Below are 60,455 nucleotides of genomic sequence, written 5' to 3' on the forward strand. Positions count from 1 at the left end.
AGACAGGTGTGCTGCAGGTTATGTGTGATCTCAGGATTATCTGACGACATGTTTGTTGAAGGAGGTGCGCTTGTTCGCCACCACGTTGGATGTGCTGACGCCATGAGAACATGCCATGTGGTTGTGACATAACCACCCACCATTCGCCCATATACAGTAAATGTTACAAACAGGAGCTAGCGGCCCAGGGGTAATATTGGCTAGTAGTATGACAATAAATTCTCCATCTAAGGTCAGGTATCGACAAAACGATAATCAAGTTGTTTTTGTACTCATTTTGGCACTTTCTGACCTAGGATGTCAAAAAGACAGACTATCTTATGTCATATAAAATTCTCCTAAATATTATCTTTCTCTCAGTGTTACTAGTAGATTTGTCCGAAACAGGCCAATCTTGTGTTCGTTATTTCCGACCGAAAATCTTTGTGTGGAGAAAAACTAATACTCTTGACACATTCATTTGACTCCATGAACAGTGACGTGAACGGAATGTAGCCAGTCAAAGAAGCAACTTGACTGAATGAACGAGGAAGCAACAGTAACGAAAACTCTTACCTGATGTCGTTTATTCATTTATTTATTGTTTCAGCACATCCAGGAGTGTCCGTTCCTCATTTTTTACAGATCACAAGATTTGTGCCTCTTTCTAGATTGGTGATGGCATTTTATTTATTTTTTGTACCCTCAAGCTGACAAGAGCCACCATCCTCCACTCCAGTGCAAAAAACTCATGACTCGCAGTACCAGGGATCTGTGGCTGAGGGTGCAAAATGAATTAGCAGGGGTATATACAAGGCACTGTGTGCCAGAAGTGACCACAATTAGCAGTAAGCCATTTCAGGGTTAAACACCAATGTGATGTGATGACTTTGCAGAAGTGGGCTATTTGGGTTCCATTGGTGCTTTTTGGGGCGGAATGTCAATTTGAATGTTGGCTTAACTTAGTTAAAATAATAATAATAACAATAATAATTTAATTTCCTGTCTTCAAAAAGGGGCTATTTTGATGATAGGGCAAGTGCTGCATTGACTCACCAGAATTTGACGGGCACATGCCCTGAAGTCAAATTAATTACACACGACATCTTCCAGTGTTGCCTCACTCACTTTCAGTTGCACCACCACACAGAATGGCTACTTCGAAAGACTGATGGGAAATATGTGGCAAAGGTTTGATCTTGCTTCAAGCGTCAAATAGGTACAGGTAATACAAAACTTAAGCTTTGCGTCTAATGGAAATAAGGAATCTACAATTACTATAATAATGAAAGCGGTTTTAAAAGATTTGTAAATGTGGCGGGGCGGGGGGGCGGGGGGGGGGGGGGGGGATAGCAAGCCGTTATGGTAGAAATGGTTATTATTAGAAAGGAACTCAAGATTATGGGTGATAGCCACTGATGAAATGACGGTGCTCAGTATGTGTGTAAAAAGTGGGCGAGGTCCAACTCAGGCAAGTACGACCCAAGGCTCCTTGGACATAGTTTTAGCAGCACCTAAAGAATCCCAACAACTGAAATGGGGGGCAAAAGCATGCAACACTAAATATCAACAGTTCAATGTAACATTATTATTCGTCTTTGCATGTTTTCAGCACATATCTTCAAACACATTTATTGTATTTAGAAAAAAAAATCATTTTGCAGGAAACATAAGCACATATTTTCTTCTTTTCAAAACATGGTCCAAACCCATTCGCAAAATGGCTCTTGGAGTTCCTGTTGTTGTGCCATTTCAATTAATTAAATTGGATTTTGTGGCAAAAAAAAAATGTGCGTGCCCACCGTATTCTGTAAAAAGTCACTGACCAGTCAAAATGGTCAAAAATTGCAGTAGAAGGTATGTGGGGCAATACCCCACCAGATCCATCAGATGGACACCGATCCGATCCACGTGACTATCTGTTTACATCCTTAACAATGAAGCTTTAATTAAAACAAATCACAAAGGCAAAGCAAACTGTATACTGTACAATTCATTTGATCCTCGCCAAAGCTCTGTGCGACATTTGAGGTCTTTTCTCCTGAAAAGAATTTAGGGTGCTCTACATCAGGAAACAGCACGTTACATTAGGGAGCTTTATTCTGGCAGTATCAACATATAGAAATCAACACATAGTTTCTTCTGAATGACATACAAACATTCAAATGTTTCACTTCACAAAGTTCATAAGGCTTGGTTGTCCCAGAGGAAGGGTAAGGGGAAGTTTCAAAATAAAATCTCCCAGAGTCGCTTCAAACGATAAAACCAATATGATGAATGAAAAATCAACAGGCTGTTACTGCATTCTGCTACATGCTTACACAATTCTGAAATGCCTCTCTCTGACATAGTCCCCATGCCTAATCACGGCAAACACCTGAGTTCAAATAGAATAAATTTCACTTTTTATCATGTTTATTTATACACAATTCAATGTAATGTAAAACATTGCTAATAATTATCATCCAAAATACTTGGGTATGATATCAAATAGTGTCTGAATGCCACACACGTGTGTGTGTGTGTGTATTTATAAAATTAAATTGCAACCCCCCCCCCCCCCAAACATATTGTCACCTGTCAATTTGTTCTAATACTCGAAAGTGATACAGCTCAAAATAAGAGCTAGAAAAAGGTGCCGATACCATTTGCTGTTAGCATAAATTCTGAGCTACAAGCGAAGCTAATGTGCCGTCATGTTATTCTTGAAGCTAAATCTCAAAACGGCAAAGGGTTCTTGTTAAAACGAGCAGGAATACGCTGCTAGCAAACCTGGGAGTGTGCATTGTTAGCATCGCATTTATCTAAAGCTCCATCACATTGATTTGCATATTATTCTCGATGCTAATCACACTTGGCTAATCATTCAAATTTGTTTCAAACACGCGGGGAATGTCATATTACATGCTAACATGCGAGCATGCTCCGTTAGCCTTGAGTTTGGGTTTCGATGCGGCGAAAGCGTAGCAATTTTGGCAGTTGGAAAAAAATCGTCATACTTAAGTTGAAATTGAACCGTGTAGTCAGTCAATTTCCAATTCTGGGCTAATATTAACTGTTATCTTTGCCCTTCTCTGTCAAAACAAATCATGTCTCATGCATTCTCATGATGGTCAAGACAGCCAAGCCGACAAGACAAAGGGGAGAGACATATTTCATTTTCTGTTCTTTTTTTTTGGTGACACTGATTAACATCATATTTACAAAAGGACATGCAGATTTTTAGGCTCTTAAAAAGTCATGTGAGTGATCTGTACATCTATGAAACCTTTCGAGAAGTACCTTGGAATACCAAAATGTTGTCGTCACCAATTAATATGATGACAATGCAGACATTGTCATAGTGCTGTGGCCCTTCTGTTGGTTTTCAGTAGGAAAAATAAATGCTTTGTCACTGCATATTGACTACGTATGCATGCTGGGTCCCACCCTTGCGCGCCGTTATGCATATTTGTATGAGGCAGGAAACACTTTACTGACTTTGAAAGGAGTGATTGTATCATTGTGAACAATGATGACAGTTGGAGTGCATCAGCTACAGTCTTGCTCGAAATAAATACTGTACACATCATGTTATATACAGTACAGTGCAAAAGTATTAGCATTTTGGTAATGTCTATTAGGGCCAGAATGAATAACTGATACATAAAATTAATGGGATGGGATGGCGGGCACGCCCGCAAACCTTGTAAGGATAAAGCGGATCAGAAAATGGATGGATGGATGGATAAAATTAATGGTTCCCAGAGAATTGAGTCAAAATGGAATGTAGTCCTGCACTGCACTCTTAATGTGTTTGTCTACAGAAAAGAATTTCTGTTTTATACAAATTAGATAAAACAATTGCCGTGGGAATATATTTTGGTAAACTAATGGTTAAAACTATTTAAATTACAAGAATTAAAATGGAATTTTAACAATTTTTACCTTTTCAAAAATATGAGCATGTTTTTTGACGGAAATTTTTGTTTTGTTTTTGACATCCCACCTTTTTAAAGCATTCCTCTGTTTTCATTTTACGATTAGCTTTTATCCACAAATACGATCGTCATTACGGATTTTTTTTACCTTGTAGTTTTACTGTTCATTTTGACCCTGACAAGTTTAGACACAAATGTTCTTGTCAGATGTTTTTGTATTTTATTTTTTGATTTGCAAGGCAGGGCGGCCCGGTAGTCCAGTGGTTAGCACGTCGGCTTCACAGTGCAGAGGTACCGGGTTCGATTCCAGCGCCGGCCTCCCTGTGTGGAGTTTGCATGTTCTCCCCGGGCCTGCGTGGGTTTTCCCTGGGTGCTCCGGTTTCCCAAAACATGCGTGGCAGGCTGATTGAACACTCTAAATTGTCCCTAGGTGTGAGTGTGAGCATGGATGGTTGTTTGTCTCTGTGTGCCCTGCGATTGGCTGGCAACCGATTCAGGGTGTCCCCCGCCTACTGCCCGAAGACAGCTGGGATAGGCTCCAGCACCCCCCGCGACCCTAGTGAGGATCAAGCGGGTCGGAAGATGAATGAATGAATGAATGAATGAATGAATATACATATAAAGGTCAAATTTAGATTTCAAATTCATTAACAGGCTAAAAAAAATACTAAATAAATAACAATTTTATGACACTGCTCTTGATAATGTAAATGATTGGGCCATACATACGCAAGATGAAAGAAATGAAGATTTGCAAGGCATTTCAATGGGCGAAACGTTTTGGTTAGGACATGGATAAAAGAGCACATACAGGCATAAATCGAACCGTTTTCTTTTGCACAGTACTGTATTGCAGTATGTATGGAGAAAGCGCAGATATACAACAAGAGCACACTCATGCCAGGCAATCCATACCTCACCTACCATTATAAATTGTTTAATTAGTTTGATTGACCCGTATTGTGCTCAAGAAGGGTATACGCACTTACCCGACACGGTTTGGAAAAGGTGGACTTAGCCGTGATATGGAGAAAAAAAAAGTCATAGAATTAGCTCTGAAAAATATTTTTTTTTATATCCCATCCCTTTGTCCTTGCAATGTTAAAACTGCTCCAAACAATTTATTATTCCCTCAATATTTGCTTCGTCATCTCTGAAAACACTTTTATTCTGTTTTGAAGATTTTTGATGAACCTTAAAATTCTTTCACATTATATTTTTCTTACATCCCCCAAAATGTTTGTTCTCTGAATGGTATCTATTTTCGTACCCAGTGCAACTCCATAAATGTGTGTATGGCTGGAGTGTTTGTTGTGTTGACATTTCCACAGACGGGCACAGTTAGAAATCGGCGTTTGTGTTGTTGTGGGGCTAAATACAGCTGACTTGATTCCCGGCCAACCCAAGCGGATCCCCTCATTCCCTTTCAATTCAGCGCATGTGGGATACACGGTCGCATTGCATAATCATTCGAGATTTGCCGTCCGTGCAAGAGATGAGCATGGGCAAAGTATGTTGATGAGGAACGGCAAGATCTCCACTTGCGGAATAAATCCACCAAATTCACATTATACCACCTGTGCCACAACTTTAGACCTGGTTTCGTCTAGTCCACTTCCTGTCACCAAATTGTCAGTGTGTAATAAAAACACTCTTAGTATGCCTTAGACATATTCATTTTTCCACGAAAGACTGAAAGACGTTTTTCCCCATCAAAAATGTATTTTCATTTTTCTCTGAAACTTTATACTCCCGTATATTTTTCTTAGCGTTGCATTTCTTGTAATGTAATTTGCTTTTCTTGTCGGTGTGTCCCCGACACTCCTTAATGCTAATCACAAGAAAGGAGCCACAAAGGCAAACAAATTGTAGTTATGTAGTTTGGATGAGTGAAGGCCAGGGAGGGAATAACGATGGTTGAGCTTGGTAACAAAGGAAAATTGGCCCAGTGCAAGCGTGCCTAGTAGACGCAATCAACAGGAGCTGCTTATATCATTTCCTGAGAAGTTGATCCCAATAGCTAACTGGACAGCCTGAATGGAAACTTCCGACAGTGCCACGTTTTTGGTTTTGATTTTGCTCGGATAGAGAGAATTTGAAAATGATCATTTTGTGAGACGGGATGCTCAGTAGAGTTTTGACACAGTGTTGTGGAAAAGAGCTACGGGCAAAAACGTCATCTACGACACACACATCACAGGAAACGTACAAGACTGACATGACACAGATCTTAAATAACCCCATCCATCCATCTCTTCCCTCTTTGTCCCAACTCTTCGGTCAGGAAAAATCCAACATCCCACTGTTCCATGGTTTTCACCTGCATCCCAAAACTCCACGCGTGTAACATGAAGACATGGCCTGCTGTTATCAGCACAAGCAAAGCAAACCCTCTCTTGTTACCGAAATGACATCACGTGGTCTGACAGAGAAACTCAATGTCGATTTGTGCCGAAGGAGTCAAGGAGTAAAAAATATGCCCCCTGTACCCCATGGGTAAATTTGCTTGTTTTTTTCCCCCCTTTTCTTCACTTGTAAACGTTGACATTTTCTCCAAAATAAGATCAAAGTAGATCCTCGGACTTAAAAATTCCTGAAAGATCCGCATCACATAAAAATGTACAAAAGCTTAAAAACAACTTGTGTACCAACGTGTCTTTTCTGTTTGTTTGTTTGTTTACTACATCGAGTTAGAAGAGTGTGGTAAGTTTTAGCGCAACCGCCGTCCACTCTCTGATCAACATGCCAGGGGACTAATTGGAGAGCTCATCAAACAAGATTTATAAAACAACTAAAGTCAAGGCAAAGGTCTTTGCATCCGCTCATCAGTATCTTCAATTTCATCTTCCTTTTTTGCGCCGCTTCTCTTCTTTTTGCCAGCACTTTTTGTCCTCTTTCCTTGGACACAAATGTCAATCTTAACAAGTGATCGCATCTTGTGATGTTCTGCTGGTCAAGACTCACTGATGCAACGGGAGTTAAGACTGGGTATAATATTGACCGACATGTTAAGACAACGGAGACCCAGACATGACAGAAGGTAGGTGGGGAATTAACGTGCACACACAAAAGGCCAGTTTGGGGCCAAAAATTAAGTATAACGTACAAAAATACTAATTCCATATAGGACAAAAATGCAAATTTTGGGCCACAAAGTATGCATAATTTGCAAACAAAACACAAATTTATGGAACGAACCCTTTCAGGGACAGCGGTTACTACAGCGGACAGCTTATCATATTGGGCTACAGGTTTTCATTATTGGTGCATGAAAGTGTTAATACATTGATTGAACAGTTTGGCAAGCAAATGTAGCACACCTATAGAAACTAAGGTAGAAAGGGATGTTACTTTAAAAATGTATTCCGATACAGTTACTAGTTAGAAAATGTAATGTGACCGTGTTAGAAATGTCATTCAAGTTGGCCTTCCATAATATTAAAAGTAATGTAATTTGATTACCATTTATTACTTCTGGATTACTCCACTACCAAATATGTCATTTAAAAAAATTATAGGCTATATTTGTTTGTCTTGTCTGGTCTTTTGGCCTCATGAATGATTTGTGGGAATTAGCGCGTTAGCCTGCTAGCCATTAGCGCCCCTCGATGGTAACAAGCAGTCCAGACGATTTTGACAGCTCATTCATTTTAAATAGCCTTGACAAAGAAATGTGTCAATCCTCCAGGGAATATGATATGAAAGGGTCCCCATCCATTCCCTTTGAGTGAGTTTTGAAAGATGTAAAACCAACACTTCACTCCTGAACCGGTTGTTTGGCCAACAAATTTAAGGGTGAGCGAGGACTCTCCTGTGGCATCTCTCTCCCAGCTCTAAAAATGTGATCCTGTGAAGGAAATAAAAAACCCTATTTGTAAATCCATTACGTTTTTTTTACTGTATCTAACAGTTAGATTTTTTTTTTTTATCCAAAACACTGGCACATGTACAAGTCTGGGTAGAAGTGGAAGTCTCTTCTAGTCAACTCGTTTATGGGAATGAGATTACACTCGCATGAGTATTTTGTGCTGCCGTGTTGACTAATTTTTGACAACAAATTAATATTTTGTGTGCACGTTACACTTAATTTGTGGCCACGATTTAATATTTCACATCACACATCTGGGACCCTGTATTATACAGACTTTTGGGCCTATTCTCTTTCCCAAGTGTCAAATTTATGACTCACAAAGCTGTTCTACATAATTTGCAACCACAAGTTAATATTTTGTGCATCTTATATAAATTAATATAATGTGCGCACGTTATATTTAAATGCTGGCCACAAAATAGCAATTTATTTGTATGTTACAAGTTGATTGTGGCCACAATAACTTTTTTGCACTTGTCAAATCAGCATGAGACACATTTTTGGCCAGTTTTCTTACCCAGGTATACAAAGTTATTCATGGGAAATATATTGAACTCCCAAATTTGTTTTTGGGGGGGATTTTCAATCATTTGTGACCACAAACTAGTATTTTTCTCCCTCCATGTCATGTCTGAAGATCCATATAATAATGACTTTTGGGCATCAGTTATTTTTTTTTCCCTGAAGTGATGCCTTCCCTCTTTTAGCCTCATGGTCCGAGAGCTTTGCCATCCAATGTTCAGTCTGACCACAGGTTCTCCATGGCCATGCTGATCTTGCACACGATCCAGCGGCGAAGTGGGCAGTAGTACTCGAAGTGGAACTGCTCGAACTCCGGCGTCTGGCGGATTTCGTGCAGGAAGGACACATCCAGGTCGGACTCCAGCAGCAGCAGCAGCGTGGGCACGGTGACCATCAGGACGCCGGTGAGCGCGGCAATCAGTCGGGCCATGCTCAACACGCACGCGTTTAGTCGGGCGTTGGATGACAGAAAGCTCAGGACGCCCGTGCTGCCCCCTCTCGCTGCGAGACGGACACGTTCGAAGGCTCGGTCGCGCTCCCTTTCGGCCTCCAGCTGGGCCTGGATGTCGGGATCGGCGTGGAGCTCCCTCAGAAGCCTGGCGGGACTCTGGACGGGTGACGAGAAGAGCAGGTCCACGCCTCCTTGGCTGTCGTCCACCGGGGTGGGAAGCATGCTGGCGCAAGGGCTAAGCAGGAATGCATGGACACATATTTAGTCAATGAACTGTCCTAAAGACAACAAGAGACCCTTCAGCATCATGAAGTGCTTTAATGCAGATTCTTTCATTTTCAGTGAGGGCTCAATTGTTGACCATTGTCTACAGCAAGGATGGGCAACTAGCACATGCGACCCATAACAACACTCCGACTTGCCGGCCCCTTGTTGCATCCTTTCATGCACCCCGTAACCTAATAACATGAAAAGATGTCCACTGTAGTAACCGCTGTCTCTGAAAGGGTTAATATGGGGCGATAGAAACACTTCAGTGGCCGTCAATTATACACGTTTTCGTTATTCCCTGTTCTCTAATCCCCCCCGCAAAGTTTTAAGATGTAATATCACTACAAATCACTAGATGGCAAACATGTCTTAGTTATACTTGCATCAGGTCTTGTGTTGCCCGATAGCACAACATGAGCATGCCTAATAATGTTTAGCTGATTTGTAATGACATGCAAGAAAATAATTGTACCTCAATATATATTTTGAATATTTTTTTGGGGAAACATTTTGAGTGAGTTGATTTTTGTGAGTGAAAAAATGTACAAAATGATTTTTTGGACCCTGTTCAGCATTTTCGTGTTGTCCCTGAATGGTCGTTTTCAGCATAAGAGCACTTTGCACTTGAAAAAAAATAAATATTGCGTTTCTTTTTGGATTGTTCAAGTCCTTTGTTGTTGAGGGCTGGCTCTTTTATCCATGCTCTTAGAAATGTTCTGAAAAAGGAAATATACTAGTGCCCTGTGATTGGCTGGCAACCAGTTCAGGGTGTCCCCCGCCTACTGCCCAAAGACAGCTGGGATAGGCTCCAGCACGCAGTTTTTCCACTCACGCTGCTCTGGTTAAAAGAGGTACAATACAATCTAATCTGTCAGGCCAAGTTAGCTGTAATGGACTTTACATTCGGGTCCGAAGGAAATGACCAGCGTGTGCGCATAAGATCAAACAAACCTGTAGACAAGCTCAGATATGGTTCGCTCTCCGTGGGCCTCCTCGTCCTCATCCATTTCGCTTCCCGCTTTGGGCGTCTGAGATGGGATACTTGAAGTCTCCGTGGCATGGTGGGGAGGAGGCAGGTCTGATGCACAGTTCACTCCATCTATACTTGGTTGATGGTCTGCGGGAGCGGCCGAAGATTTGACGGGAGACAACGCTGCCGAGTCCTTCACAGCAACGAAGCCTGGTGGGTGACATGAAACACATTTTGGAAGTATGGATCAATTCTTAAAATTACACTCATTTGATGACCATTATTGTTTGGTTTTAAACTAATGACAACTGTTTATCTTTACTATTATTGAAGTCATTGGACCAAGAGGTGCGTTAGGTTTACTGATTGAAAAAGCCAAATACAACTGCAGTCAGTCTGCCCCGTGACAAATGGTTCGGAGATGAGGACAGTGACAATGCACAATAAATGTGACAGTGTGCAAAGCTCACAGATAAATGTTTCAATGTAATAAAGATGCTCGTCGGAGAACTCAAAGCTCACAAAGATATTGCAAGATGCAACACCCACGTCGCAGTTGCATGTTTTTCCAATTTAATGCAGTCTTACATTAACCCTTTCGGGGACAGCTTATCATGATATCGGGTCACAGGCTGCATAAAAGGGTAAAAATGATTCGCGTTATAATGTATGAGACTTTTGAGCATCATTTCAATATCTCGATGCCAGGCCCAGTGTACTCTTTTTTTGGAAATCAAATGATGGTCACGCTATCATACGGTATTGACTGAGTGGGAACTGAACCCATGCTACCTGCACCAAATTCAGATGAAGTTATCACTACACTATCAGTTTTTCTTTTACTTGCTATATTAGTCATACTTTTATCATTATTTGTTTTTCATTGTTGGTCTAACATACAGTATGAATGCACACTTTTTTACATTCAAATCCCGGAAAGTGCAGCCTTTTAGCCACAAGATGGCGCTCACATGCCGGTAAAACAGAGCAGCCGAACGTCTGACAGCAAGGCAACATAAATGGGACCATATTTTGCAAATTAACGCTCTTCGCACTGAAATGTTCATAGTAGCCTACATAAATTGTGACGGTGAGTGTACAGCTACCATATTTTCAGCACGAGACAAAAAGCCTGAAGGGTCCCCTTTCGTGCGTGTGTCTATGAAGCCAGATATAAACGCCGGATTAGCAAAGTGTTGACAAGCGGAGTCAAACAACACAGGACATTAGTGGACCACACAACCGCCCCCAACTTTGATGCATCCAAGACAGCTGGATATATTTTTACACACGCAGGACCCCCGCGCCCCCACTCGCAAGTAGTAATACCCTATTTCCACCTACAGTGTAGTTGCCAGGGGTTTGTTTACTCAACTGCAGATGGTTTAGGCCTTTATTTACACATGACAACATCCATCCGTTATCTGAACTGTTTTAAACGTCACGTAAAAGTGTATTGGCAGTTAAAATTGTGCCCCTGGGCAACCACAACTATAATGTAGACAACAACGGAAACACGTTTGATGCTCCTGATGTTGAGTTTGTCCAGTTGTTGACCAAAAAAAAAAAAAAATCACCCCTGCATTTCCACATGCTCCACCTCTGTTGACTTCACTCGTACTGCAATGGAAGTTTGCAGCCAAGTACGATGTAGCCTGGACAAGAATCAGCACAAGGCGGTTTTCAAGATCCAGTTTAGAAGTCATGTCAAGATGGCCGCTTACACCTTGGAGCAAATGATCCCCATGTGACCATGACAGACAATAACAGAGAGCATCTCCATCAGATTTTTTTCTAAGCAGCTTTTTAGCTTATGATAGAGAAAACAACCAATATTGGCCTTCGATTAAACTTTTGTGGATTTGGGTTCTTGTTTGACTGTGGTCACGAAGACCCAACTGGCAACACCATGATCAAGGATGTTTGCATGTGGGTCAATACCCACAGGATGAATACATTTCTCAGTGTCGTTATAAGTCTTAACTTCAGCTCTGTTACCGTGATCGAATAATCAGTATATGTCCTTAAATGATCGCTTCAATATGTCTTCCATGAATAAAGTAATCCTGAGCTGTGCATGGCATCACCTAAAAATGTCGCAGCGGAAGGTTCAAGGCCGCTTGAGTGTACTGGAAAACGTGCCAAGAAGTGAAACATCACATGCAGTTTTAAAATGTCTCCTTGAGGAGACCGAGACTTTGAATGTTTGTGATACAATTGACATTATTGAATGATTGCAATGAAATTCTGGGGACGCGTCTTCTACCCACATACATTAAGAATCTATTCACTTGATATATTACTTTCATTTCACTTTCCTGTTCACATATTGCCAAGTGATATCTCCGACACAGGCAGATGCTGAATCTCTGCTACGTTAACAATTTCTTGAATTAAAGGCAGTTTTGTCCATTTCCCTCTCCACTGACGGGCAGTTAGCACCACAAGTTATGGTCACTCAACAACCTCCCTCACTCACGTCAATGACTCATTGACACCACTTGTGTTATGACTCCAGAGACGGGCTAATATCGTCTCCTTAACATTTTAGCCTGTACTCTGTACCGTTATTATTAATAGCTATAGGAGTCACTTTCAAGCACCCTGCAGTTTGCATCAATAGCATTGTTCGCTAATAAAAACACTATTAGCGAAAAATATAAAAAGACATTCACAATGTGCACACTGGTATGACGACTTTAAGAATGTACTTCAGAAACGGGATGTAGACCAGCATCCTATTTGAGGTTCCACTGTATTGCGCCATACATCTCCTTATCTTACTTGGCTCTAGTGTGCTTCTCTGCATTCCGGCACCGATTCCAGCGACCTGTCCCCCGTGACCCACCAGCCGCACATACACATCCCGCGCAGTGTGGTTGGCGATGCGTAGATGGAGGCTGCGCTGGGTGGTGATCTTCACTTGGCACCTCAAGGGCTGCGCCACGACCACCGATGATGACGACGGCTGGTCCTCCGAGGTCTCCGTCGGATAGTACACTTCCAGGGGCCCGGCCTCTCCCTCTTTCGCAACCTCGGCCTCTATCTCTTCTGCCGGCAGGGTACAGGTGTTACCACGGTCAGGTCGCTCGGCCCCTTCCGACTCCAAATTGATTTGATCAGTGCCGTTCCGGTGCTCAAGAACCTCCATCATTGAGGAGGATGATAAAGTTCAGATCCAACTGTCCACTGCGACACCCCAACATAAACTGACTGGACGGTGTCTGGAATCTGAAAACACACATGCCTCTATGTACACACTTGAAGTGGGCCACACTGACCAGATACATTCTCTCTCTCTCCCTCTCTCTCTCTCTCTCTCTGATCCACAGACTCATATGAATGTCAACCATCTTATCAAAGACTGCAGGGGCATTAGAGGCAGATCAACCGAAGCTTCATGTTCTAAATATAACCAAGGGATTCCTAGTGGGAGAGGGGCAACTAATCTAACTGTGATTATAGAGAGGCGGGCCTGACCCCGGATGGGATAGGGATCATTTTCCTTTTCCTTTCTTCAAGTCAGTCCACCTGAAGGTATTTCCCAACATTTGCTGGACCCCCAAAAGTGCACTGATCTATGGAGATTTAATGGCTTTGTCCTCAAAAAGTTGTGCTTCATGGACAGAAGTCAGTCAGTCAGTCTCTAAAGACTTGGGACTTGAATCAAAGAGTCGCAAGTTAAAGTTCCACTACGGATGAGTAACAAAATTATTGTAAAATCTCCATCTTATTTATTAAACATGACAATTTGACATTTTGGTACAGATCCTAGCAAGTTGACACACGTGATGTGCTTTCGCGGGCCACGTGAATTGACCTGGCGGGCTGCATCTGGTCCTGGGCCTTGAGTTTAACACCTTTTTTAAGAGGGTTCAGCTTCCCAGTCGCTAAAGATCTGGGCTTTGGTATGCATGCTCAAGTCGCACTGTGAATGAAAAGTGAGGCTGGTTGTTGGAGAGGACAGCTCACTTGAACAGGGCACTGAACCTGAAGTACGAAACCAGCTAAGAATGCACCTCCGCTTTTTGAACCAGAAACGCACAACCTGAAATCATTCCTTAAGGATCTTTAGCACTGAGTGTACCTTAAGAATATATATTGATTCCGAATGCACCCAACTCAAATGTCATTGTTCGTATTCCTTTTCATGGTTTGACTGCTTGTTAATGGGATGGGATTCTCAGGAGGTTTGGTTTTTAGGGGCGGTGGGTAATTTGGACCGGTGGACTGCAGCTATCACTGCGGATGAAACTACATTAAGACATGCACATACGAACTACGTTAGCGGAGATTTTACTGAGAGGGGCAGGAACAGACCACTACTGTACTCCTACCTATGACAGTGTGTCATTAAAGTCCAGTAGTTTCCTTGACAAAACAGGACATGGCAGAAGCGTAGTTCAATCCCCATAAGAACATCCATAAGTGATAGCCCAGTGTCAGTGTGCGGGGACAGGCTGCACAAACACAACAAGGTCAACGTTGACACCGGGTCGGCTTCCTGTTTCTCTTCGAATGTCGGAGATTAGAGCTCTGAATATAGACCGCGATTCTAGATGTCAGTGACACTTTATCCCGATGTCCTAGCCGTCGCTTGTTGACGCTTCCAAGGTGAAGTTGTGATGGAAACCAACGAGATTGAACTACCGCCGAAGATCCTTCAGGTCCGCGCGGTGTCAACTCCAGCGTCCTATCGTTTTACCCTCTGATGGTCATACCTGAGATTTTTGCTTCATTCAGATAATAGGTGCCATCAGAACGTATTATAAGGATGGAGGATTGACAATGACATGAAAATGAAAAGTTGTGTAGGAAAAATCACCAGACAACACCTTGTGAAGAACTGTTATGGACAGTATCAATCTGGACTTAAAAGGTGGTTCTCTGAGGTCCTATAATGCTCTGTGTGTGTGCATGTGCGTGTGTGTATGTGTGTCTTTGGCACAGCCACCATTAAATGTTATTCCTTTTTTCCCTCCACAATTCCCCAGTGTCGTCAAACCATATCTATGACGTTCTTTTTTTTCTTTCTAAATACTGGATGGATCAAGAGTTCCAGTACATTTTACACACCAACAGTATTTCTTGTCTTGGTGAAAAATGCACATTTTAAAAGAGGCCGACCTTCAGTCCACCTTACAGCAGATACTGCTCGGCTAATTGCCAGTTGTTATCACGATGACCGAACCTGAAATTTGCGAAAGACTTGACACGCTACTTCTTGTCAACTCACCGATGCTGGCAAGTGTAACAATAGGCGGGTTTTCAAGGGCTTGTGTAAGAGTGGGCAGGAAACCGCCTGATTATTCATATTAAGATCAGATATCCTTTTGTAGTCTCACAATGGGACAATTTGCATATTAAAATTAAAGCCTCTGCATGACAGTGTTTCAGTTTAGTATGTAGATATAGATCTAAATACATCTAAAGATATATATATATAATAAGTGTGACTGTAGAGCAAGGGTGCTCAAACTTTTTGGATCGAAGATCTACTTTTCGATCAACTAACCTCCCGGGATCTACCCTTACCGGCGCGCACGCACGCACGCACGCACGCCCTGATGAGAAACAGCCTGAAACTGAGGCATGCGACGCACTTTTGCAGCCTGTTAACTATCGTAGCTCACACGTACCGTTTTAAAGTTCTTCCCTGGGCCCTCCTAGATTCCTATTCTTTGCTCATGCCCTCGGTGAACTGTACACGAAGCAAACTCTGAATGAGAATAATGACGATAAAAGATAAAGCGCAACAGTTCTGATCACAAGCTGCAATTGCAGACTGCTGAAAGCTAACAACTTCCGGTGACGTCATCACGCGCCACCGTAAATTCAAGATTTACCTGCTTTATTTTATTTTTAAAAAATTTTGGGTAAAAATGAGACTGATAAGATGATTAGGTCCAGCTCCGGCCTCCCTGTGTGGAGTTTGCATGTTCTCCCCGGGCCTGCGTGGGTTTTCTCCAGGTGCTCCGGTTTCCTCCCACATTCCAAAAATTTGCATGGCAGGCTGATTGAACACTCTAAATTGTCCCTAGGTGTGAGTGTGAGCATGGATGGTTGTTCGTCTATGTGTGCCCTGCGATTGGCTGGCAACCGATTCAGGGTGTCCCCCGCCTACTGCCCGGAGACGGCTGGGATAGGCTCCAGCACCCCCCGCGACCCTAGTGAGGATCAAGCGGTACGGAAGATGAGATGAGAGATGAGAAGATGATTAGGGCGCAGTGTACATTAACACAAAAAATTTATATTATTAACATGTACAAAGACACACAAATGGTTGTTTGTTTTTTTTCTCCTCGACACTCCGCGGATCTACTTGGGACCCGTCTTAGATCTACCGGTAGATCAGGATCTACCTAATGAGCACACCTGCTGTAGAGGAACCACAAGGTCCACTTCAATGGTACCTTGACTTAAAGGGCCCTAATTGACTTTTTTTTGCGTTATGATCCATTCCATCATTTAGGTTCATTAGTTTCTTTTTTTTTCTTTTGCTGTCTTGCAAGCCAAAATTTGAATTACCAGTGAGATTAAGCTAAACTGCACCTTGAGCGAAGTTTAAAAAAATAATAATAATAAAAATAAGAAGGTATTGTAATGCCCTCACTTGTGGGCTGTTTATTGAACAAAACAAAGAGTCAAGCACGCAAATACAAAATGAAAACACTCGCATGGCCCTCCTTAAAGGCACACCTCCAAGACAAATACTACAGTGCCTACAGTAATTACACTATAAATTCAGTCTATTCCCAAACATTTTATGTTTCTTACGTTTCACGTTTCCATCGAACATGGCGCTATATTCTTTATGAAAAACAGGCAATGTAAAAATAAATTTTCCAGAAGGGAATGGATTAGTGGCATTTCAATTTATTTCGAGTGAAAATTAATGTGAGTAAATGTTACGAGCTTGGTGGCAGAATAAATTCCACTCGTGAATCAAGGTATGACCGGATCATCATTTCGAGCTTTGAATCCTCACGTTAGAAGGGACTGAAGCAATAACAGCCAACCGTGAATCTTCTCTTCGTCAGTCCAAACACATGATTATCCCACATAATTGAATTTCATGCTCGGTCTGAGGGATCTCACATTGCACACTGCACATAAAAAAATGTTGACATGCACAGAGAGGGAGAAGCCTGCATCCACAGACATGGCGGCACCCTCAGGGAGGATCATGGGAAGGGTATTTTTAGCAGGCGGCAATTGCCGTCTCCAGGGAGACCGGACTGATGGAGGGACGAGAGCTTCAGCTGCTCAATTAGCGTTCTATGTGAGGGCTTGCGTACGTGCATGCGCATATGACCTTCCTGCGTTTGTGTGTAGCGAGGAATAGAGTATCCGCCTACCGTTTTCCGCGGCTGTCTCGTCGTACTCGGTGGTCGAGGGCAGGGCTGGTACCAGAGGTTCCATGTTCATGATGAGGTTTTTATGACTCAATGAGCTAAAGCTTCGACTTTGGCCAAACTGCACCCTGAAAACACAAACGTCAACTAAAATGACTGATGAAAATTGAGAGGAACGTTCAAAAATACTACAAATATATTGCTAATGCTTTATTTTATATTGCACTTTTATTGAACTGTGTACATTTATTTTGTGCAATGAAACACTTTTTCTCCCCCCCACACCCCAATTTTGCTGCTGTAGACTGAAAATGTCCCCAGTGTGAGACAAATAAAGCTTATCTTATCTTAACAAAACGGGTGGCCTGAAACTGGTAAAAAAAAAATGTCACAGGATAAAGCGATGCAAGTGTCCATTTTGATATAGGACTTGACATTTCTTTACCCACACAGGTTGGCTACAGAGCTCGCATTGGTGAAAATGTGTCCTTTCATAATTTTAACTGGTGGGGGGTGTACAAAGTGTCATTTTTGTATCATTGTGTTCGGCCTTCAGTATTGTGAGTTGGTAAGATTTTGTATAAAAGCACATAAATTATTATTATTATTATTATTTTTAAAAACAGTCCCTTTTTGTAGGCTCATTTATTTATTGAATTGAATGTCATGATAAAAATAATGTTGACAATGCATTAGCCTACTCCTACCAATCACAGAAAAAAAGTGAACATATTTTGAAATATGCATACCGGTATCTGAGAAACCACATGTCCTACAAAAGCTTCCAACAACATTTTCCTACGGGTGCATTTTTACAATGTGGAAGTGTCAAAATGTTCAACATGGCATTGACTGTGATTTAACATGCACAATTTCTTTCTGGTAACTTTGCAATTAATGTATGTTCTAAAAATTAATAATGTGATGCTCGTTCTGTGAAATCAGTACAAATACAATTTTTTTCTTCAGAAATGCTCATATAGCATTGTTTTAAGCATTTGTCTATGTTGCTGGGTTAGTGTCAATCTAGTTTTTACCCTTTCATGCACCCTGTAACCTGATAACATGATAAACTGTCCACTGTAGTGACCGCTGTCCCTCAAAGGGTTAAAAGATGATTCTGGTTTACTTTTCTTCCAAGTTTCTCTTTAGTGCGTTTGTCTTTGAACAATGTCAACATACATGCCGTGCGAGTAAGCCTTACCTGCACACCTCAGGTGGATCTCTCTGGATTTTTGAGCTTGCTTCTATCACCTCCTTGGCTACTCTTCCGCTACAAAAAACCCCCAACACATTTCACTTTCATCAGACAGCGTCGCATTTATTAGACAGACTTGAAGAGAATGACCTGACATCCCCCCCCTTACACAAAATGTTGATAATTGCCTTTTTTTTTGTTTAAAAGTTTCTCGTTAGGGGCTCTATAACGCCATAACAAACCGACAACATTTTTTTTTTTAATTCTAATTTTGTTAGATGTACCTGTAGATAGAGCAGCATAATCCACACAACATCCACATGTATTCATACGTTACGAACAATAAAATTCATGTCACCTGTATCTGAATCTGCTGCCCTTGAAGAAAATGTTGCTACTGGACATGGTCTTTATTTGACTTGATTTTGCACATCTATTAGAAAGAGGGAGACAAGACACATACAAATAGCTTCATGATCACAAAGCATCTGTTGCATTAAGCGCTCAACAAAGACATTTAGAGATGTGTGTAATTTGTGTGACTGAGAATTGGTGATTGTTCGTCGCCAGCTCGGTATGAATCAAAGTACAATAATACTGTACGGACTTTTAATTGACCAACACAATGGTATCAGATATTATGCTTGTTTGACATATGTGAAATTACATTAGTCTGCCTCGCTTCCATTGAGACACTTGAGCTGCATGGGAATTGTTCCTGGAAGCGCAATCGAACCGTAGAATCATTTTCCGACTGTCGTTTAAAAAAAAAAAAATCCATGAGAAAATAACCTGCCAAATTATCTGTTAATACTAATTATATCATGGGGCAGAACTGGGTCAAGATTTATTGAGTGAGAGAGGAAGGAAGAAAACAAAAAAATGATTACATGAAAAGAAGAAAGGAAGGAAAGAAGAAGCGGATGGTGGAAGGGAGGTAAAATAAAAAAATGATAGGTTGAAAGACCTGCCCAGGAAATACTTCCGGTTGACAGTCATAGATGTTAAACCTGTTCAATATTTACAATGGCAAAGTGTATTCACAAGTGATCATTATTGTTATCTGTGTGGTGTTCTGTTTGTCATTTGGACCACACCGCACAATATAAGAACACAGAGTACACACTCAATGATCCCCCCGCCCCCTTATTATCTGTCAAGTTGTTGAAAACCTGTTCACGAGTGTACCCCACTTCACAAAAGCAGAGTGATGCTGGCGAGACATTTCCTTATTTTCAATTCCTGACACTTCACTCTGGCCTCCGAGCAATCAGCTGCTCCCCACTCAAGGACAGTGTTGGCTTTTCAGCGAGGCGGGAATACAGTCAGAGTGATGTTTTGCAGGTTGCGTGGGCCTTAGAGGCATGAAAATAGATTGAAGGACAGCCGCAACTACTGGGTGCATTGTCATAGTGTCATGTTTTGTTTTTGTTTGTTTTTTTTTTTTCGTTTTTAAAATCAGAATTAAGTGTGTTCAACCTTGAAGGTTCCACTGTGCAGTATGTGTGTGTGTGTGTGTGTGTGTGTGTGTGTGTGTGTGTGTGAGAGAGAGAGAGAGAGAGACGCACTTGTAAAAAGCCTGATTTTCGACCCCACACTTCCACAAGTGCTTACAAGCTGCAGGGGTCGAGGTGTGAAACGTCAACACCAGTTTCTTCTGCACACAAAAAGAGGTGATAAGTTACGAAAAACAAAACAAAACAATCACTGTGAGACGTTAATACAGTGCACTCCGTTCTTCGCAGGGGATAAGGAATGGACCCAACCATAAATTATATATATTTTTTTACTCTAAAAAAATCTTCAATGAACAGAGATAGACAACCAATCTTTTTAATCTTCGAATTGATGCTGAGCTGCAAATATGCGTGGGTCCACTACACAGACACAAAGAGAGGGGGAGCGGTGCAAAAAAAGAGCAGCTGACAGCCACAATCGGAAGTGTTTAGCACAACGAGGGCAGTAGTGAGGTCCTAACAGGCCTGGAAGATAGACATATTGCAGTCAGTGCGGGTTTACAGTTGCTACGTGCGTCTAGTAATTTGAGAAAATCAATCGATTCCGCTCAGTGCTGGGGAGAGAGATCAATGACGGCAGAATGACTCAGTGAAAGACATTGACGGGTGTGATGTCACGAGCCACTGTGTAAATTTGAATTGTGCCATGAGAAGAAGAGAGCGCATAACTCAATTTTGGTCATTTTTAATGAGGAAGTCAACCCTAAAAATTTCTTTGCAAAAAAAGGTTGATGCGCCTTCAATCTGAAATCACGCTCCTGCAAAATGACAAAAATAGAGATCGTCCCCTCACTCTCGGGGTGTTTTCTGAACGTACCGATGTCAAGATGACAATGAGATGAGCTACAAACACTCACTCGTGCCAACATTACATGACATAAGAACACAAACGAACTCATGTGTAGCAATTCCCCGCAATCTACAATGCATCCGCTAGATGGAGCTACGCTCAAGGATATACCAACAGAACACTACACTACACCCTGATTCATATAGCAACGATCAGATGTCAGTAAAACTTATTTAATACAGCAGCGACACAGTTCATTTAACCAACAGCAAGTTATAACATTGATTCGTTAACATTGAACTCTCTTGCCACTGCTCTATTTCCGTGTTCAACTGCGAAACCGATCGCCTGAAGTTTGAACTCTGCGTTGTAAGCATGTCTCTAGAAAGGAGCCATTTAGGGACCGAAATATTACTGTAATGACCATACACAAGGCCCATAAGATTTTCTGGCACGCTGTGAGCTTTTAGGAAAATGGAAGGCTTTTTAGGTGCGCCTTTTAGTGCGGAAAGTACGGTATATTTATATTTCGACTGTAAATAAACTCAGACCCCAAAACAGTTTCATATAATTTCAAATGCCTCTTACAACAACACCCCTATAAATAAATGGCTTATAGATTATTGGATTCTGGAAAAATAAGTGCCACAAGCATGCTGCAAGGACTTTCTCTAACATCCATTGACAACGCAGGATAAACTCAAGTCCTCCCACATATACAAAGTCAAGTCAGTCAAGAGTCATCACTTCATTTCCCTTCGTTGACACCGATTACTGTACTTTCCCGCTTAGGTGACATCTTGTCATATCTTAGGGCAATTCAATAATTGCGAATAGGTGAGTTTTCAGCGAATAGCTAAGGATAAAAAATATATATATAGCACTATGCGGGAGATTACTGTGCACACAAACAATGACACCCAACAAGCAGACAATAAGCAAACAAAATGCCTCTTCATGTAACATGAGGGGCCTGTGGGACAGTGGATGTATGTGACGTGATGGTGGTGTTTTGAGGGAGATCGTATCGGTAGGCTCGAGTTCAACAGTGAAATGCGGTGCCGACTGCCTCCTCGTGTACTCACCAGTGACGACTACATTTACAAACGGAGAGAAGAGACAGAAACACAAAGATAAAACGAAGCAGCCGTCATCACATTGGATTAGCGCAGATTTAGCGGTTGGCTAGCCAGCCAACACATTGGAGACCAAACTCAGCTTTTGACTTAACGATAATGGCCGTAACGGAGCCTTAACGATGCACCCAATCAGCGATGAGAGTCAGTCTCCAATGTCAAACACAATCAGCTGCGGAATGAAGGGGCACTAGCACAAATGTGAGTGAGCCATCAAAGCTGCAATTGCAACGGCCAGATGTTCATGAAACGTGTACCCAAACACAGGACTGCTATTTAATGTCAAATGAAGCATGGAATTTGGACGGCATTCCAAGGTAACTCCACTGGAAGAGATGAAACTGTATGAAAAAATTGTGATCACAATTACAATGGCAGAAAGGATGACAGTTATCAATATTGTCATGATTTTATATATAAATCCTATTTTTTATTTGATATACAGTGTATATATATATATATATATATTACACACACACACACACACAGTATATATATACCTGTATATGAAAATAAGCGACACAAAAATCTACCCCAAAATATTGCAATCATCTCGGCTGTTTTCTTTTTGTTTTGTACCAAAACATATATTTCAAATATCGCCTTCACCGTCTGACCACATAATCTTCTTCTTCTACTCTTATACTCTGATATTTCATCATGGCTTTTTAAACTGTAAACTGTTTCATCACTGGTTCAGTGAATGTATTCTGGTCGAAGGGGCGTCTTGTGTTTGGGTAACTTTGGGTCACATGATGGGAGTGAGGAGGTTAGCACACCCACCATCCTGTTACAGTGTATCCTGCCTGTTAAGGAGATCTGAAACGGTAGCACACAAATACACAGTTTGTGTGTAATAGGGCGTAAACAGTCGAGTTGCGTTTAAGGTCAGCAAAGGGGAAAAGCAGGAAGGACAGCAGAAAGGTCACACGAATCACAGTGACTGGGTCAACATGAGAGGTGTTAACGCGGCGATGAAGTTTCCGACTTCATCTCGACACATGAAAGGAGGAGGAGGAGGAGGTCGGCACACTCACCTCTTTTTGAATGCCGATGACGTAAAATGTTTTCCCTTCAAACTTGAGCTTACTGACGTCGGCCCTGCACAAAGCATGAAACGTGGAACTGTGAAAAGCTACAATTGTTTTGCTTATTTTTGTACCGTTTTCCCAACTGCTTTGACGAAGGGCCGCTATATCAAAGTGGAGTCTTTATTCACTGAATGGAGTTCATTCTGTCTCTTATATTTGAAGTTGAACAAGTTTCGTCAGCCAATGAGCGATCGGCAGTGTTTTACGTCACCCAGAGTATCGGATATGCATTCCCAAGCAAACGAGGCACAACAAATAGTACACGCAAGTACCTGGTTTTGCTCATGAAAAAAATGTCGAGAGAAAGTCACGCGGAAAAATTGGCACACTTGAATATTAGAGGGGACATTATAACTTGCTGTTTAATTTCTTTGCTTACAAGACACAGGATAGTGTAGATTTTTCATTACCATTTGAGAAGATGGATCCTCTTGTTTCCCTGGAAGACCACAAAACCGGTCGCTGTAAACCCGAGGAATGCTGTGGAACCAGTGAAGTCCTGTACACAAACACACACACAAATGCCCTCATGGTTAGCAAGCGACAAAACAGGGGATAATATCTTTAAGACAAGATGGATTTCATAAAAAGTCGTACAAACTACCTTGCATGGGTGAGGGTCAACTCCGTACGTTTCAAGGTTGTGAGCCCTTTGGAGCATGTTGAGTTCCGCTAAGGCGGCACATTGACCCCTTGTGTGACGGAGAAGAGAGACCGTATTAATTCACAAATGAACGCAAAGGACCTTCGGAAGAACACAGTAGAAGTCAAGTTGCTCACCTGGCACATACTGTCTGGATAAATGAGTATTCACACTCTCATTTACAGCAAAGGACAATTTTTCAATTAACCTTCCATTGACCCTCCTCTAAATTATCCACTAGGTGTGAAATTGAGGAAGAACATTTGTTTGTGTTTACAGTATGTGTTCTGTGGTCATCAAAAATGGACGGATGCCTGCAGCACTATCAATCCTACAAATGTGCTATGACTTGAGTTGTTTTGGCGTCACATTAAAGTAATCACCTTCCAATAATCAACCTGCTCATCCGTCTCAAAGTCAACCCAGTCGCAAACATTTGTTTATATGCAGAGAGCAGAAAAGGCTAATGGGAAGAATGCGGAGCACCGCCAAAGTGGCCTTCTCAGCCATGTGCTGTGATTACTGTCATTTGGAGCCAATGGGGCAGACGAAGGGCGTTCTCGTCATTGGTGTGCCCCTGCGCTGTTGACAAATGAGGGATTTGTCTTTGATCCTTCAAAGCTCAGAGTGTGACAAACCTCGCAGGCTGCAGCTCAGCTCGAAACAAACATACAAACACACCCTGCAGGAGCGGGATAAGAACATCTCGTGAGCTCACCGTGTCGACGCAAGCAAGACGGACGGGGCAAGTGGCGTAATGCGTTTTACTTTTCAGTCAAACATACATCGCAAGCACTATCGTCAAGCATACAGCTAACCCAGAAAGAATCCAACGCACTTTCACATTTTGTTATGTTACAGCCTATTTAAAATTTTGATTAAGCTCATTTTTGAGGGTGCAAAATTGAATAGAGAACGATAGATAACGACAATTTGAAAAAGTACATAAGTAATATATTCTCACACACTTTGCCAGGAAGCCCGAAACGGCACCCAGGTGCATCCCATGTCAACTGTTGTAAATTCAGTTGACTTGAGGTCATGTAACAAGAGCCGGCATTTTGTCTGTGACGATCTTTGTCACGTTTTTCTCTTTGCCACCAGGCCACAAGCAAAAAGTGGTGTTATTCCACAAGATGTTCACAAAGATGAAATGCTGTGAGTTTTCATGAAGTCTCAGGAAACGCAGAGCGTACATGTCATGACTTCACAAATTTTGGGGGAAATGGCGACAGCAGATTATTTCAGAAGTGTTCAACTTCTAGGGTATTCAAATTGAGAGGCTCCACTGTAGAGCGACTGATTTTGTTAATTCTAACCCAAAACAAAGCCCACAAGCCAGAATTCAACCAGGACACTCTTGTTGTGAGGCAACATTGATTTTTATTTCTATTTATATCCAACACAGTGTCTAAAAGCACATTTCTGATTCCCAATCCCTTTTTTTTTTTACACGCCTTTAATTAATTTTCACACCATCTATAAATAGCCTCTTCCCTCCAGTCCCATCCATCCAAGTCACTTAAGCTGTTCTATTTTACGTCTTCCTGTTCTTATTCAGTGCGTGTACAGATCAAACGGCCAGTAAGAAACATGCGACACAGACAAAAACATCTTCGTTTTTCTTACCTGAGCTCAGTCTTGTGTATGTCCATGATTTTCCTTTCCAGTTTAAGCGACTGTTTAGGGAACAGCCTGAAGTCTCGGATGTAGTCGGACGGATGCTCCTCCGGGTCATAGTCCCCCAACTCGGCTGAACGGAGACAAAACGGTTGGAGGTGAATACACGACGACACTGGTGTCAAACTCAAGGCTCGCGGGCCTGTCACGTGGCCCATGAAATCTTGACACAATTTTTCCCTGGGCTTCTGTTCAAAACTAGCCATAACACGATGCGAATACAATGCAGGAAAAAATATCTGTATGTATTATGTTCAGTTTGAAGATTTTCAGCACAGAAAACAGCCATGAGTAACTATGACACACTCTAGCTACATGCATAGGTTGTCATGTGAAAAAAAAAAAAAAAAAAACAACTTAAAACTAACTTGGTACAAATGAAACTAGCAGTGGATTTAAAGAGCCTCTCCGGGGCAATTCAGCTGGAGCCAACTCAATAACAAATGTCATGATTAGCGTTTTTATAGCACAGTAATTCTGACTGTTCAAACTGATGGTGTTATGTTGCTTGTTTTTGTTTTCTGTTTATCGACGACTTCGCAGTTTCCTTGGTGATCGATGGTGGGTGGAGACAGCTTGGGGGCATCTGCTGGCAATTGCGATCAAGAATGGTTTTAAAGGCCACCTGCAGTGGAAAGCAGTTGTTGGATTATTGCACTTGTTTACTGTGATGGCATCCCAGCTTGTCAATTAAGCGTTAATTCTGGAATATCCGAATTCCTTGTTCAATACTACTGCAGTGTTTTGTTCGTCTCCTATTCACCCAAGTATTCTTTCTGCTTAGACTCTGTGCGCCAGCATGTCCTTACTTTTCTATTAAATTCCTGAAATGTGAATAAAACAGTGGACTGTTAAAACAGAGGTGTGCACTGAACCGTGAACACCACACATTGATTTAACCGAGTCTTTATTTCTTCATCGAAGCAAGATATTTTGGACCTTTGTTTTGTTCCCAACTTTGCTTGAACAGTTTCTGTGCCCTTGTGCACAAAACAAGGTCCATAAAGGCATGCTTGGTGGTTTTGGGATGTAACAAGCCCATCAGAGAGAATATGAATGTTCTCGATGGGTGGACAAAAATTCCCCACAGACACACTTGGTTATTTTCCCAGAAGAGAGGAAGCTCCATATTTTATTCCACTTCCAGTAGGCATCATGACTGAGTATCCCAATACTTTTGTCCACCATGCATTGTGGACCTGTAGTCACGAGGGAGTGTAACCTCTATAGCAGTCGCTGTCATTTCTCCATCATATCAATCCAACTGTCATTTTGCATCGATTTGTATACAATATGAATGACGGTTCTTTTGGATTCCAGTCAGCCGTAGAAGTGGAGCCATGAATTTGTGAAGCGAGCCCCTATCTGTAAACACAGGAACGGTCCCATCTGTCTTTGAAATTCAGTCTTAATTACAAATCAGCATAATGATGAAATCAAAGCGTTGCCTAATTAAAACTAATCCACAGCTCCGAAGTTATCGCCCTAAAGGGTTCGTCTTCATTACATCGTGACAGTTGGAAATGAGAGAACTCTTCTGTGGCTTCTGTGCTTTCGCACGAGCCAATCACAGAGCACCTGAGCAGACATGTTCATTTCTAACAGAACAAGTCTCGCTAATCATTCCTAATCTGTGCCCAAAATCCCCTCAATCGAGCGTTTGTGATTCAGTCTTTCTAAGTGAAGGGTGTGTGTTCTGTCACCGATTGACACAACTTGTAGTGGGAGTTACAATTAAAAATATATACAGAGAAAATTAAATGCATGTCACTGGACAGAAAATCATGCCCATGTTTTCACCACACTCGCGCTATTTTGAGAAAATGACAAAAAACATATGGACAGAAAAGGAGTTACAGCTCAGCACAGTCTCCAAATCAACACATATTACACAGGTGGATGCTGCGACAGAGGCGGCGCTCCTGATGTGCAGTAAAAGAGCAAAGCTGAGCGCTCCACATCAGCGCCGATACAGAGCCGCTCAGTGTAAAATTGCCAATCCCAGTTTTCGCTCTAGTGACACGGATGCGGACTACAATTATTAATCCCAAAAAATGGCCTCACCCTGCACAATGCACGCGCCCAGATAGGCAGCTTCTGCAAAGGGACATAGGAGACGGCCGTGGTAGACGTCTCTTTTCAGCTGGAGGTAGAGCAGGTACCTGTAGACAAAAAGGAGAAAAGGGAATCCAGATGCAAATACAGAGGAAGTACCATTTGCATTTTAGGCAACAAGGTTCATATTGTCTTTTCTTAAGTGTGCGACATAGGTTTCTATGTATTCAACAGCAAAACTGGCATGTCAGGTAAATAAAAAACATTCTCTGCTGTCTAGCCATGTGCAATTGTTTTCATGCTTTTTTGCATTAATTAGCTGAAATCCTGTGTGGAATATCCAAAAAAAAAACAGAATGATGAAATACAGATAAATCATCCCGCAACACATCCCATGACCTCAAATCCAGCTAATGTGAAAACATTTTCACCACACGTTGTCACAAACTGTCATGACCGAAGCACATGTGACGCTGCGATATGACATACACAGAAACAAACACACTTGGGGTGGCGTAAGGCTGGAAACGGAAATGACATTTTAACGGCAGGCAGTGTGTCGAGTTGCCAAGGAAATAAAAAACGACGGCGGCACCGCAGCCAGGGATGCATTTGTTGCCATGGTTACCGAGGCGGGGACGCCACTCACACGTCTATGCGAATTTCATGAAGCGCCTGACTACTGTCTGTTCTGACTCGTGTAATATTGTGCTGCGTATCCCGCACCATATTTCGGATCAGCCCATTCCACAGACGCAAAGACACAAGAAAATCATCATCGGTTTCAAATCAAATAATTCGTTTTCATCACTGTTCTTGCCAATATAGTGAGTCCTCGGTTTGCAACGGCATTATACAAGGTGCAAAAATATGCTTGTCTGAACTAGAAGTGTTATTTGTTTTTTTTGCAATTATGACTTTACCACTGTGTTAACTTAGCATAAGTTAGTGACAGACTATGGCAGATTCCGATTTAGTTTCCAAATGAGTTTACAGCAGGGGTGTCAAACTCATTTCATATTGTGGGCCGCATATGGCCTCGGTCGATGTCAAGTGGGCCAGACCATTAAAATTATACCATACTCTGCTATAAATAACCAAAATAGCATGTCTTTCCTTTGTTTTGTTACAGCGAAGCACAAGAAGGTGAGGAAAATGTTGAAACGTACCTACATTTCATTTACCTAACATTTCATAAAACACCTTAGATTTCCTTGGACAAATGTTGAATTTACTTTTATCATTCACATATATGCAGTGCAACTGATCCCATTGGTTGTACAAAGGCACAAAACTTGAACAAGTAATTAGTATTTAAAAATATTGTCATGCATTTTAAGATTAAACGAGATTTGTAAAGAAAGGATTTTCTTAAACCATTTACATGTGCATATGAAATCTAAATGTAACCCCCGCCTACACTTTTTACACTGTTCTGTTTCTTTTGTTGCATTTTTTCATTTCCTGATCGAACCTCCTCGGGGGCCGGTTCCGGCCCGCAGGCCGTATGTTTGACATCAGGGGTTTATAGGAAAGAACGGAACGAACCTTGATTTGCATTTAATTCTAGATTGTTCGTGTTCATTCCCGGAGAGCGTTTCCATATTTTCTCAGTTACTGTGGCACCAATCACTGAGGAGAGCAGTTATTGTGAAGGGGTCTTGTACCTTGTGAGCTCCTCTTTGATCTTCATTGGCTCGTGTGGGTAGAATTTGACTCTGAAGCACATAGTGAAGGGCTGCAGAGCTGTGGAGACACACAAGATGAGCGCAACACACACACACACAAACAAATTGGGAACATTTTCTTGATGCTCTTCATAGTCAATCTTTCAGATTTCTGTCATTGTAATTATTGACAACTAGCTACCATTTTCTGTATTATTGTGATGGCTTGACCATTTTTTAAGATGGTAAGTTTATAGAGTACCGGTATGTCGATATTCAGTCGGTCACCTTCCAGGCCACAGAACAACAATACCGCACCTCCCTTTGTGGACCCTTCCCTCTTTTACGAGTAATAAGGCCTATTCCCAGAAGTGCACTTTTACATCCGTTAAAATTGATACAATTAACAGCACCACATTGTGATTATTGCTTGTACAATGAATATTTTAAAAACATTTACAGGTGAATTTGTGAGTAGTGAACCACCAATGGGATATTTGTGCAGAATAATTCACATTGATAGAATGCGGATTAAAACTGTGTTGAATGGATTCAAATTTTGATGGTAAAAAAATTTCGAGTAAAAAGAGCAGAGATTGGAGCTGTTATTTTAAATGGGGACCATTACAATAGTGAGCTGATTATTCCGTTAAAAGGGGGGATTGTCAGATGCCTTTGAAAACCGAAATGCTCCCCCCACCCGACACACTCACCCTCAAAAGACATGAGCAGCTTACTGGCGGAGATATTTCTTGAAACAAAGTTGGCACATGTATGCACATGTGACGTCAATGTCCGAAATAAAAATACGTCACGTCCTAATTTAAGAGACAACTCCGCCACAGGGAGAAGAAGACCCATCAGGACGACTCAGCGCCTCTCTTTTTCCTCTCTCTCCTTCCCTGTCAACCGAGCTCTTCATCTCCGTTTTCCTGTCTGTCGTTCTTTCTTTAGCCACATTATCTATCAACGTCTCACATTTCTCTATCTCGATCTCTCGGGCTAATTCCCTGGCACATGTTCCACCATTAATAGCCCCGTTCCGTTATCAGTTTAGACCAGAACAGGAAGAACAGGCCGGCCATTAAAAGATGCCAAGATGATGCAAGGAAGAGAGAGAGGACAGACAGGAAAAAGGGGTTCTTCCTCGCACGGAGGCCACAGGCATGTATTTTTCTACAAGAATATAAATACTGTACATTATTGGACTTACCCGTAAATGTTTTCAAGTCATCAATAAATACTAATGATGCTAAATTAATATAACATGACAAATGATGTGTGAAAGGCAGATGTGGATTACGAGAACACGTGTACCCTGTATTTCCATGTGCTCCTTTTTTACTGTGCGATATTCAATTCTGTCATAAAATCAAATTTGGATTATTACCATCTTTCCAATGGGTTTTTTGAATTTTCAAATTGAAAATCAAAATAATAAAATATATATTTAACAAAAATATAAAATAAAAACATTGTTTTCATGTAAATTTGTATGGATTATAAATTTTAGATCTTTTTTTGGTCATTATTAATTTCATGTTTTCCCCTCAGATTCAGCAAAAAGAAGCACATATCTTTTTTGCATGATTGTTTTATACCATTAGAATATATATAATATTAATCACATTCGTCCATGCATAAATCCATGAAAATGACTCAAGAAAGTACACTTACATTTCATCTGTCGAATCACAGCTTTACTCGGCTCCAGCCAATGCTTTAAAAAAAAAAAAAAGTATTGAGGTCACATTATTACACGCTGTTGAATAGTACACGCTCACGAATCCGTTTAACAACTCATCATTAATATTAAAAACATTTCAAAGCTCTCCACAGTTGAGATGAATTACCACCTCAACTGCTGTTTATCATCACAAACGCATAATTTTAAGCAATGATGTATTAAAGAACACTTCATCGTTAGGGCAGAATCTTCATTTATGTGTAGGTTTTAAAAAATGCTTATAAAAAAAATCAATCAAACAAGAGCAAATAAAGAAAATGGCTGCGTATAGATAGCTTAATAGCTAGCAAGCTGTCTAGATAGATGGATAGATAGATGCGCAAATGTGTGTGTGTGTGTGTGTGTCTGAACGTGCCTAAACTATTGGTTACATCTCTCTTCTGCAGATGCAATATTTATTATTAAAAGTCTAACAACAGCGAGTGTGATGTTTACCCTCTGTTTCTCTGGATCCACATAGCGAATACCAAAGTAATCCTTCTCGAGGAGGTTGTAGTGATTACACACATGGTCGAACAGGAACTGGCCTTTGGTGTCTCTCTAGGAAGAATATACAGTACAAAGAAGTTTAGGATTTATGGTGCATTAAAACACTTCGGAGGTGTCTTAATGGTGTGTGAATGACATGCTTTCGTCAAAATATACCAAGGATCATGCGCGCCAAATTTTATATTTTTACCTCACATTTTCGTGCCATGGTCAAATTGTCTTGTTTAACAATACTGTATTGCAATATCACAGGTATATGGAGAATTCCATCACCAAGCCACCAGAACACAGTAAATATATTTATAATCTTGGAATGCAACGTGTACGTACATATTTACACAACTTGTTTTAAATATACTGCTTTGCTCTCAAAATCTTTTTTGTGAAATTCTCTTGCACACGATCTATTCATTTTTTTTTCTTTCTTTCTTCCTACCCAGTAACAATCCACTGAAGTCTCATTTTTTCCCCTCTGACCCAGGGGTGTCAAACTCATTTCACATGGTGGGCCATATACGGCCTTTGTAGAAGTTATGGTATCATCAAGTTAAAATGATACCATACTTTGCTATAAATAACCAAAACAATATGTCTTTCCTTTGTTTTGGTATAAAGAAGCATTTGAGAAAGCACCTTACATTTCATTCGACATATGTGCAATTTACTTTTATCATTCACAAATATGCATTGCAACTGATCCCATTGATTGTACAAACTTTAACAAGTAATTGGTATTGAAAAATGTAGTAATGCACTTCAAGATTAAACGAGATTTATAAAGAAAGGAAGTTTTAAACCATTTACACGTGCAAATAAAATCTAAATGTAATCCCTGCCTACACCTTACAAACTAAGGAGAGTGCTGTTAAATGTGTAAATGTGAGAGTGCTATAGATAGCGTCTGCTGTCATGGGTCTGTCTCAGTGACAGACTGAGGCTGCTGTTGTCTTCTCTGATCAAAACAATGCCCCGTTAGCGGATAGTCAATGAATTGCACCTTATAAAAATATTAATTCTGTGTCTTTTATGCATTTTTTTTTCACTTTTAAATTATTCTGCGGGCCTGATTGAACCTCCTTGTGGGCCAATTCCGGCCTGCGGGCCATATGTTTGACACCTCTGCTCTGACCAAAGTCCATTTTTCTCACAAAATTAGAACATTGAAATATATTATTCTATGTTTTTCTAATTATTTATAAAGCAGAAGCATAAAAACAGAAATAACATTGCACGAAAAAAAAAATCAATAAAACTGACCAAGTTGTATGCAGCATGAACTGCTTTGCTTCACAACTGGTTATTGGATGAAAGCGTTTTCACTTTACATGACAGATGTCCACTGTGGGGGCATGAATAGATTTATGTCAGGTGTGAGCGTGAAGGTCGTATAGTTCATAACCTTCCCTTGGTTGGCGCTGACTTCCGAAATGGAAGTTCTTTTGTGCTCTGAACCAAACGCTTGCTATTAAAGCTGACAAATCCATTAAAATCCACCCCTCTTCCTTTTCTCGGCTGCTTTGTAATCCCAGCCAACCCTTCCCTGTTGGCTTCAAATCTGCCGTGCAGTTTTATGATTGTAAATATCATAATAATAATGAGAAAAGCGTTAGCAGCTTTGTGGTGGTGATGAATCTGCTGAGAGAATGGAGTGCCAGTAAATACAAGCCGGATGTTCGGTCCATAAAGGCAATCCAGACACGCAGCGATCAATAAACACTCTTCTCTTCAGTCAATATCTACTCATCATGTAAAATGCACGTGAGCAATACGAGAATGTAGAGTGCAAACACCTGCCAAGGCTGAGCCATTAAGAAAAGTGGACTATCCTGTGGGCGAGAGGCAGGTTACACCATCAAGCTCTGTGTATTCCTAACGAACTAACTAACTAACTAACTTAACAAAACAGTTGCTGATCTTATGATTGGAGCCAGAATCTTTTCTGGAACATTTAAGGTGCCTGTAGCTAGACATGAGGACAACATCGTTGGTGCCCTAATGTTAAGATAAATAAAAGACACATTTGTCACTGTAATAAGACAGAATTTTAAGTAAGTAAAACCAGCCATTGCTTTAGAATTGGGAGAACCATGCCGGATGTGGCAAAGCAGCCCCAGAACACGAATGAGCCTGGGAGTCTTGCAGGAAGTAGCTAACTTTAGCAAGCTAGCGAACCAACGATATACTCACTGAAATTACTTGACAGAAGCAAGAATGAATTTAAAGAAACTTAAGTATTGGAATTCAGGCTTTGCTTTTGAATTGATGTCTGAAAGAATGAGAATTGAGAAATAGCCTGAAACTGACAAAAGCAATGACAAATTTGAGTGGTATATCAAAATTCTGCTCGATGCAACGATTAACGATTATCAAAATGTGACCTCAAGGGAATTTGCGCAATGCTGAAGAGAAATGTTGCTGCTTTCATTAAAAACACGAATGTCAATTTTTACTTTTGTCAACAAAAACATGTTTAACAGCTTAAGTGTTTCTATTTTGAAACCCCACCCCAAAAAACAACACATGCACATTACAGTGGCCACAGGAGATACTTGTTTAAAACACAAAACTAAAAGTCTATGCAGGATAACACAGAAAATCTCGTTACGTCAAAATAATCCTAAAAGCGGATTTAGGTGATTAGCATGGACATTGGGAGTTGTGCACATTTTTGCGATGACGCTGTAGCATGATTTTTCTGTCAGGTCTTTCGATGAAGCCTGACTCTGCCATTTTCTCACATCATGTGTCCCCTCTCGAGTCGTAAAGCGATCAGTGTTGGGCGCATGTCCTCTGACTGCTCAATAACCTGCTGATGGAGGTTGAATTTGTGCTCAGTTAAGCAGGACTGATTGATTTGAGTCCTCCGGGCATTTGCTGAGATTTACTCGTTGGTTCACCGGGACACGCACCCACACAAACAAACGTCAAAACAAAATGAAAATGCATGCAAAGTTTGAGTCAAATGTCTCGGTCCATATTTGTTGTTGTTTTTTTTCATATGTCTCCATCCATCCTTCCTTTTTCTCATCTCAATCTCCCCCGACAAAAGCGTGAGGAAGCCGTGAAATCGCAAAAGAGAGGAAATGCAAGCACCCGAACGCTGCCAGGGAGGCCGCAGACGGATCATGGAGTCACACTCATCCTCGTCCCGGGGGCAGACACTTGAGGACAGACAACAGAGGCAGTGTGAGAGGCCAAACATGGAGGGAGGATGGCGCTAAATAAAGAGGACGCTTGACTCACAGAGAAAGAGAGGGTTTGAGAGTCTATGTCATGTCCAACAAGAAGGAAATCCATTTTTTATATTGTCAAAAGGCCTGGATATTAAAAATTAACCCGGTCAGTCTCAACATGAGCCTCACTTAATGATGACAAAGTGTCCTTCTTTCTGGTTCACATACACACACTTCAATAGAGCCCTCAGTGCAGAGTGGCTTCAGTTTAACGGGAGCAAAGTCCTGCATACTACAGCAAGTGTGTGTGATTGTGTGTGTGATTGCGTGTGTGTGTGTGTGTGTGTTTGTGTGTGTGTGTGTGTGTGCGTGTGCGTGTGTGTGTGTGCTCGACAAGCTTTGTGCAGTCAGCCACGTCCAGACGTCAAGCGATATAAAATAAAAGCACTTATGCCATCAAATATTCATTCCGGTGTCCGTCCTAAATCCGCAAAAACTCACAAAACATCAAGTATTGATGCTGGAGCATAACCACCGACCACATTGAATTTGCAATACAAAGTCACTTTATGCAGTTTTTTTGAGGGGGGGGGGAAATAGTTTCAGCATTTATATGACAATTCATCATGATGTCACCTGTTGCTTGGCAAAACCTCAAGCGTTCAAACACTTCCAAGTAACCCAAAAGGGTTGTTGGAAATAACTAACCCAGTGCTGGGTCCAAAAAGGGCCAAGCTATTGCTTGCGTTATTTATTCCCAGTGCATCCTTGTGAGCATTTGACCCGAGGAGGGTGAAGATCTTGAACCAACAAGGGGTTAAAAAAAAAAAAATTACCCATACTTATAAGTTAAAGCTAAAAAGAAATGTGTTTACTAATTTTTTTCTGAAGATAGTTGAATCTGTTTTGGTAAAACCTTTGTTATCTATACTGGTAATGTTTTAAGTCACTTTTTTACATGTGTTTGAAAATAAGATCCGCTGACAGATTAAAGAGTGCATATTAATTATGAAGGATTTTTTTGTGAGCTGTCAATTCTCATTAAATAGTCTTTGAGCAAGTCCTTCACTTTAAAAACGACTGCAGGCAACCTTCAATCGTCTGTCTGTTTGCGTTTTGAAGCTGCAATAGTGAGCCGTCGCTTTTCATCACCTAATGTTACGTTTTTGCCGCAGAGTTTCTGCGGGCTGGTTAAAAAAGTAAATGAATAAAAATCATCATCCTGACAATATACCAAGTTTTCAAGAGGGCATTGTGTGCACAACGAAATTTGAATTTTGGCAATTTCAGTGTTTGACAGCAGTTGAAGAAGAATGAATTGTTATCCTTTATGGCGATAAAGTACATTTTAAAACACTTTTGCTGTTTTGCGATCACTGTGCCCTTCTACGGTGTCACAAAAAAGTTTTTAAAAAAGACACTGAGCAGAATTCTCATCAATTATGCTCTAGTTGTGTAAATTATTGCATATAGGAGGCAACACTTTCTATTGATTAGACAGTCTTACCAACACTTTTCTTTTTCCCAGGCACGAGGACCCTCGGTCATGTGGCCCACTAAGTGGCTGATGTTGTTTAATTAATACGCATGTCAGCTCGATTATGGCTGGTCCTTATCCACTTTAGCTGTTTCTTATGGCACGGCCCAGCTAATTGGCTCAATGTACAGCTGAAACTTCATGAATTATAGATAAAGGGGGGGGCGGGGGGAAAGAGAGGGGGGGCGGGGGGGGGGGTGCAGCCAAGGGAAGGCGTGGTGAAGTTGATGGGACTTTAACAACAATGATATAAACAGAGATTAAGGATACGTGGGGAACAATTCTTTTAGCTATTAAAGTCAGCGTATGAGCCTTTACTTTACTACCTTTACTCAATTTCTCTAATTAACGCGGAAAATCATTCAAAAGCCTGTTTGTGTTCTGCGGCGGGCTCATGTCAATCGGGGTGCTTTAAACGCTCTATTGGGGGAACGTCAAGTAGGCTCGAGGCGATTATAATTGACAAAAATTAACAAAGGAAGTCAAACTTAAATTGAAAAAACAAAATCCTACAACTGACGTTGATAAAACTAGTTCAAACAGCTACCTGGAACTTCTCATCTGTTTCAATTTGACTTTGAGTGAGCACTTTTCTAACCGTGGGTGCCAAGAAAGTGAATTTTGAAAGGAGTCTGCCCTTTTTGAGCACGCCTTTTGGCATATGGAAAACCAGGGAGGTAATGGGCCTGCGAATTTGAAGAAAATGTTCCAAAAACGTTAAATCATTTTGTTTGTGTTTATGGCTAAAATGTGTCTGCTCTTCGCAGTGCAATGGCTTTGATCTTTGCCCAATTGTCGGTTATATGCCTTTGTGTGCCGAGTAACAGCAGACACTCGTGTTCTAATTTATAACGTTTTCACGGCATGAAGTCGTGAGAAAATTGTCGGAAGCTAATTTAGCTGTATAGCGAATTGATCTGGTGCAAAGTGACACCAGCGAAGCTCATTTGAGCCATCCAACCTTTTTTGCCCAACATGCCGGTTTATGTCAGAAAATATTTTCAGAAACCGGCATTTAAGGTGTGGCGGATTAATACAACAAAATAATATGGTATGAGCTGCATGAAAACTGTGGTGTTTTCGAAATATCATGATAAACACAAGGAGCGTCTAATCTGGCCGCAACACTCTGATCGCTATGGTAATCTTTAATGCTTACAAAATACGATTCAACGCAAATTCAAGTGCATGAAAATGACGACTCATCACAGCCCCGAGCTTGATTTTCTGCAACCAGACGGTCCCATCTCGGGTTAATAGGAGACAATGACACCTCAAGTGTGTGGTTTAAGTCCAGTCGATTTCGTAATTTTGTTTTAGTCGCCGTTGCTGCAGAAAACCACCACCTCACACAGGTAGGAAATATCAATAGTTCTATTGTGACCATCTCAGAGTATTCAGCCATAATTTTAATCCAGTTGTCTCGAACGTACTTTTAAGGCCGCTGTCATTTGCGATCCCCCGCAGTTTTTCCCCTCATTTTGCGAGCTCAAGCGTTTTTTTTAGCGTAATTGGTCACGTGACGGAGAAGCGTGGCTTGACGTTAGTCAAGCATGACACAGACGGATGTAACGGAGAATCTGGTAATTTTTCAAAATAAAACATTTTTTGTATTCCGAAATAAATAAAACGGAATTAAGGCAAGTTATTTCTGTGCGGCCCGGTGCCAAATGCCCTGCGGACTGATACCAGTCCATGGACCGGCGGTTGGGGACCAGTGCTTTAAACCACCCCTCACATCATATGCAGTCACTTTTCTGTTAGTTAAAGGTCTCAAATTGTTGTTTTTTTTCCTGAAGAGCATTTGACAGCACCAACTTCAGTTTGTCAAGTCTAAGTGGGTCACTCGCTGTTGTTTGGAGCATTTGAAAAGATTAGAGTCCAGTCAAGGATGCAAGGATGCAAATTATCCTCTGAGGCGACACTCTGAAAACTTCAGGAGCCAGGCTGTTATTATGGGATGTATCCTAGTATCCCCATTATGGAGACCAGCCTTGGAAATGACCTACGATTACCCTCCAAAATATGGAGATGGTCCCTCCATCAATGCTCACGGCTTCCATTCTTCTGGGACAGATTTTGTCAGAGAGACTGTGGGAATTTGTGCCTGAGTAATTCGAGTTCATGGCATCAAGGGGCTAAGTGATTATTAGAAAATCCATGCAAAATGAGGTCAACACAGCTTACTGTTGTGCCAATGACAAAAGCCATAAAACATGAGTTACACAAGGCCGCTGGAAACGGCAAAATAAATCATTAAATAAAATCACACCTTTTTGAATGCATCAGTGGGAACGAGAGGCACAAGCAAACAACAAGGGAGGGGAATGAGTGTGTTTACAAAATGCCTTTAGGGTTGCTGTTGGTGATTGCCCCTCACACGATGAAAGGGTTGACAAAAGCATGACAAGAGCCGCGTGTTGGCCAGGCAGTAGGTCAAACTCATTTTAAACAGTATTTCAAGAAGTGAAACAAAATACAAAATTTGAAGCCTCTGAAAATACACATGCATTATGTTACATTTTTTAAATGGGTTGTGTCTCCAGAAGAACATTTGAGAACCACTTGTTTAAATTTGGCGCGAGGGCCAATGCTGGGATTGGTCAATGGAAAAGGTGCGGTGGGTGGCGTCATTAGTTATCTTATTGGATTACGGTTTTGGCAAGTTCAAGAAATGAGACCCAGCCCAAAAAAATGTGAATTTTAGATTGGATATGTCGAGTTGTACAGGCTCTTTTCTCATTGGGTTTACATGAAACATTGGCTGTGCTGTAACCTTGTGCCTGTGTGGGAGTGGTAAATTACCTCAACATCACTTGCAATAATCGAGGCATACACACACACACATGCAGTGACTTCAAATGCATGCACACTGAGGAGTGAGTTCATGGCTGGGCACACCGACTAATAAGCTTAGAGTTAGCCATCAATTATCCGTTTATGGGGCAGGACTAGCTTCTCTTCTAATGGAGAGCCATCCGTTCCTCTTGCATTGCTGGCCATCACACACACACACACACACATGCACGCGCGCACACACACACACACACACACACACACACACACATTTTGAAGCTCCTTTTGTACTGCATGTAAAAGTTGACATTTTCCTGCTTTTTTGTGTGTCATTTGCATTTAAAATGAACATTAACATGGGAAGGACAATGTTAACCTGGAAATTTTCCGCTTTCCTAGGTAATGTCAGAAGCCTTTTTTTCAGATGAATGTTCTGTATAATGGTCAGCATCCATCCATATATATACATACACACACACACACACACATATTTTTGTATAAACGCGGGACAAATTCAACTCGACACTACTCTGGCTTCTGAGGTAATATCAGACGATCCTTTGACAAAGCTTGAGAAAATCGACATTTGTCTTAAAGGGTATTGCAGAACCCTCGAGATTGCACTAAGACCATAATATTGGAGAAAGTTGTCAGTATGATGCAGAACAGTTCTACAAAACAAAAAACAAAAAAACCCAAGCACATAAATGACACATTGTCACATTATTACCTTTCTTGAGCACCTTCGTGAAAGCAAAATGTTTGATGCAGCTCTTCTAGTGGCTCTCATATGCACACCTAATGTAGTGAACAGTAAATGCAGTGACAACGGTGATTACCTTCAACAGCGGAGGTGTCCTTGAGGAAAAACCCTGAATATCAATATGGTGCATGACAAATTTTTGTGCCAATCACGTGCTTCTCATTTGGATCAATAATCAGTTTTGGAGTCCTAAAAGGCCTTTTTAAGATTCCAGTCTGTCTACTTTAATAGTTTAATCCCGTTTTTCATTCATGTTTTAATGTGCGTTGTAAATGCGGAACCAATTCGCTCTATGGAAGTGTTTGTTTGAGGAAAATGCACATTCTTGTTCCATTCCAACGCCTGAAAACATAACTCCCAAATTCCAACTTCAAAATTTTTTGATTGAGAGCACTTATTTGCATACAAAGAAAAATGGTCAAAATTCTACAATAATTCCATTTTTTTTAGGTCACTGAATTTATCACACCCACATTGCCTTCCCAATCTTCGATTTTATAACCCGTTTCTTATGCCATTAAATTACAATCACCCTGCAAAAGTGAAAGTCAGAAAATAGATTCATTTGATGAGCATCAAAGCGGACGAGTGGGACGGGAATAGAACCAATCCAGCTATTTTTAACTTTCTCAAAACGATTCCGAGAACTGCGTCGCAGCTGCATATCTTTGCAATAGCCTGACACGCACGCACACACACACACACACACACACACACACACACACACACACACACACAAGGAAGTCTCAAAAAAGTCAAATCAAGTATGAAAAACAATCGCATCGTAATCTAATTGTCCCTTCTATTGTCCTCCAACTTAATGATAGAAGTCAAAACTAATTGTTTTGAAGCAAGCAATTAGCTTGTTAACAAGCACTTGTTGCCATAAATGTCAATAATTCATATTTTAAACTTGTTCCAACTAAAACTAATTAAGCCCCCCAAACTAGTTGTGTTTTTCACACTGAGGACACCAAGAACCATGCATTTCTAATGTCTTTGTCTCAGCCTTACGGAGACACGCTCATCATGCAAAAGCATCACCGACAGCTGACGGGTGTCAGCTGCATGAGGAACACTGATCTCTCTTAATTATACATGATGTGTCACAGACACGCCAGGGGACCCAGACCGAGAGAGAAGAAAGATATGGTCAAGGTCAAGGGAAGAGCGGGATGGAATAAAGACGGGATGAAGAAGAAGGGAGTGAGGTCAACTGCGTCTTGATCTCCACTTATGTCTCCGGTAGTACCTACTCTTTTTCCCTACTCTACAGTATGTTACATGCTGCAGCACAGCATACACAGACACACACGCACACCCACACACGGACATACACGAGTTTAGACAATACATATGGTATCCTACTGCTGCATTGCATCCTGCTTGAAGGTAGGAAACATCCCACTTTAAACCTCAGGAGTACATAATATAGACAGTTGACTTTTTAGTAGCCTTGATACAAATAGTTGCATCTCTGGAGTGCTTGCCCACCCATCCATTCATTTTCTAATGCGCTTATCCTCAAGAGGGTTGCGGGTGTGCTGGAGCCTATCCCAGCTGTCTTCGGGCAGTAGGCGGGGGACACCCTGAATTGGTTGCCAGCCAATCACAGGGCACACAGAGACAAACGCGCTTTTGTGCTCACACTCACACCTGGGGACAATTTAGAGCGTTCCATTAACCGTTTTTGGAATATGGGAGGAACCCGGAGTACCCACATGGAGAACATGCAAACTCCACACGGAAAGGCCAGAGCCGGAATCGAACCCTTCACCTGTGCACTGTGAAATTAAACAACCACGTCATTCTTTTGTCATCTGCCCTTTTTTCTGAAAATACATTGTTGAGTAACAACTAATCTAACACATTACGTTCACCAATCTGCACCAGTTTCGAGTCACTCATAAAATAACACAAAAAGTTACTATGTATGGATGTCACACCAATTACTAATTTCCCATTCGGCAGGATTTTGTTGCCGTTATTCCTACTTTTTAAGGTGTTGCAGAATGAGCATAAAATACCAGAATATGAGTTTCTCAGTGACTATCTCCAGGTAGGTTCCACAGATGTGTATATAAAAATGTGAATAGGTGAATTCATGAGGAGCATACCACAAACAGTTGGGTGGTCACTGTTTTAATGTATGTCTGCTTTAAAACAAATCCATGAGATGCCTGAATTCTGTCATCACGAAAAAAAAATGCTAAGTAGCTATAATTATTTCTAATTCGAGACACTATACATTAAAACTGTTCACCAAAAAAGAAGCACCAGGCTTGCTGCATGTTGTAAACGAGTTCCCTGCACAGTAATGAATGATCTTACGTCACATGGACAACTGCATCTTTAACGACAACCCCAGTTCCACTCTGGCATGCAGCCGCTCTGCAATGTGGTCCATTCAGGAACTGTTCTAAGTATTATGCAGTGCCGGTAGGACACCACCAAATCCCACCGCATACCCACTGACAGTGTTTGATGCAATAAAGATGTCAAAAACAGACATTTCAATTACACTTTAGCACCACGCAACATTTCAACATGGTCTTTAATGGACCGATATGTGCAATGCGTGTGCTGACTGACCCACATTATGGAACGAAAGGAAAAAATTAACGCAGTGACTAGAAAGAGAAGTGCTGCTGCTGTTGTGAGCGACTTAGAGCAGGAGGCACAGGAGGTCATGAAATATGCACAGCGGAGCAAAGAACAAGCACACAGCACACTGGCAACACAAAGCCATTAAACAGTACACTCTGGAAAAGAAAAGAAAAGAAAAGAAAAGAAAAGAAAACTAAAAGCAGTCAGCTGGAACTATACAAGTCCATTTTCATTGTGTCAAATGTCTCTAAAGTCATGTGAAAAAAACTTTTTCTTTGGCTTATTTGTTGGCTGGAGCAAAAGAGTGTTAAAAGACAGAAGAAAAATACACACAAGAAGTTACGTAAAGTCAGCTGAGTAAGGAGACATCATGCTTTTTTTTTTTTTTTTTTTTAACAATTTTAAACACTTCCTGAGGTATTGTATTGGTACACAAGTAATATATATACAGTGTATATATATATATATATATATATATAGGGGCGGCCCGGTAGTCCAGTGGTTAGCACGTCGGCTTCACAGTGCAGAGGTACCGGGTTCGATTCCAGCTCCGGCCTCCCTGTGTGGAGTTTGCATGTTCTCCCCGGGCCTGCGTGGGTTTTCTCCGGGTGCTCCGGTTTCCTCCCACATTCCAAAAACATGCGTGGCAGGCTGATTGAACACTCTAAATTGTCCCTAGGTGTGGGTGTGAGTGCGAATGGTTGTTCGTCTCTGTGTGCCCTGCGATTGGCTGGCAACTGATCCAGGGTGTCCCCCGCCTACTGCCCGAAGACGGCTGGGATAGGCTCCAGCACCCCCCGCGACCCTAGTGAGGATTAAGCGGCTCCGAAAATGGATGGATATATATATATATATATATATATATATATATATATATATATATATATATATATATATATATATATATATATATATATATATATAGAGAGAGAGAGAGAGAGAGAGAGAGAGAGAGAGAGAGAGAGAGAGTGCCCACCAGGATTCGCACTGACTGAGGGACCTCGAGGGTTTTTTCAAAAATAGAGACAAATGTTTGCTTTGTCTTAAGTAGTCAAACAAGTCATCGCTGTCCTATGAAAAACACACATCAATTTATCATTTTTATCATGCTTTTTAAAAGCATTTGAACTTTAAAAAAAAAGAGTTCAAATGCTTCATTCGGCGCCAATTATACCGGCAAAGGAGAATGAAATATTACTAACAATTGTGCATTTTATCGAATGTGATCCAAATATAAAGCATCATCATTTATTCCACGTGCCCGTGCAGCTGTTGGGACTGTAGGTCATGCACTTTGACTAATGGTAGCCCATATTATTATTCATTCATTCATTCATTCATCTTCCGTACCGCTTGATCCTCACTAGGGTCGCGGGGGGTGCTGGAGCCCATCCCAGCCGTCTCCGGGCAGTAGGCGGGGGACACCCTGAATCGGTTGCCAGCCAATCGCAGGGCACACATAGACGAACAACCATCCACGCTCACACTCACACCTAGGGACAATTTAGAGTGTTCAATCAGCCTGCCATGCATATTTTTGGAATGTGGGAGGAAACCGGAGCACCCGGAGAAAACCCACGCAGGCCCGGGGAGAACATGCAAACTCCACACAGGGAGGCCGGAGCTGGAATCGAACCCGGTACCTCTGCACTGTGAAGCCGACGTGCTAACCACTGGACTACCGGGCCGCCCCATATTATTATTATAATAAAATATTAACAAGCCTGATTCCCGTCAACACCTTGTCCACCACACCCAATAGAGCTTCATTTCTGTGCTTAGAGGCAAACTTCCTAAATAAGTTCTCTCTCCGCTCATGGAGAGCATGAGCGCATTGGCCACATAGACATGAATAATTATTGTGCCGTATGATGTTCATTTGATGTAATTATACATTTTTGAGGCTGCACGTGCATTGTGCTGCAACATAGACAAACAACACGTTATGTAAAACTACACCGGTCCGCATTGAGCGTGTGTGCAAAAGCTTCCGCTACCGTATCACTCTATCTGCGCTACCCATTGTGATGATGACTCTCTACCTGGATGTTGCAGGAGATCTCCGAGTCGTCCAGCAGGCGGATGGTGCACGGGATCTCCTGGTGGTTCTCCAGGGAGCGGATGCTGGGGCTGCGGAAGCGGAGCATTTTCATCCTCGTGTGAGGCTCTGAAGCGAAGCACCACGCGGCATGTCAGTGCATCTGAAGCTGCTGGGATGGATGAATGGGCGGATGCAGGAAGAGGAGGATGAGCAGGACGGACAGATGGAGCATGTCTGCTGCCCACAGCTGTAGCACAGACAGCATGGAGTCAGCCTCTCTCTCTCTCTCTCTCTCTCTCTCTCTCTCTCTCTCTCTCTCTCTCTCTCTCTCTCTCTCTCTCTCTCTCTCTCTCTCTCTCTCTCTCTCTCTCTCTCTCTCTCTCCCTCTCGCTTTCTCTCCCGCACTCTCTCTGTAGATTCAACTTAAAGGGCACTTGCACACAAGATGTCATTAGGGATGTGTAATGTCATATTGACGTGGTCAGGAAAAAAACGACCAAATGCCCGCTTAATCAGAATGTGACAACAACGGAGAGGATCAATCACGTTAAAAGAAAAATAAATTGAACACCTAAAAAAACGTGTATTTTAGGAGACTATCGTCCTATTTTATTAGAAAAATTGGGTACCTGTATTAAATTATTCTTGGACAAAAAAAAGAAACGTTAGACAAGTAATGCAATATTTTTATGAGAATTGTTTTTATTCAAGTAATGATCATACCAATACACAAAGACTTCATTTGTGTTTTCAATAATGCAGACACGGTGCCTTTAATTGTAAACATTGATGACGTAATACGAAGGAGACGTTTCATTGGCTATGCATGCTAAGCAAATGATGCAGGTGTCAGGTCAGTAATGGAGTTTCCATCCAAATATTTTATCCGAATTTTGTGAAAATGTGCAAAACGAACATGCGACTCGTGCTCGTTTCCATTTCTTATTATTTTGCAAGAATCGAGGAGACTGCACCATTGAAACGATGTCATATGAGAGTGTGTGTCTCTCTCTCACTCCCACAAGACACTCGGCCTATTATCAGTCTTTCTAAGTAGTTTTTAGCGTCCTTAGTTAGCAATTGAATACGATTTCTGGATGGCGTTGAGATGATATTGGTGACAACAGTTGTGACGGCGATATAAATTATTCCCAACTACTCGACTACTTGGGTCTAGAGTCCAGTTAAGACAGGCGCCACGCCACCACGTGATGCCGGGAGCAACTTCAAAATAAAAGCGACCCAAGGCTTTCATTTGTTCGTATTCTATGGTGCGCAAGATTTATTTTGAAGCTCACCGTCTCGCTGCGTGTTCAGATCATGTGCACAACCACGAACGCCTTTGCTGTTTTTTATAAATTAATTTCAGAAATATTAACATTTCTTCGTCCCCTCAGACGACAAGGTCCGCCGCCATTTTATGTCACTACAATATACAGTAGTATGTACGTTAGGCGAAATATCTGGTCAACACAGTAATCTGTGGTGATTGGTGATAAAACTCAAAACTACAGTCGACCACTTGCATATTTCACAGTTCAGAAGCCGCATATTCATTTACCAGTATTCAATATCATATTTTCATATTTTACATTTTCACGTTTTCCCCAGATGTTATTTTGGAGGGGGGAGGGGGAATAAATAAAATAGTTTTCTTTTGTGGGGGCATCAGACAGCGGCCCATTGGTTGCTAGTAGGCTATACTTGTGTTAAACATAGGTTAGACGTAAATTACATTCACTGGACACAACATTCAGTCTATCTGCACCATCTACTCGGAATGGTACACGAAACACATCACAAATTCTGTTTATGAACGGATAGACAGATTGATGCATTGATTTGATTATATTCATATTCTTTTGGAGTGTAAAGCGTGTGCATTTTTTTTTATCCACTTTCGCTCCAGCAGGATGATCTACATCATCATGGGAGTATCAGGCTGTGGCAAGTATGTGTATGCAAAATTAACAACTCACACTAATTAGTTGAAGTATGGATATTTGGTCGGAGTACTGATTCAATTTGTTTATCGAAATGAAATGATTTATAATACCGTACCGGTATTAACTGTAACAAATGTGAACATGTGTGATTCTAATACATTTCATGGAAAAAACGTTTTACTGAACGTGTTAGCTTCTCACATTTTTCTGGTCAAAAAGCAAAAGAGCAAAATCAGTTAATCCTTAACTGCTTACTGAACTGACGTGTCCCAACGTATGCTGAGAGCAGTTGGACCTATCCAAATTTTGTGCGACTTTATTAACTGCTGTGTTTTGTTTGTCATGCAGAAGTTCTCTGGGGGGCTTCCTATCAGAAAAGGTGTTTAAATCCATCACTCCAGTGCTTAATCTCAGGGGATGTTTGACCACGTCATCACCTGAATTTGTCTGTGTGTGTATGTGATGTGTGTTTACATATCAGCTGGGGTGGCCTCTGCACGAAGGTGACAGCTTCCACCCAGAGGAGAATGTGGCCAAGATGGCTCGCGGAGAAGCACTCACCGACCAGGTCAGTTGGAATCTTGTCAGCACAATGCTCAATGTTTGGAAATTTAACTAAACCGTTTTTTTCCCCAACATAATCAATAGGATTGGGATAAAATGTCACTGTTGTGATGCATTTTATTGTTACTAATCATTGTTTATGTGGTATTTATAGTTTGAACCATTAATATTGGTAATCACATCAAATTTGAGAAAAATAAATAATTCTGGGGGCTGAATGGCTCACATTTTTTCGCCATTCTCGGAAGGGCCCAGTCCTTATCTCTCACAACTAGCAGGGAATTGCTGCTGAAGTTACCAGCACTTAAGAGGAGTGTAAACATCGACGTCTGATGCTAACATTTGGCAGCATTTCTAATGTTAGCATCGTTAGCAATGTGTCGTGGCTGCCCCCTGGTAAGCTTCCATCACACCTGTGCTTTCAAGTGTACCCTGTACCCTCACTGTGCTGGCTGGAGCTCTAGTTTGAAAATAACCAAAGGAAATGATCAGCCAGTTTATGGAAACGTGTTGGATGAGCGTCAGGCTTTCATGTGTCACTGTCATAATTGGCTGCAGACAACAAGGCGAACGTGCTTTGAGGTGGACATGGAACAAAATGGGATTCCTCTTCTCTGTTTTCTATTGCCCACATGACAACAATGTGACTCCAATTTAGACTGATTAAATACACCGCAAATTGAGGTCCTACCATTCAGAATTTGAAACCTGAGTTCAGCAAGCATCTGTCCGTTTTGCTTTTACTTTGGCTCTGTGTAACGCTTACTCACGACAATGTGAATTTTTTTATGTGTAATATTTCATATAAATATATATATGAAATATTACAGACGGATGTTTCAATGTTTTTCATTATTTCCACTGTAGATTCATTGGTTTGTGGGTTGAAAAATATATGTATATTGTCACGATTCGGTTTAGTGACCAACAGGTGGCACTGTAGAGCTCCCCTGGCAGCTGCATACCTGTTGGTCATAGGTAATCAGTCCTATAAAAGGACTCCTGCAGGCACACTCGGTGTCGGGTCATTGTTGCTTTGCTACTGTCATGTCTGTTTGAGTCATGTTTTGGTTGTTCTGTTTTATCTTCAGTCATGATTTTTGTTTGCTACTTTGGACTTTGTTTGCTTAGGATTTAGTTTTCTGTGTTTTATCAGTACACATCTTCAAATACACCCTGCTCCTCTCTCCTGCCTGCTTTTTGGGGTCCACCACCACCATGCAACGTGACATATATAATATTTAAAATGTAATACTAATTATAGTAGTGGTTCATATTATTTTTGTTTTTTTTATATAATTTACCAGAGGTGGGGAGGCTTGAGTTTTTAACTTTTAGACAATTGAAATGTTTTTCCTGCAAACATCCAGTAGCAATAAATCATGATGTTTTCACTTTTCTCTTCAGGATAGATATCCCTGGCTTCTAAGACTACACAGCGTCATTGAAAGGTGTGACTAAACTCATACACACACACACACACACACACACACACACACACACACACACACACACACACACACACACACACACACACACACACACACACACACACACACATGCCCACTTGGGCATACGTACCCACCAAAAAATAAAATCATACACAACTCAACTGTACATACACACACACACACAAACACAAAATGATGAAGGGGGATTTAGTCATTAAAAGCATGAAATTGTCATCGAAAGATCAAAACCATTTTGCCAGTTTTTTGACTGGGTTTGTGATGAGGCAGAGTAAAATTGAAAGTAGCTGAAAGTGTGCCACCATTTCGCCTGCGACATCAAAGACTTTTAGACGGGACGTCTTCCCTCCTTCTCCCATTCTGCTCATCCCTCACTTTCCTCTACCTTTCCTCTTCTGGGTCTGAATTACTAAAGGTTTGCGCATGCAATTTAAATGCAACGGCACATGCATCCAATTACTCTGCATGAATCCAAGATGGCCGCTTGTGCGCCAGTGTGTTCGGCGACGCTCCTGCCATTTCGGGTTGTTTTACTTTTCGCAATGCTTGTTACCTCCCTAACAGCGTCTCGGTTGGTTTATGATCGCCGATCGTTGTTATTGATTCAACAACACGTCGGAGATTCGGCCGCGTTTTGGCAAGACGGTGGTGGAAAGACGCTACCTCCGTTCTTGGCTAACCTGCCGGCTGATCTCTTCCGCGTTCGCTCGCTCCCTTCACGAAAGCGCCGAAAGCGCCGCCGCCGCCGCGGCAAACGCAGTGGTCAGCTCGTGAAATTGAAACGGGATCTGAGACACACTTCGATCGCTCCGGCGTGGTGTGCCCTCGACCCCGTCGCCTCGTGCTTGCTAACAGTCGTTGGCTCTCCCATCGTGCCACGGCATTTCTACCCTGCGCGCCTTTCTCGGGGAGGAATTCAGCGAAACCTTTTGAGGGAATTCCCCCGGGCTCGGCGATTGACAGAGGGAAGCCCTCCCATTGCTACTTCCACAAGGATCGCGTTGTTAAACGCCCGGTCGCTGACGAACAAGACCCATATTCTGAGGGAGTATTTTCTTTCCAATGACTTGGATTTTTTGTGTCTGACGGAGACTTGGGCAGGTACCGGTGAGTACAAAGCTTTGATTGAATTGTTACCACCTGACTGTGATTTCCTCGATACCCCGAGGACATCAGGACGTGGTGGAGGTACGGTAAGCATTTTTAAGAACAATTTCAAATGTAAACGGTGCACATTCACCACATCTGCCAACAGCTTTGAAGCAACCTTCTTTGAAGTTGGTCGTGTTTTCCCGGTGCTTTGTGCTGTCATTTACCGTCCTCCTAAATACAACAAAGACTTTTTAAGCGACTTCTCAAGCTTTCTTGCGGAAATCAGGCTGAGATATGATCGTATTCTCCTAATGGGGGATTTTAATATCCATGTATGTTGTCCGGAAAAAACGCTAGCAAAAGACTTCTTAAGACTTATCGACTCTTTTAATTTTGTGCAGTATGTGACCAGCCCGACACACGAACAAGGACATATTTTAGACCTTGTCCTTGCTCATGGTATAACGGTGTCAAATCTGGAAGTCCTTGAAAATGGAATTTCTGATCACATGGCAGTTTTATTTGACGTAGTATTATCGCATGCTGCTGTGAAATCTGGCGCTCCTAGTTGTAAACGCCGAATTTTTAACCCTCGCACTGCTAGTCGTTTCTCTGATGCCTTTAATAACCTTTGCGTACCCTCGTCTAACACAGAGGAACTCACCTCTTGGTTCGACTCGTCATGCCGGGCCATCCTGGATTTGGTGGCTCCTTCAAAAATTGTGCTGCCAAAGCCTAAACCCGAGCCATGGTTTAACGACATTACCCGCGCAGCTAGGCAGGAGTGTCGCAAAGCTGAACGCAAGTGGAAAAGAGACAAATTGCATGTCTCTTCTCAAATTTGGAAAGACAGCTGGCGTATCTACCAGCTCACAGTAAAAGAGGCCAAAAGAAAATATCTGTCGGACCTTATTCTAGCCAACCGTCACAACCCTCGTGCACTATTTAAAACGATAGATTCTGTACTCAAACCCCCTCTGCCTACTTGCGCGGATTCTTCAGCCGAGATGTGCAACAGATTCCTTCAGTTCTTTATTGATAAGGTCTCTACAGCTAGGATTCCGGTCCCAAATACCGCATCTGACCCCTCTGTCCATGTTCCATGTTCAGCTGTCCTAAATTCTTTTGATACTGTGTCCTTGGCGCTTTTGGAGGATGTAGTTCGCCAGACGAAGCCATCTGGCTCCCCTTGCGACTCTCTTCCCCCACGCTTCTTTCAGGAGGTTCTCCCGAGTGTTGGTGCATCGGTCTTGGATATCATCAACAGCAGCCTTTCTTCTGGTGTAGTTCCCCAACAGTTTAAACATGCTGTGGTCCAACCCTTGATCAAGAAACCTGGTCTTGATCCAGATGAGCTGTCAAGTTACAGACCCATTTCCAAACTGCCTTTCATTTCCAAAATTCTGGAAAAAGTGGTGCACATGCAGTTGAAACTTTTCTTGGATGAACATAACATCTTGGAGGTCTTCCAGTCAGGTTTCAAGACGATGCATAGCACGGAGTCAGCCCTGTTACGCGTTTCTAATGACATCCTCCTGGCAAATGACTCTGGAGACCACGTGTGTCTGGTTTTATTGGACTTAACTGCAGCATTTGATACAGTGGATCACAGTATTCTGCTGACTCGTTTGCAGCACTTGGTGGGCATTGGCGGGAGTGTTCTTGATTGGTTTAGGTCCTATCTAGCTGACAGGACCTTTTGTGTCAGCCTTGGCTGCTCTGAATCACGCACTGCTCCCCTGTCATGTGGTGTTCCACAGGGCTCAATTCTGGGGCCTCTGCTGTTCTCGCTGTATCTGCTCCCATTGGGTTCCATCTTAAGGAAACATGGTATTCCTTTCCACTGCTATGCAGATGACTGCCAGATCTATGTCCCACTGAGCAAGAAAGACACCTTCTCATTAAGGCCACTCCTATCCTGTCTGGAAGAAATCAAAACCTGGATGGCACAAAATTTCTTGAAGTTCAACGAAAAGAAGACAGAGGTGATATTGTTTGGCCCCAGTGGACCTTGTACATTCCATCCTGTAGACTTGGGCCCCCTATCTCCTTATCTGAAATCAACGGTCTCAAACTTGGGACTTAAACTGGACAGTGATTTCAAACTCGATCGGCAAATTAGTGCCGTTGTTAAATCCAGCTTCTTTCACCTTAGACAGCTGGCCAAAATAAAACCTTTCCTCTCACATGAACACTTTGAGACAGTAATTCATGCCTTTGTCACATCCCGGCTCGATTACTGCAACGCCCTGTACTTTGGAGTCAGCCAGTCCTCCATCAAGCGCCTTCAGCTGGTACAGAATGCCGCTGCTCGCCTCTTGACTGGTACTCGTAAGAGGGAGCATATAACTCCTACTTTGGCATCCCTTCACTGGCTCCCCATTCATTTTAGAATTATTTTTAAGATCCTCCTCTTTGTTTTCAAATCTCTGAATAATCTCGCGCCACCTTACCTCTCTGAGCTCATACGCCCCTACACCCCTGCCCGGCGCCTCAGGTCTGTGGACCAGTCTTTGCTAGACGTACCAAGAACTAAACTGAGGCTCAGAGGGGATCGAGCCTTTTCTGTTGCTGGTCCATCTCTCTGGAATGACCTCCCACTGAACATTCGGCAAGCCTCCTCGCTGCCCATCTTTAAATCCCTCCTCAAAACTCACTTGTATTCTTTGGCGTTTGACTCAGCATGACTTAGATTTGCTATTGGTTTTACTGCTTGGTGCTTTCTACCGCCTTATTACTTATTACTTATTACTGATTCGTCTTACTGTTTATTGTATATGTTAAATCGCTCCATGTACAGCACTTTGTATGCAGCGATGGCTGTTTGAAAGTGCTCTATAAATACTGTTGACTTGACTTGACTTGACTTGCATTCAATGAGTAAAATCAAACGAAACATGGCTTTTATGCAGTTGCTGGCTTCCCCAAATTTCTTTCCGCAATAGATTTATTTTATGTTTCCCAAGAATGTTTTGTTTGCAATTTCCACTTCCAATTCCAACACCTCAAACTTCATTTCGCGCTTGCGTGCTCTCCAAGTTTTTCCATTGGGAAATCCATCAGTGCTATATAAAGCGCAAAACCCTCCCCTAAAATACAGCAGTTTCCACCACTTTTCCAACTCTGGCAAACCACGCGAAGCTTGTGAAGTGAATGAACATGCAATTTGGAATCTTGGGCCTCAGAGCTGAAGCCCTTTAGAATGCCGGTTAAAAGGTTAGAAGAATGCTTTCATTTTCAAAGGTGTTGAAAATCTGCCATTACATATAAAATTCTTCATACTGTCAGTTACACTTAAACACAACCGTGCAAAAGTTAAAAATTTGCATCATAAGATATTACAACGGTGAAACCTCTGAAATCTGATGAAAACGTTGGAAAAAATTGTCTTCATGACACAACTTCATGCCTCAGTTCAGTGAGCATTAAAGGGATTAAACCCACACTTGTATGCTCTGCTTTGACTTTTTTTTAGCACTTATTTGAAAGGATGAGTCTTTTTTTTACATTAATTTAAATCTGATCAAACTGTTTACCGTGTATGTCCATCATAGAGAAAGACGTTCCAGCGCTGATGCACTGGTGGCGTGCTCTGCCCTCAAACGCCTCTACAGACTCATCCTCCTCCACGGCTCCAAAGCCCTGCCCACCTCCACCTTCTCCACTGCACTTCCCCACTCCCTTCCCGGTGTCTTTTTTCTCTTTTTGCACGGAGACTACGAGGTCATCCGCAAGAGGATGGTGGCCCGCAGCGGACATTTCATGAAGGCAGACCTTCTGGCTTCCCAGTTTGATATCCTGGAGCTCCCAGTGGAAGGGCAGGAGGAGAACGTTGTACATCTGGATGTAAGCAGGAGCATCCCTGACATCGCTATGGAGGTGGAGAAACACCTCAGCAGCCTCAAGACTTCAAGGTGATGATTAAAGAGACAGCAAAACAGATCTCACCACTGCTGATGTGACTTTTACCTAATATTGTGAACAACTTGTTTTTATTCAGATACACACTCACTTCTGATAAACCTCTATTTGGCAACCATGTCAGGTTGTTTGACTTGTATTTAAACCTCATTCCAAATAAAGGAGAGGGGTGGGGGCGATCCCGAAGGCCCTGCTCTTATCTCTCCTACCCAGACACTGGAGACACACACACACAAACACACACACAGTCACACACTCCTGCAAAATACTAAATATCATGAAGGGTACACACTGCTTGTCAAGAGGAACACATGCACATATTGCAATGTTTGAAATGAAACTTTTGTCCTCTATTAAATGTAATTTGTACCAAAAGAGAAACTAAAAGGGCACTTTTAAATCGGTATACAGCAATCCCTCGTTTATCGCGGCTAACTGGGACCAAAACCACCCGCGATAAACGAAAATCTGCGAAGTAGCGTCCAATTAACAAACAGGTAAAAAATATATATTTTTTAAAGTCCGCAAACGGTCCGGGAAGCTGCAAAACAACAGAGAATCACATAGAGCAACATATACAGCACTGTACTCTATGTATATGTAAAAAATAATAATAATATGTTTGAAAAATGCGATGCACTGAACCCGCGATAAACGAACCGCGAAGTAGGGATTCCTGTACTTCACTGTACTTATTTACGTGAACAATTAAACTGCCAAACTGGAGTGTGTCTGCTCTCTAGTGTTTGCTATAGAGCATTACAAGGAGGAATAAGGGTGATCCCGTCTGACACCTGTTCATTCATTGGAATAACTGCTTACTGTCAAATAAATCATGCACTGAACATACAATAAGCAGTACCTTGAATAGGGAAAATTGGCATTGATGTAAATAGACAGCAAACCAGAATGTATCGATTTCCCCAAAGATAGATTTAATATGATAAACCATTATAACATAATGCACAGGTCGACCACGGAAGCCGCACTTACAAATTAAATATTTGTGTGTATGTGTGTGCGCGCGCGTGGGTGTGTGTACTTAAACAATGATTTGATTCAAATGCACTACCTGTAAATGATAAATCAAAAATTTCAACTATACCGTATTAGACTTACCGGTACGTTAAATACAAATGAACTGTTCTTAGCGAGCGATTACTTTCACTTTGCATATCCCTAGAGGGAGCGCCGGCACCACTTGTGGTACATATAACACACTATAAGAATGACTATTTCTGCATTTAAAATCCACCAGAATTCACTCAGTATGTCATACATCCACCAGGATTTAATTGAAATCTAGTTAGGGCACACATTCCTGAAGTGATGTTATTTACGAACCTAACTGAGCTAAGATGAAGGCAAACAAAGCCAGTACAACACCCACAAAGACAAAGTAATGCTAATGACAGATGTGAGTGTGGTGTTAAAACTTGTACAAACGCATCCATAAAACATACCGTGTGATACACTTGGCTGCTGCTCCGTCATGGTTTTAAAACATAACCGGTTTAATTAGCATCGCTTTTAAATTTACTGAGAGTTACTATCATTAATATGTGCGATTTTTGTTTACGAGGACGTCTTTTGGGAACCGAAAAAACGACACCATCCTTTTCGGCACCACTAACTTCCCGTACCAAAACCAGCTAACAGCTAGCAAGGAAGAGCTCATCCTTTCTCCTCTAACAGGTGAAAGTAAGACTTGGATAACTTTTCCAAACGTTAACACTCTTAAACAAGTGACCGAGCGCATTGGAAAAAAACCCAGCGTAAGTTCTATTTATCGTTCTGGACTCTTGTGTGTCGTAATTTGTGTGATTGTTGAAGCGCTAAGAAGAAAAAGAAGCCGGCTTTAGCTTTTGTAAAAGCGATGACGCTATGCGCACCTAGCCGTCAGTCAAATGCCAGCTTTGTACGCTTCAAACGACCAATATTTAGTCTTAATGCTACATCAAAATAGTAGTGACTTCAAGATTATTCTCACCAGAGCGTTCCTTCTCCCCTCATCAGTGTTAGGCTTCCACAATGGCATCGTCAACAACCATCATGGTCCCCACCACCGCCTCGCGCTTCGCCCTCCTTCAGATCGACTCGGACTCCGAATCGGACAATTCTGAGGCCGGGAAGATTCCCAACAAAGGCGGCTCCGGGAAGCAGCGCCCGGAAAAATCTGGAGGGGGCAAAGCATCTCAGGGCAACGACAAGAAGAAAGACAAGAAGAAGAAGAAGAAGGAACAACAGCAAAGTGAAGCCAACGAGGTGAGAGTTTTGGGTTTTAATAATATGTGTGGAGGATCAACAATGATTCTATAACACTCTATGCTGAGTCTTTTGTGACTGACTGATGTCTCATATGAATGAGCCACAGTTGGAGATGCCTAATGTTCAAGTAGTGTAGTCCTTTATGTTCTATATTTTTTGTATATGTTGTAAATTTCCCCAGTGTGGGACGAATAAAGGATATCTTATCTTATATATCCATTCTACTGCATATGAAAAAAGTGCATTGAGATGACTTGTGATTTGGCAACAAACATGGCATTAAGATGTCCTTTAACCCGAGCGACTCCATCCACTTGAGCTAGCATGTGCAATGTCTCCATCTCAGCTTCGCAATCTGGCCTTCAAGAAGATCCCGCAGAAGTCTCACGGCCCGCCGCCCAGCATGACGCTTTCGGGAATAGCCAGCGACCTCCTCAGCGCCGCCCCTTCGGCGCACGGTGCCACTCCATCATCCCAGCAGGGCTGGCAGCAGTGGAAGCAGAGGGACGAGCAGGTAAGAGAGGACCGTGTCCAGCTCATTTAGATATGTGTGTATGTGTCGCATGTCCAAAACATGTCATCGTTCTCACTGCAGATGACATCCGAGATGTACGAGGCAGATTTGGAGAAGGCCTTGATTCTGAGCAAACTGGAGTACGAACAAAACAAACAGGTACTTCCAACAAGCACGCACACTACATTTATACTACTTAATATTTCCATAGGAAATTTGGAAAATTAATAGCAAAATAAGCTAACCTTTTTATATTACATGTTTATAGTCACATATTTATTGCTACTGATGCTGCCTCAAAACAATGTTGCTCTGTTAGACGGACAGTTATCATTTTCCTTTCGGCTTGTTCCGCTTGTGGTAACCCTCCACTCACGCCAGCTGCATCAACCTTCGCTTTGGTTTTACATGAACAACAATACGATTGGAATATCTCTCAGCATATCTCACAAGAGTCTTAAATTGTTTGCAAGAGCACAACGTCTGCGTTGGTGAACTTTTTTTCAGCAGGGAGGCAGCAATCATGTGTCCTCACCAAAGTCTCGCAAAGATGGCGGCAGCGGTGGCGGCAGCAAAGAGAAGAAGAAGAGGAACGGGCAGGCCAAAGACAAAAAGACAGTCTCTTTGCAGGACTTCCAGGCTGAAGGCAGCGCAGGTCGGACAAACTCCCAAGATTAGTTCGCTGAGAATGCTTTAGATATGCGTAATTGATGTACTCTTGCTCTTTGTAGAGCATGTGAACCGGAGGCAAGAGAAAGAGGTGAGCAGCTAGCGCGGGGCCATTTTACATATTCAAACTGATTTTAAATGTTATTCATGTAATCGGTTCATTTAATTTGTAAATAATATAAGAACTCATAAAAGAACCCCCCCCTTTTCATACACCAGGAAGTGGCCAACTCCGCTCTGGGACTGGGCCAGGAGGAGCGTTTCTTTAACAAGCTCGAGGACGACGTCAGCCGAATAATCCAGCGGGAGAAGAAGCGCAAGCAGTATAACGGCAGACACGAAGGCGACGCGTCAGCGGAACATGAACCAGTGAGTGTGCGCACCCCCCCCCCCCCCCCCCAAAAAAACCTCACTTCAACTCATGGTGCCAGAAAAGAAATGACTCATTCATTTTTTTGTACAATACCTTCATTTCTATTCCGCGCTTTCACCTCCCTTGTGCTGAAGGACCCTCGTGCCGAGCAGCTGAAGTATGAACTGGAGAAGAAGGACCAAGAGATCCGTGAGCTGAAGAAGACCATCGCACAGTGGGAGGTGGGACCCCCAGAGCCTCGTACGGTGTGGACAAACAATTAAGACACGCTGACAACTCGCATCATGTCTTGCAGGTCAAATACAAAGAGGTGAAATCCAGAAACGGGCAGCTTCTCAAGATGCTTCAGCAAGGAGAGAGTGAGTCGGTCCATACATTCTTATTGTGCTGATCTACTCGTTTGGGTCAAAAGTCAGGGTGCCGGCCAATTGTAGCACACAAAACGCGCACCCAATTTGGAATCTTCTGTGAACCTAGCTAACGTGCATGTGTTTGAGTAATGTGGGAGTCAGTTGGAGTTGGGAGAACACAGAACCGCTCGACTGCGAGGCAAACATGCAAACCGCTCGACGACCGCGCTGCCGCAAACGAGAAGCTTTGAAACTCGGGTTTCAGTGGCCCGCTAAAGCAAATCATCTGCCTCTTGTCGAATAGGTTTGTTGTTCTTAGTTTGGCACAAAATCTGGACCAGAACTGCAATTGTTCTTCACTTTTAACAAATCGGAGAGGCATTTTTCCCTGACCTTGTCATCAGTTATTTCTGTTGCGTAATAGCTTCTCAAACTGCCACTATCAATGCTAACCACTAGCACAGCATTGGTATTTTTCATTATATGTGAGCATTAAGCTAGCAGGTTACGTTTTTAAGGCAACATAGTGGGGTTGTTTTGACGATGTTTTGTGTGTGTGTGTGTGTGTGTAGTGAAAGACAAAGCAGAAATCTTACTGCAAGTGGAGGAGCTGCTGCATATCAAAGAGGAACTTTCATCGCAGGTCGGCTCGCACTTTTTATAATTACTCGTAAATGACTTGTGTCTTTTAAGGCCCCCACACACCGGGTCTGTCATAACAGAAGTTTAAAAAAAAGGCTCAAATGTATACATTTCTTGCTCTAACTTGTTGAAAATATGAATATTTACATTGTGAATTCTACCCAATTCAGTTATATTAATCATATGTGTTATTGAAGATGGCCTGATCAAAACATTAAATCATAATTTAAGAATGTTCACTTTTGCAAATGCTAACTTGTACACCCCATGTGTCAAAGTCAAGGCCCGAGGGCCAGATCCCTACCCCCCCACCCACGTCATTTTATGTGGCCCGCGGGAGCAAATCATGAGTGTCAACTATCATGATTCTTGCTGAAATCTGTACGGAAATGTCAAATTATCATGGCTATTAACCCACGTAACCAGTTTTTGTGATTTTTTTGTTTTGTTTTTGTTTCGTAGTGTATGGAATATTTGCATTTGCTCTGTTAAACTTGGGAAAGTTAAGCTGCCCTAGTCGAAGGGGCAAATGCGGGATTTGAACAATTCACCATGAAAAAGATGGCACAGGGTCCAGTTCATCCTTGCTTGCCGCCTCATATTTTCATAATTTTTTGGTAGGTGACCTTACTACATGCTGCCCTGGAGCAAGAACGATCTAAAGTCAAATGTCTGCAGTCCGAACAGCCCAAACATCAGGTACCAGAAGTCTTTACGCTGTAGTTCCTCTTCTGCAATTCAAACATTCACAGAAATTACATAGTCAAAAATATTGCCATGACAACCGGTGAATCTACTGCATACTATTTGAGTATAAAAAGAACTGAATCACTGTATTAGAAAACAAAACTACTTACCCCTTTATTGAAGACGTGGAATTTCAAGAAGTGGGGCCTTTTAACACTCATGTCATAAGTTTCCAAAAACCTTTCTATTAAAAATGACCCACAACATTTTGTGCACTCACGTGAGACGATGTATCCGCTTTGTGCCTTGGAGGTGAGTTTCTTCACAAAATAATTCTACTAATAATAAGCCCCCAAATGGTTTTAAGGTACCGTTATTCACGGGGGCTGGAATAGTAAAAATGTATTTCCCGTGTCATTATAATATAGCATGAAAGGGCATTTTTTTTCTTTTATATAAATGTGTAACGTGTTAAATATGTGACTCATAATCATTTGTGCTTTTGTGGTTGCCAGGGAAACAAGAGAGGGAAAAAAAGTTCTGATGCGGATCTCTGACAGTGTTACTTGAAGCCCCAACAACAAATAAACATGTTCATGTTTTTTTGTTTTTTTTTTATGTTGGACTGTCAGCATGTGGTAATGCATGCCTCTCTCAACACACGTGTACACGCACACACACACACGCACACACGTACACAAAATGGTCATTAATGCTGCCCCCTACAGGCACGAGTGCAGAGCAACAGGAGTGCCTGTTAGTTCAAAATGCCAAAATGTCTGACTGACTTAGGAGTTGAGAAATGTTTCTAGTTTGTCCACTCCACTGAGAAGTCAATAAAATACTTTTTCAGTGAAAAAATGTTTTGTGATTTTAAATTATTTAAAATGTATTCTTAGTTTAAATGTGTTTTTAAAAATATTTGTATTTACTATTACACAATTATAGCATCTTAGCACCCCACACCCTCCGCCTCCAACGATGAAATAGTGGCTGGAGTCTTTATTTACTTGTGTTCTACAATTTTTTCAGGGTGTGTCAGATTAAAAAAAAAAGAGGCCTCAATTCAGGTGCATTATTTATTTCTTAAGATTCTTGAAGCATGACGTGCATCTATTATCAAAACAGAGGCTGCCATTTAACCTGATTGTTTGGAAATACTTTGACTGGACAGTAATCATGTCGGAAGGAATAGTATGCTAGAATATTCTGCAGCCCCGTAGGACAGGTATCCAATAAATAAACCGATAGAGATCAATGATGCGATCGATACATTTCTTTCCATGTAAATGTTGAAATACAAACGAATTACACAGCAATCAAACTCATTGTACAAAGTATATACTCCTAAGAGTATATGTTACAATAATTGCAAATACTTACGCGACTACTAAACTCAACAATGCAAGGGAAGTTTCCTGTGTCATGATATGAATGTTCAAATCGAGCGTTTTTGGAAGAAAGTTCACACCCATGCTGGATAAGTGAGCTTGTCAGTTTCAAGTACAAAGTAGTTACGTGAGCATTCCTAAAACAATTATATTTTGTTTGTTTAATGTCATACAAGGAATTACACTGCTTTTGAAATATTAATGTATAAAATGAACCATAAATAATGGGAGTTTGTTTTTAGTTCTTATAAAAGTAACCAAAAAAGTGTAATATTAAGAGAAAAAAAATTAAGAACTAGTA

The 60,455-nt window shown here is 41.7% G+C and overlaps 3 protein-coding genes across 7 annotated transcripts; 2 read left to right on the plus strand and 1 right to left on the minus strand.

The window, feature by feature from the left end:
* Positions 1–4,647: 4,647 nt before the first annotated feature.
* Positions 4,648–55,373, minus strand: frmd3 (FERM domain containing 3). 4 transcript variants are annotated; one of them, XM_052068629.1, is made up of 17 exons: positions 55,251–55,373; positions 44,270–44,515; positions 31,298–31,402; positions 30,793–30,835; positions 29,116–29,194; positions 27,458–27,555; positions 25,343–25,466; positions 23,675–23,762; positions 23,481–23,569; positions 23,017–23,080; positions 22,763–22,798; positions 20,105–20,193; positions 18,895–18,969; positions 18,543–18,611; positions 17,342–17,466; positions 9,965–10,193; positions 4,648–8,978 (listed from the first exon to the last, which is right to left on the minus strand). In XM_052068629.1, exons 2-17 carry the CDS (start codon positions 44,378–44,380, stop codon positions 8,510–8,512), a joined length of 1,893 nt encoding a protein of 630 aa, XP_051924589.1. In that variant the 5' UTR covers positions 44,381–44,515; positions 55,251–55,373; the 3' UTR covers positions 4,648–8,509. The 4 variants fall into 4 exon arrangements, with proteins under 4 accessions (XP_051924589.1, XP_051924588.1, XP_051924587.1 ...); XM_052068628.1 differs by lacking the exon at positions 55,251–55,373 and adding an exon at positions 54,724–55,026; XM_052068627.1 differs by lacking the exon at positions 55,251–55,373 and having other exon boundaries at positions 44,270–44,672.
* Positions 45,058–53,474, plus strand: LOC127602503 (probable gluconokinase). 2 transcript variants are annotated; one of them, XM_052068661.1, is made up of 6 exons: positions 45,058–45,121; positions 46,181–46,219; positions 46,563–46,593; positions 46,696–46,782; positions 48,186–48,229; positions 52,894–53,474. In XM_052068661.1, exons 2-6 carry the CDS (start codon positions 46,182–46,184, stop codon positions 53,255–53,257), a joined length of 564 nt encoding a protein of 187 aa, XP_051924621.1. In that variant the 5' UTR covers positions 45,058–45,121; position 46,181; the 3' UTR covers positions 53,258–53,474. The 2 variants fall into 2 exon arrangements, with proteins under 2 accessions (XP_051924621.1, XP_051924620.1); XM_052068660.1 differs by having other exon boundaries at positions 45,068–45,121; positions 46,178–46,219.
* Positions 55,256–59,624, plus strand: gkap1 (G kinase anchoring protein 1). The gene is made up of 11 exons (XM_052068644.1): positions 55,256–55,525; positions 55,875–56,042; positions 56,124–56,201; positions 56,550–56,697; positions 56,774–56,802; positions 56,931–57,080; positions 57,219–57,305; positions 57,380–57,443; positions 58,007–58,077; positions 58,698–58,775; positions 59,279–59,624. The coding sequence occupies exons 1-11, from the start codon at positions 55,292–55,294 to the stop codon at positions 59,318–59,320; spliced, it is 1,149 nt and encodes a 382-aa protein (XP_051924604.1). The 5' UTR covers positions 55,256–55,291; the 3' UTR covers positions 59,321–59,624.
* The last annotated feature ends 831 nt before the right edge of the window (positions 59,625–60,455 follow it).

This window comes from Hippocampus zosterae, chromosome 6, assembly GCF_025434085.1.
Source record: "Hippocampus zosterae strain Florida chromosome 6, ASM2543408v3, whole genome shotgun sequence".
Taxonomy (NCBI): Eukaryota; Metazoa; Chordata; class Actinopteri; order Syngnathiformes; family Syngnathidae; genus Hippocampus; species Hippocampus zosterae.

Coding starts and splice junctions, on each gene's coding strand:
- frmd3 (XM_052068629.1), bottom strand. CDS start 44,380: ATGAAAATGCTCCGCTTCCGCAGCCCCAGCATCCGCTCCCTGGAGAAC. Junction 23,763..25,342: donor ATACACAAGACTGAGCTCAG/GTAAGAAAAACG, acceptor CCGTCACACAAG/GGGTCAATGTGCCGCCTTAG. Junction 18,612..18,894: donor GGCAGCAGATTCAGATACAG/GTGACATGAATT, acceptor GGTTTTTTGTAG/CGGAAGAGTAGCCAAGGAGG.
- LOC127602503 (XM_052068661.1), top strand. CDS start 46,182: ATGATCTACATCATCATGGGAGTATCAGGCTGTGGCAA. Junction 46,220..46,562: donor GGAGTATCAGGCTGTGGCAA/GTATGTGTATGC, acceptor TTTGTCATGCAG/AAGTTCTCTGGGGGGCTTCC. Junction 46,783..48,185: donor GAGAAGCACTCACCGACCAG/GTCAGTTGGAAT, acceptor TTTTCTCTTCAG/GATAGATATCCCTGGCTTCT.
- gkap1 (XM_052068644.1), top strand. CDS start 55,292: ATGGCATCGTCAACAACCATCATGGTCCCCACCACCGCCTCGCGCTTC. Junction 56,698..56,773: donor CCAGGCTGAAGGCAGCGCAG/GTCGGACAAACT, acceptor TGCTCTTTGTAG/AGCATGTGAACCGGAGGCAA. Junction 58,078..58,697: donor AAGAGGAACTTTCATCGCAG/GTCGGCTCGCAC, acceptor ATTTTTTGGTAG/GTGACCTTACTACATGCTGC.